General features: G+C 38.9%; 2 non-coding genes across 2 annotated transcripts; both read left to right on the forward strand.

The window, feature by feature from the left end:
- The first annotated feature begins 35,548 nt into the window (after positions 1-35,548).
- On the forward strand, positions 35,549-35,652 carry LOC112713221 (small nucleolar RNA R71). Its single transcript, XR_003158196.1, has one exon. It is a non-coding gene; the product is annotated as a small nucleolar RNA R71 (small nucleolar RNA).
- A 14,159-nt stretch (positions 35,653-49,811) lies between these two features.
- On the forward strand, positions 49,812-49,920 carry LOC112713849 (small nucleolar RNA R71). Its single transcript, XR_003158810.1, has one exon. It is a non-coding gene; the product is annotated as a small nucleolar RNA R71 (small nucleolar RNA).
- Positions 49,921-72,089: the final 22,169 nt, after the last annotated feature.

A 72,089-nucleotide genomic window follows, 5' to 3' on the forward strand; every position in this document is an offset into this window, starting at 1 on the left:
ATAAGAAGGGAACACAAAAAAAAACAATAAACAAGAAAAAGGAAAATATTTACAATAACCAATAATAAGGCACACGTTTGCAATTTCTCGGCAACGGCGCCATTTTGACGAATGGAATTCTCGCGCGATCTAGAATTTTCACAAATAAATTCCCATTGTAAGTATAGCTTCTAGACCAACAAGAATTCCTTTTTTACAAATGTTTTGGTTGTCACAAGTAAAAAACCCAATAAAATTTATAAACCAAAGTATTCAAACCTCGGGTTGTCTTCTCAAGGAATTGTAGGGAAGTATGTTTTACTATTGGTTATGGAAAACAGTGTTTTTTGGGTTTTAAGAAGGTTTGAGCAAGAGAAATAAATTGCAGGAATTAATAAATCAATAACTGTAAATCTCTTGGCAAGGTATGAAAACCGGAGTTCCTATCCTAGTTATCCTTATCAGATGTGATGAGAATTGGGTTTTAATCCCACTTAGTTATCCTTTATTAAATAAAAGAAACTCAAGTGGACTAATTAAATTGATCCTCAAGTCTTAGTCAACTTTTAGAGCGATCCAAATTAATTAGCAATCTGCCAATTTCAACCACTGCTGAGTTTGATAACTCAAGTATTACCAATTAATTAACCAAAGCCAAAAGGGAAAATAAATCATAAAGAAAGCAGAACAATCATGAGTATGAAATACCTTAAATTATATTAACTAAGAAAATCATAACATGAATAGTCCATAAGCCAATTGGGCAACATAAGTCAAATACACATAAAAGCATCAAAGTAAATAAGAGTAAAAGAGAAACATAAATTATTGAACCTGATATGAAGAAACAATCCCAATGACTAAAAAAATCCTAAATGCTTGAAGAGGAATCCTAATCCTAATCCTAAGACCTAAGAGAGAGGAGAGAGCATCTCTCTCTAGAATCTACATCTAAAACCTAAAATTATGAGTAATGATTGAATGAATAATTCTGCTCAACTCCCAGCCTCTAATCTGTGTTTTCTGGGCTGAGAATTGGGTCAAAAATAGCCCAGAAATCGCTGATTGCGAAATCTGATACGTATAGGTCACGGCTCATGCGAGCGTGCGCGCCGATGGGCTTTTTCGCCAATGTGTGCGTGCACGTGCTTTGCGCGTGCGCGTCCTTAAATGCCAGATCAACTATAGCAAATTATATATTGCTGCGAAGCTCTAGATGTTAGCTTTCCAACGCAACTAGAACTGCCTCATTTAAATCTTTGTAGCTCAAGTTATGATTGTTTGAGTACGAAGAGGTCAGGCTGGATAGCTTAGCAATTTCTTCAGTTTCTTGTATTCCTTCTACTTTTGCATGCTTTCTTTCCATTCTCTAAGCCATTCCTGCCCTGTAATCTCTGAAATCACTTAACACACATATCACGGCATCGAATGGTAATAAGAGAGGATTAAACATAGCGAAATTAAAGCCCAAAGGAGCATGTTTTCAATCATAGCACAAAATTCGGAAGGAAAACGTAAACTCATGCAATTAGTATGAATAAGTGTATGAATGATTGATAAAATCCACTCAATTAAGCACAATATAAACCATAAAATAGTGGTTTATAACCCACCTACCCCCACCCACTTCAAAATCCAATTTCCCACCCAAAACCCACCCTATGGCTGAACCACCCATTCCCCACTCTTATAAATACCCCTCTCCATAACCTTTCATACACACACCTCTCATACCCTAATACACCCACAAGGCCTAGCCCTCTCTCTCCCTCTCTATTCTTCTATTTTCTTCTTTTTTTACTCCATTCTTCTATTTCCTTTATTTTTGCTCGAGGACGAGCAAAGTTTTATCTTTGGTGTTGGAAAAGCATAGCTTTTTTTTCTTTCTATTACCATTCATGGCACCCAAGGTTGGAAATTCCTCTAGGAAGAGGAAAAGAAAGGCAGTAGCCAATCCCTCTGAATCTTGGGAGATGGAGAGATTCATCACCAAAGCCCACCAAGACCACTTCTATGAAGTAGTGACTGAGAAGAAAGTGATTCCTGAGGTCCCTTTCATGCTCAAGAAGAATGAGTATCCGGAAATCCGAAGAGAGATCCAGAGAAGAGGTTGGAAAGTTCTAAACAATCCCATCCAAGATGTTGGGATTCTCATAGTGTAAGAGTTCTATGCTAATACGTGGGTTACCAAAAACCATGACACTAGTATGAACCCAAATCCAAGGAACTAGATCACCATAGCCCGAGGAAGAATCATAGATTTCATCCCAGAAAGTGTGAGGTTGGCATTTAACTTGCCTCTATTGCAAGGAGATCCTTATCTTTACACCAGGAGAGTAAACTTTGATCAGAGATTGGATCAAGTACTCTCAGATATCTATGTAGAAGGTGCACAGTGGAAAAAGGATTCCCAAGGCAAGCCCATTCAGTTATGAAGGGTTGACCTAAAGACCATAGCTAGAGGATGGTTGGAATTCATCCAAAGATCCATCATCCCTACTAGCAACCAGTTAGAAGTGACCATTGACAGAGTCATCATGATCCACTGAATCATAATTGGAACTGCGGTGGAAGTACATGAGGTGATTCCTCAAGAAATGTACAAGGTAGCTGAGAAGCCTCACACTAGTGCCAGGTTGGCATTACTATACCTCATCTGTCACCTATACAATTCAGCTGAAATTGTCATAAATGGAGATGTCTCCATTGGAGAGGATAAGCCCATCACTAAGAAGCGAACGGAGCAAACTAGAGAGCATGCACAAGAGCCTGTGCATCCGCCTCATTATGAAATTCCTGAGATGCCTCAAGGGATGTATTTTTCTCTCCAAAGCTATTAGGATAAATGACAAGCTTCTCTTGGAGAATTGAGCACCAACATGGAGCAATTGAGGATGGAGTTTCAAGAGCATACTACCACCCTCAATGAAATAAGAGAAGATCAAAAAGCCATAAGGGAAGACCAAAGGGCTTTGAGGGAAGAGCAACAAAGGCAAAGGAGTGGCATAAAATAGATTAAGAAGCACATTGGATCCTCAAGGAGGAGCACTAGGCGCCACCATTAAAGGTGGATTCGTTCTCTTTACACCCCTTTCCTCTTATTTTTCTATTTTTTGTCTATTTTATTCTCTGTTCTCCTGTTCTAGTTGCATGATCATATGCATTGATGTCTTTAAGTTATAAAATGTTCCATATATCTCTCACATTGCTTAAAAGAAAATTTTTATTTGAAAAGAATTGAGAGATGTATGAATTTCAAGTTTTAAATAAGATTAGTTTAATTATGTTGATGTGTGATGGCAAAAAATTAAATTTGCACAAACTAGCGGCAAGTATACCGGTCGCATCAAGTAGTAAAACTCATGAGAGTGAGGTCAATCCCACAAGGATTGATAGATCAAGCAACTTTAGTGAGATGATGAGTCTAGTCAAGCTAACAAGTGATTATTTGAGTGAAATTTGATCAACAGAAACTAAATTGCAAGAAATCTAAAGTACTGAAAGTAAATTGCTTGAAACTTAAATGGAAAGAAACTTAAATGACTGAAACTTAAAGAGCAAGAAAGTAAAAGAGCTAAATCTTAAATTTCAAGAAACCTAATTGACTGGAATCTTAGATTGCAAGAAAGTAAAAGTTTAGAATCTAAATGGCAATGAAACTTAAATTGCATAAATTGTAAAGGGCATTGGGTGCTGGGAATTAAGATAGCAGAGAAAGATTGCAATTAAAGTAAATATAGAATGATCTAAATTGAAGAAAATCAAAGAGAATGATTCATCATGGATTAGAGATATCATAATCCTTCATGAATCAAATGGGTCTCAACTCCTTTCTCAATCATATGAGTAGTTCTATGACAGATTGAATTTGATTGGATCCCAATTCCTTGGCAATCCAATCTCTTTAATCACAATCAATCTGGCGAATTCTTTGATCTAATTGTCATGAGAAGAGATTAAGTGCATGTCTCTCATCCATAAGCCACACTAACTCTCAAGTTCTCAATTCCTCCCGAATGGTGTTGATCAAGAGAGTTGTGAAGGATAGAGCTCTAATTCTAATGCAAGTGATTCCCCTTTCGAGGCTCACACAAGCATTCAATTGAATTAAACCCCCTTCTGGAGTGAATAATTCATAATTAAAACAAAAGTTATCCTATAGCTACCCAAATGAATTGAGAAGAAAAAGAATTTCATTGATTCATTAAGGTTACAATCGAGCTCCTCTCCCTAATTAAAATGGAGTTTAGTTCATCATTTCTCAAGTAAAACAAAAAATAGAAAGTGTAGAAGATGAAGAACAGAAAGAAAATACAATAGAAAATGAGTGCAGAGCTTCCCATTTTGGGTCCCTGACTCCCTAGCCTTCCAAAACTCCTTTCTAACTCAAATTCTCTTCTATTTATACACTTTCTTCTTTCAGTTCTTCAAGTCTTTGGATTGGGCTTTTGGCCTTGTTGAAGCAAGCTAGAATGCCTCTTAGTGATGTTAAAGAGGAACGTTTGGCAACTAACGTTCATGATCTGCATGGGTGCTCAATTGTACTAGTGCTGGTGTCAACGTTGGTGATCAATGTTTGTACAAAAACATTGAGTCAAACATTGCTTTGAAAATGATTGAGCGTTGCCGCCAACGTTTGACTCAACATTGGTGCACCAACATTTTCCTATCAACGCGTGCGTGTCGCCCACGCGTACGCGTCAAAACAGTGTTTTGTGTGTGTGCGTCACTCACGCGTTTGCGAGGCTGGCTAAAATTTGCTTCCACGCGTATGTGTTATCGACGCGTATGCGTCGCAGTAAGTTTTCCAACTCAAAAATCTGGGCTCTCATCGAGGACGTTGGAGGTAACGTTTGAGGCAACGTTTGCACTCCAACATTCTCTTGGTCACGCATACGCGTCAAACTGGATTTTTGCCATTTTGCGCATGCGTGTCGCCCACGCGTACGCGTGGATTTAAAATTTTTCCACTTTCACGCATACGCATACGCGTCACACTAAAATTTTCTAGCTCCAGAAATGAAAGTTATCACAGATGTTGGAGGTAATGTTGGTTCACCAACGTTCCCTTCAACGTTGGCACCCAATTTGCAGGAACGTTTCCAGCAACATTGGTGAGCCAATTTTGGCCACCAACATTGCACTTTAAACCTTTTCCTTCAACGTTTGAGGTGACGTTGTGAGCCAACTTTGACTACCAATGTTGCTTCCTCTGCTCCTTTCCATGGCCCTTTTGTTGCTTGTTTTCTTGCCATTCCTCAGCTTCTTTCCACCTATTATCAATCAAACACTTGCATCAAAGTTTGCTATAATCACAAGATGTTTGCATCATTTATAACATCAAGTAAAATCTGCATAAAATCTTATGAAAAATCACATAAACAACCATGTTTAATTGAATCAAGGGATGCATGAAATTCGAATCCAATTACTTACTTATTATTCAAGAAAGTGCATGAAACCTAATGAAAACAAATGAAAAATGCTTGTGAAACTAGCCTAAAATAACTTGTCATCACAACCCCAAACTTAAATCTTGCTTGTCCCCAAGCAAGCAGTAAAACATGGGAAGAATGAATGAAAACAAAGAGGAATATATGTCCTTATTTGAAAGCACTCAGTCTAGGTTCATGAGGTTTCATGCAGGATATATTTGCAGCTCAACTTTTATTAGTTTCCAGGTTTGATATGTCCCCTTGAGTACTAACTAAAGTACTGCTATGAAATCTTGTTTTCATTGCTCCTTCAGGTTTGATTTTTGTTTTTCTTTAGCTTAGAAACTTACTCTTTAATTGCTGTTTAGTGTTCTGTGTTGAGGCAGCTATTTAGAAAAGTTTTCAGTCAACACTCCCGATCTAGTTGGCTCAAGGTGTTGGGTGATAAAGCACCCCTCATACTACTAACTCAAGCCTCTCCTCAGCACATACAGACCACAGACACTTGGCTTACAATTCAATTCTAGAGACATTGATGCCCAGCACCTCCTTAGGTCACTAAATGCCTTGTAACTAGGTTGCTCTTGATAATGGACTTGTGGTTGATAATCCCGGGTTAGTTAACTCAAGTTTCCAAGTGTTAAAACACTCCTTAGAACCTAATTATCCAAGCAGATCCCAGTACAAAAATACCACAGGCATGTGTCTTAAGGGTTGAGCTATTGGTGCCTAGCTTATTCTTTGTTTCTTTTCTTCTTTATTGTTCTTTATTAATTTCAAGGAGATTTATTTACTAAGGTTTCACATATAGCAGCTAAGTTCATACTTAAGGGATATTCTACCCTTCATCTTTATTAGTGAACTCGCTAAACAATCAAACATAAACACTACAAAAAAAGGCCTATAGTCACGCTAAAAAACCGTGACCATAGCTAGTAAATAGGGTGATTATAGATCTATGGTCACGGTTTTGGACCTATGGTCACAATTTTTTACCGTGGCCTATTCTCTCGTGGCCATAGATCTATGGTCACGATTTTTTTGTCTATGGTCACGATTTCTATGGTCACGGTTTCAATTTTCAAATTCTGACACCTTAGGCCACATTTTTTCACCGTGACCATAGGTTAATCTATGGTCACGCGTAAAAACCGTGACCATAGCATCTATGGTCACCCCTCCTTAAAACCGTGACCATAGCCTTATCTATGGTCACAGTTTTCACGGTGACCATAGACTCTATGGTCACCCCTCCTTAAAACCGTGACCAAAGCCTTATCTATGGTCACGGTTTTTGCCGTGACCATAGCTCTATGGTCACCCCACCTTAAAACCGTGACCATAGCCTCTATGGTCACCCTACCTTAAAACCATGATCATAGTCTTATCTATGGTCATGGTTTTCACCGTGGCCATAGTTTATCTATGGTCACCCCTCCTTAAAACCGTGACCATAGCCTTATCTATGGTCACAGCTTTTACCGTGGCCATAGCTTATCTATGGTCACCCTATTTTTAAATGGTGACTATAGGATATTTTGTTTTATGAGATTTAATTTTTTTTAAAGCATAATCACATCCCAAAATGATGATAATCACAAAATAAATCTAAAAATGAGAAATTCAATAAATCTAAATCATAAAAGTTTCATTAAAAACTAGATATCCATTACAACACTAATCAAAATAAGGTGTAATTTATCCATTACATGTAATTATTGGATAAAGTCTCTTATCAAAAAGTAAAGAACACATCAAAATAATACATTTAGATAACCAAAATCATTATAAGACTCATCCCATCTTATATTTGTATAGAACATATTTTCTTCACATCATGTCCTCCTGCTCTTCCTAGCAAAAGAAATAAACATGCTAGAATAGAGCAAAAATATTTTTGATGATGCAGTACAGTTTAGTAATGAATATGGAGCACAAGTTAAAACTAATTAAACTAATAGCAAAAGACCTAAATTAAAACTAATTAGTACTACACTGGTACAATTTCACAAAAGACCTAAATTAAAACTAATTAAACTAATAACAACAAAAATTGGAGTTTTCTTGGACATTTCAACTTTCAGATCAGAACCCATTTCTTAGAAAAAGACTTGATGCCTACAATATATGTAACAAAACAAAAAAACAAAGTTCGGATAAAAAGAAATATTAAACAAATCGCATCAACATTCAATTTTTTTGTTAATTAATAGGTAACAACATGCATATATCAGGCCCTGGAATCTTAATTGGTCGATACCATTTAACTAAAAAGCAATGTGAGCAAGCATCATAATGCCTTAGAACAACATAATTAGGCTAAAAAGGAAAACAGAATATTCAGCACTTACATCATAAACCAACTTGTGTTAGTAGATATTATTACATAAGCATAAGCATTCTAAGTAATACAAGCATTCGAACATAGTCTTTCCAACTCTTACCTATTTGTACGGACTTAGATTCACAAGGTCAAAACCACAAATCCCAGATTTAGGAAATCCCTTAACATGAGTCACCCCTTTTACACAAAGAGACCAAACCAAAAAAGCTCGAATCTTTGAATATGGGTAACACATAAAACAAAGAACCCAAATCTACCCAGTTTTCAAAAAGTAAACTTTTTATATCAAAAATAGAAAATGCTTTCTGGGTATCGCAAATATGAGTGTAAATTTGAACTTCAGTGGTGGTGAATGAGAATTGAGAAGAAGAAGATTAACAGTTTTAACAACAAATTCACACTATGATAATAGAAACTTGAATAAGCAAAAATAGTTTTAACAATTTCAATTCAATTAAAATAAATTATTATTTTTACCAGCTATATTAAAAATTCAAGCTAAACTAATGCAGCCTTAATACATACAAACAACACCACTGCTTTAGCTTCTTGCCTATGTGCTTCAACATCAAGCGACAGTACTTTTGTTCCCTCTGCTCTCACCGTCTTCAACTCTCCTACCATCACTAGCTACTATTTCTTATTAACTCATTCAACTCTTAATGTAAATACTACCTACTAATCAAATCAAATGCTATTTTCTTCTTTTTATTATCACCTCTTCCACTAAGCTTCATCATCTTTATTATCTCATTTTTTTATTTTTTTCCAAAAAATTCATACTTTATGAAAGCACTACTGATTTATTTGGCATTTATTGTCTATTTTATACCAATCAGAATTATATTTTCTATTTAAGATAGATCAAATTGCTGATTCAAGGCATTTTCAATTCAAAAAGTTTCTTTTGTTTGCTTTTGTAATGTCTATCTTCTATCATTCTCATTCCAAAAACCTCAGTTCTACAAGAAATTAGAAATAGTCAAACAAATAATTCTCCGTTCACATCACAACACCAAATTAGAGAAAACAAGTAGAACTTACTGGTATAAACATTTCAGCACAAGCTTCAAAATCCCCCGAGAGTTCCTTGGATAAAAGCAAAGTAGATGGCAAGCCTAGAACAAAGCAAATAGCAAAAAACCAAAATCAAGAATATGGCAAGAACCTGACCTATATACAACGTCCTTGAATGCCAACAAACATATTAAGGCAGAATATAAACTTGTCAAAGTAATGAAGGTTATGCATAATAAATAGAAAAACTTGAATTCTCTAGGGAGGCAATGAACATATAAAGTTAATTTTACATTTTTTATGCTTTCTGCTTGATGTGAAACACGCAATTAAATAAAATTTGAACAAAGCCATCAGTAAATTTGAACAAAAAAATTAAGAGCTATCAGCAACCAGCAATTACAAAACAAAGCCATCAGCAAATTTGAACAAAAAAATTAAGAGCTATCAGCAACTTGTAATTACAAATAAGAGCCATCAGTAAATTTGGACAAAAATTTCATACTAAATCAGTAAATTTGAAATAAAAGAGTTGGAAGAAGATGCTGATAAAATAAGTCAGCATCAACAGGAGGTGCAGTTACTATAGGAAGAGATTAAAGAACACTTTGAGGTTGGCTCTCATACAACTCTCACTGTGACAGAAATAGCAGAGAAGATTGATAAGCTGGTCAACAAAGTGGTCAGCTTAGAATTCACTGTGAGGCTTTTGTAGCGAGATGGAAAGCACAAACTGACGAACTTAATACTCTTATTAATGTTCTTGAATGTGATAACAGTAAAACAAGTAAATGCTCTCATTAAAGTTTTTGACAAAAATTTTAGACTAAATCCAGCAATTACAAAACAGTAAAACACTAAAACAGAGATGTATGTATACTGATGAAATTAGAACAACTTGACAGAGATCAAGAAAAAGAGAATAAAACAAAGGTAAAAGTATGATAGGTTCAAGAATTACAAAATTGAGACTAAGACAAGAAGGATGGTGAGGCTGGTGCTACCATTCATGGCCGAAACCCTTAACAGAACGGCAGTAGCTTCAAAGGGGATGAGATAGCAAACCCTAATGGAAGACGGGCGTAATTTGAGGAGTAGTAGTGGCGCTCGTGGCTTTGGCAGCAATGACGCGATACTGGTTCACCTCCAGCAACGGTGAGCTCCACTGACGGCGATTGGGTACGGCGGCAGTGACAGAATCGGCCTCCCTTCTCTCATGCCCTTCATTGGCTTTCATTAATCTCTCTCTCAGCGTCGCTCTCCCTTTCTTCTTCAAGCTCGATGGTAGCAGAACTAACGGCAGCGGCAGCAACGCATGGCAGCGATGAGGACGAATGACGTGAACGTCTCCGTCGATCTCTCTCGACACCTCTCCCTCATCCATGTTCAACCTGCACCAGGGCAGACTCCACGGAACAGCGGCGAGGAGTGTACAGGGCGCGGCGACTTCCTTCCCCTCTCTTCTCCCTCGATTCCCCCTTCTCCCTTCTCTGTCTCTTTTTTTCCCTCAAGCTTCCCATGTTTTCGTTCTTCCCCTTTATGAAGGTATGTATGCGTTTATTGTTTGTGAAATTAGGTCAGAATTGTGTTTTAATTTGGGAAATTAGAGTTAGGGTAAAATATACATGAGTAATATAACAAATTTATAAAATATTTATAATAGAATAATAATTTAAAAATTAAATATAATATTATAAAAATTAATTTCGGAACACATAATTTTATTTATCAATTTATCAATGAGTTCAAATAATTATTTTCAATTTAAATTATAAAATGAACATACAAATCACATTTTATAAAATTTGGTTTAAATCCGAGAATATCAATTATTCAGATTATATGATATAATTTTTCATTATTGTTCTATTACCAAAACTTTAATTCTAATTTATATAAAATAAGTAATTATAGTAAAGATTGTACATACATTAACATTAATTAACCTAAACTCAATGTATTTATAAAGATTAATTTAATCACACTTAATAAATTAATCTCTAAAAGCTCAAATTAATAAAATAAACCATAATTTATTCATAATAGAAATTTCTTAAATTTAATTATATAATACTCCCATTTAAAATTAATAGTATTCAACTTAATGTTTTATTTATAAAATTATATTTAAAATTTTAATATTTAAAGTAAATCATATAAAATTATTATTAGTTTTAATTATTAAAATTTTTACATTTTAAAAAGATGAAATATTTAAAATAATAAAAAATACATAAAAATCTTAATTAATTAAAATTCAAATGATTAAAAATGTGACCATAGACTCCTTTAAGTCAACCCTCAAACCTGTGACCATAGACCCCTTTAGTCACCACTCGAAACTGTGACCATAGACCCTTTTAGGTCACCCTTCTGAAAAATCGAGGCCATAGACTCTTTTTGGCCACTGTAAAAAACTGTAACCATAGACCCCTTTAGGTCACCCCAAAAACCGTGACCATAGACCCTTTTAGGTCACCCTTCCGAAAAACCGTGACCATAGACCCTTTTTTGTCACTGTAAAAAACCGTGACCATAGACACCTTTTGGTCACCCCCAAAACCGTGACCATAGACCCTTTTAGGCCACCCCCAAAACTGTGACCATAGACCCCTTTAGGTCACCCCTAAAACCGTGACTATAGACCCCTTTAGGTCACCCCCCAAAACCATGACCATAGACCCTTTTAGGTCACCCTTCCGAAAAATCGTGACCATAGACCCCTTTTTGGTCACTGTAAAAAACCGTGACCATAGACACCTTTAGGTCACCCCCAAAACCATGACCATAGACCCTTTTAGGCCACGCCCAAAACCGTGATCATTGACCACTTTTGGTCACCCCACAAAACTGTGACCATAGACCCCTTTATGTCACCCCCCAAAACCATGACCATAGACCCTTTTAGGTCACCCTTCCGAAAAATTGTGACCATAGACCCCTTTTTGGTCACTATAAAAAACCATGACCATAGACACCTTTAGGTTACCCCCAAAACCATGTCCATAGACCCTTTTAGGCCACGCCCAAAACCGTGATCATTGACCCCTTTAGGTCACCCCCCAAAACCGTGATCATAGACCCTTTTAGTTCACCCATTATTGAAAAACCGTGACCATAGCCCTTTTTTATCACTATAAAAAACCGTGACTATAAACCCTTTTAGGTCACCCACAAAATCGTGACCATAGACCCTTTTAGGTCACCCTTCCGAAAAATCGTGGCCATAGACTCTTTTTGGCCACTGTAAAAAACTGTGACCATAGACCCCTTTAGGTCACCCCAAAAACCGTGACCATAGACCCTTTTCGGTCACCCTTCCGAAAAACCGTGACCATAGACCCTTTTTTGTCACTGTAAAAAACCGTGACCATAGACACCTTTAGGTCACCCCCAAAATCGTGACCATAGACCCCTTTAGGTCACCCCTAAAACCGTGACCATAGACCCCTTTAGGTCACCCCAAAAACCGTGACCATAGACCCTTTTAGGTCACCCTTCCAAAAAATCGTGACCATAGACCCTTTTTTGTCACTGTAAAAAACCGTGACCATAGACACCTTTAGGTCACCCCCAAAACTGTGACCATAGACCCTTTTAGGCCACCCCCAAAACTGTGACCATAGACCCCTTTAGGTCACCCCTAAAATCGTGACCATAGACCCCTTTAGGTCACCCCCCAAAACCATGACCATAGACCCTTTTAGGTCACCCTTCCGAAAAATCGTGACCATAGACCCCTTTTTGGTCACTGTAAAAAACCGTGACCATAGACACCTTTAGGTCACCCCCAAAACCATGACCATAGACCCTTTTAGGCCACGCCCAAAACCGTGATCATTGACCCCTTTAGGTCACCCCACAAAACCGTGACCATAGACCCCTTTATGTCACCCCCCAAAACCATGACCATAGACCCTTTTAGGTCACCCTTCCGAAAAATCGTGACCATAGACCCCTTTTTGGTCATTGTAAAAAACCATGACCATAGACACCTTTAGGTTACCCCTAAAACCATGACCATAGACCCTTTTAGGCCACGCCCAAAACTGTGATCATTGACCCCTTTAGGTCACCCCCCAAAATCGTGACCATAGACCCTTTTAGTTCACCCATTATTGAAAAACCATGACCATAGCCCTTTTTTGTCACTATAAAAAACCGTGACCATAAACCCTTTTAGGTCACCCACAAAATCATGACCATAGACCCTTTTAGGCCACCCCCCAAAACCGTGACCATAGACCCTTTAGGACACCCCCAAAAACTGTGACCATAGACCCTTTCAGGTCACCCTTTTTTGAAAAACCGTGACCATAGACCCTTTATGGTCACTGTAAAAAACCATGACCATAAACCCTTTTAAGTCACCCCTCAAATCCGTGACTGGTGCATGAAATTGTGTATGCCAATATTAATGGACTATTTCTCAAAGCTTCGCACAACTAACCAGCAAGTGCACTGGGTCGTCCAAGTAATACCTTACGTGAGTAAGGGTTAAATCCCACGGAGATTGTTGGCTTGAAGCAAGCTATGGTTATCTTATTATTCTTAGTCAGGATATAATATCAATAATAATTTTTAGTTTCAATTGTAAAAAGTAAAAGAGCATGAAATAAATACTTATTATGCAGTAATGGAGAATATGTTGGAGTTTTGGAGATGCTTTATCCTCTGAATTTCAGCTTTTCCCTTGTCCTCCTCTTCACACACGCAAGGCTCCTTCCATGGCAAGCTGTATGTAGGGCGTCACCGTTGTCAATGGCTACTTCCCATCCTCTCAGTGAAAATGGTCCAAATGCTTTGTCACAGCACGGCTAATCATCTGTTGGTTCTCAATCATGTCGGAATAGAATCCATTGATACTTTTGCATTTGTCATCACACCCAATAATTGCGAGTTTAAAGCTCGTCACAGCCATTCAATCCTTGAATCCTACTCGGAATACCACAGACAAGGTTTAGACTTTCTGGATCCTCAAGAGTGGCCGCCAAAATGTTCTAGCTTATACCACGAAGATTCTGATTAAAGAATCTAAGAGATACTCATGCAATATAATGTAGAATGGAGGTGGTTGTCAGGCACACGTTCATGGATTGAGGAAGGTGATGAGTGTCACGGATCATCACCTTCTTTATAGTGAAGCGCGAATGAACATCTTAGATAGGAACAAGCGTGTTTGAATTGAAAACAGAAATAATTGCATTAATTCATCGAGACGCTGCAGAGCTCCTCACCCCCAACAATGGAGTTTAGAGACTCATGCCATCAAAGAGTACAAAATTCAGATCTAAAAATGTCATGAGATCCAAAATAAATCTCTAAAAGTTGTTTAAATACTAAACTAGTAACCTAGGTTTATAGAAAATGAGTAAACTAAGATGGATAGTGCAGAAATCCACTTTTTGGGCCCACTTGGTGTGTGTTGGGGCTGAGACTTAAGCTTCTCACGTGCCTGGGCTGTTTCTGGAGTTGAACGCTAGGTTGTAACCTGTTTCTGGCGTTGAACTCCAACTTGCAACCTGTTTTTGGCGCTGAACGCCAGACTGCAACATGGAACTGGCGTTGAATGCCAGTTTACGTCGTCTATCTTTGCACAAAGTTTGGACTATTATATATTGCTGTCTGCTTTCCAACCCAATTAAGAGCGCGCCAATTGGACTTCTATAGCTCCATAAAATCCATTCCGAGTGTAGGGAAGTCAGAATCCAACATTATCAGCAGTCCTTTTTCAGCCTAAATCAGATTTTTGCTTCAATTTCAGCTAGAAAATACCTGAAATCACAGAAAAACACACAAACTCATAGTAAAGTCCAGAAATATGATTTTTGCCTAAAAACTAATAAAAATCAACCAAAAACTAACTAAAACATACTAAAATCTACATGAAATTACCCCCAAAAAGCGTTTAAAATATCCGCTCATCACAATACCAAACTTAAACTGTTGCTTGTCCCCAAGCAACTAGATAAATAAAATAGGATAAAAAGAAATTAAGAAGCAATGATATCTCAGAGTTTTAAGTGAAGCTCAGATTCCAATTAGATGAGTGGGACCAGTAGCTTTTTGCTTCGGAATAGTCTTGGCATCTCACTTTATCCTTTGAAATTCAGAATGATTGGCATCCATAGGAATTCAGAATTCAGATAGTATTATTGATTCTCCTAGTTTAGTATGTTGATTCTTGAACACAGTTACTTTATGAGTCTTGGCCGTGGCCCTAAGCACTTTGTTTTCCAGTATTACCACCGGATACATAAATGCCACAGACACGTAACTGGGTGAACCTTTTCAGATTGTGACTTAGCTTTGCTAGAGTCCCCAATTAGAGGTGTCCAAAGTTCTTAAGCACACTCCTTTGCTTTGGATCACGATTTTAACCATTCAATCTCAAGCTTTTCACTTGGACCTGCATGCCACAAGCACATGGTTAGGGAAAGCTTGATTTAGCCGCTTAGGCCTGGATTTATTTCCTTGGACCCTCCTATCTATTGATGCTCAAAGCCTTGGATCCTTTTCACCCTTGCCTTTTGGTTTTAAGGGTTGTTGGCTTTTTCTTTTTCTTTATCCAATGATTCCTCTCTTTTTTTTTCACTGCTTTTTCTTGCTTCAAGAATCAATTTCATGATTTTTCAAATCATCAATAATATTTCTCTTGTTCATCATTCTTTCAAGAGCCAATACTTTTAACATTCATGAATTTCAATATAAAAAATATGCACTGCTCAAGCATTCATTCAGAAAACAAAAAGTATTGCCACCACATATAAATAATTAGAATTTTCCTTATTAAGAACTTGAAATTAAATTGCCTCTTTATTCTAAAAATCTACTATCTTATTCATGTTTGATGATGATGAGAAAAATAAATTATAGCTTAATTGGAAATAAAATCAAAATAGATATACTAATTACTACTACTCCTATATAACTTCTAAGGTAAATCTATAAGACAACTATCACAGAGTAAAGCTAAGATTAGGACTCAACAACCTTTACTTTGGGAAGTGGATGTTCCTCTAGTCTGTGGGGTACTTGGTCCTTCAAGAGATAATTTCTGACGCTTCAGTTCCTTCAAGTCACGCCTTTGCTCTTCTTGTTCCCCAAGCAGTTTGCAAAGTATGCTATTTTGATTATTCTGTTCTTCCTTTATTTGGTCCATAGCTTCTTGCAACTTGGTAACTGATGCTTCAAGATGCTCCCAGTATTCAAATTGAGGAATTTCTGGGAGGAATTCCTGTGCTCTCCTCTTGATGGAGTCATCCTGCACTTGTTGTTTTTCCATTGATATTTTGGTGATTGGTCGCTCAACTGAGATATACTCAGTTATTCCCATCTTCACTCCAGCATCTTTACATAGCATATATATTAAGCTTGGATAAGGCAATTTAGCATCTTTGGAGTTCTGGTTTGCAATTATGTAGAGTTCACACGAAATTAGCTGATGAACTTCTACTTCTCTTCCTAACATAATGCAGTGGATCATCACTGCTCTTTTAATGGTGACTTCAGAACGGTTGCTAATGGGCAGTATAGAACGCCCAATGAAGTCCAGCCAACCTCTGGTGACTGGTTTGGGACACCCTTGGTGCTGGTGGTCCACCTGGTTTCAGGGAGGCAGATGTCCTCTAGAATCTTGTCCAGGCCTTTATTTGTTCTCATCATTCTCCTATTAAAGGAGTCTGGGTCATCTTTCAGCTGAGGTAGCTTAAAGATCTCTTTGATTTTGTCAGGGTGGATGTGAACAATCTTTCCTCTGACCAAGGTCCGATAGTCATAGAGAGCAGTTCTAGATATTCTCTGCCTGTCTGTTTGCCATAGATTAGCGTAGAATTCCTGAACCATGTTTTTTCCCACCTTTGTTTCAGGATTAGCTAGGATTTCCCAGCTCCTGTTTCGAATTTGCTCTTGGATCTTCGGATATTCATCTTCTTTCAGATCAAATTTGACTTCCGGGATCACTGACCTTAGACCCATTATTTTGTAGTAATGGTCTGAATGTTCTTTGGTTAAGAACTTCCCTTGATTCCAAAGTGGTTTTGGAATACTCTCTTTCTTGCCTCTTGGAGTGGGTTGTTTTCCTTTAGGAGCCATGATCTTAGTGGGTATGATTTAGTGATCACGGATAAACACACCAAACTTAGAGGTTTGCTTTTCCTCAAGCAAAAGAGAAGAAAGGAGAGCGATAGAAGGAGAGCTAGTTTTCGAATTGTTGAGGAGAGGAGAGAGGCCGAAAGTAGATTTAAAGGGAGGGGGTGGGTTTTCGAAAATTTTAAAGAAAGATAGGATAGAAGATATGATTTGTAAAAGATAAATATGATAGGAAAAAGATATAATTGAAAATTGAAAAGATATAGAAGATATTGAAAAAGATAAATCTGAATTTTTTTAAAAGATCTGGGATTAATTTGAAAAGATAATTGATTTTCGAAAAAGATTTGAAAAGAAGTTGGATGGGATTTGAAAAAGGATTTGTGTTTATGAATTAAGATACATTTGATATTTTTGAAAAAGGGATTTTAGAAATTAGGATTAAAATTTTTGGAATTGAATGATGAGAGTTTCTAACATGTTTATGCAAGAAATCATGAATTGGAACATAAAAATTTGAAAAAATGTGAATTGAAAACGAATTAACCTTCTCCCCACAATCCTGGCGTTAGACGCCCAAACGCTGCATGTTTTGGGCGTTTAACGCCCATTCGCAGCTTCTCCTGGGTGTTCAACGCCCAACTGTTGCTTCTAGCTGGCGTTGAACGCCAGGAACTCCTTTGTCACTGGGCATTTTTCTGAACGCCCAGGACGCTGTAAATTTGGCGTTGAACGCCCAGAAGGTGCTTCTTTCTGGCGTTCAATGCCCAGAAGATGCTTCTTTCTGGTGTTTAATGCCCAGATAGCTATCCTTACTGGCGTTGAACGCCCAGTAGGTGCTTCTTTTGGGCGTTCAGCGCCCAAAATAGCTCTTACTGGCTTTTTCACACCAATGAGCTTCCTTTTTGGCTGTTTTATCCTGCGAACCCTTTTGTAACTTTGTGAACTCAAACAATTTCTATTTTACCTTGAAGATAATTGACATAAACCTGTAAAAATCAATTAATTAACAAATAAGTTTTGTAAATGGCTGGGTTGCCTCCCAGCAAGCGCTTCTTTATTATCTTTAGCTGGACTATTACTGAGCTTTAATCAAGTCTCAATTTTGAGCATTCTTGCTCAAAATTGCTTTCAAGATAATGTTTAACTCTCTGTCCGTTAATAATGAACTTTTTGTTAGAATCATTATCCTGAAGCTCCACGTATCCATATGGTGATACACTTGTGATCATATATGGACCTTTCCACCGGGATTTCAATTTTCCGGGGAATAATCTGAGCTTAGAATCAAATAGCAGAACTTTCTGCCCTAACTCAAAGACTCTGGATGACAGTTTCTTATCATGCCATCTTTTTGCTTTCTCTTTGTAAATTTTTGCATTTTCGAAAGCATTGAGTCTGAATTCCTCTAGCTCATTTAACTGGAGCAATCGTTTTTCTCCAGCTAACTTGGCATCAAGGTTTAGGAATCTGGTTGCCCAATAGGCCTTATATTCCAGTTCCACTGGCAAGTGACAGGCTTTTCTATACACCAGCTGGTATGGAGAAGTTCCTATAGGTGTCTTGAATGCTGTTCTGTATGCCCACAGAGCATCATCCAAGCTTCTTGCCCAATCCCTTCTACGATTAATCACAGTCCGTTCCAGGATTCTTTTAAGTTCTCTATTAGAGACTTCAGCTTGCCCATTTATCTGTGGATGATATGGAGTAGCTACCCTGTGGCTAACTCCATATCGAACTAAAGTAGAGTAAAGTTGTTTATTGCAGAAATGAGTGCCCCTATCACTGATTGGTACTCTAGGGATACCAAATCTGCTGAAGATGTGTTTCTGGAGGAATTTCAGCACTGTCTTAGTATCATTAGTAGGTGTTGCAATAACTTCCACCCATTTGGATACATAATCCACTGCCACCAGAATATAAGTGTTTGAGTATGATGGTGGGAAAGGTCCCATGAAGTCAATACCCCATACATCAAACAACTCAATCTCCAAGATCCCTTGTTGAGGCATGGCATAACTGTGAGGCAGATTGCCAGATCTTTGGCAACTGTCACAATTAAGTACAAACACTCGGGAGTCTTTATAGAGAGTAGGCCAGTAGAAACCACATTGGAGGACTCTTGTAGCTGTTCGCTCACTTCCAAAATGTCCTCCATACTGTGATCCATGGCAGTGCCAGAGGATCTTCTGTGCTTCTTCTTTAGGCACACATCTACGAATTACTCCGTCTGCACATCTCTTTAAGAGATATGGTTCATCCCAAAGAAAGTATTTTGCATCCGTGATCAATTTCTTTGATTGCTGCCTACTGTACTCTTTGGGTATGAATCTCACTGCCTTATAGTTTGTAATGTCTGCGAACCATGGCACTTCTTGGATGGCAAAGAGGTGCTCATCCGGAAAGTTTTCAGAGATGTCAGTGAGAGGGAGGGACACCCCTTTTACTGGTTCTATTCGGGACAGGTGATCTGCTACTTGGTTCTCTGTCCCTTTTTTGTCTCTTATTTCTATATCAAACTCCTGCAGAAGCAACACCCATCTGATGAGTCTAGGTTTTGAATCCTGCTTTGTGAGTAGATATTTAAGAGCAGCATGGTCAGTGTACACAATCACTTTTGATCCTACTAAATAAAATCTGAACTTGTCAATGGCGTAAACCACTGCAAGTAACTCTTTTTCTGTGGTTGTGTAGTTCTTCTGTGCGTCATTTAAAACATGACTGGCATAGTAAATGACGTGCAGAAGCTTGTCATGCCTTTGTCCCAACACTACACCAATGGCATGGTCACTGGCATCACACATCAGTTTAAATGGTAATGTTCAGTGTGGTGCAGAGATGACTGGTGCTATGACCAGCTTAGCTTTCAGAGTCTCAAACGCCTGGAGACACTCCTTATCAAAGATAAATGGCGTGTCAGCAGCTAACAGATTGCTCAGAGGTTTGGCGATTTTTGAAAAATCTTTTATAAATCTCCTATAGAATCCTGCATGCCCCAGAAAGCTTCTGATTGCCTTAACATTGGCAGGTGGTGGTAATTTTTCAATTACCTCTACCTTAGCTTGATCCACCTCTATTTCCTTGTTCGAAATTTTGTGCCCAAGGACAATTCCTTCAGTCACCATAAAGTGACATTTTTCCCAGTTTAAAACCAGGTTAGTCTCTTGGCACCTCTATAGAACAAGTGCTAGATGGTCAAGGTAGGAGCTGAATGAGTCTCCAAACACTAAAAAGTCATCCATGAAGACTTCCAGAAATTTTTTCACCATATCAGAGAAAATAGAGAGCATGCACCTTTGAAAGGTTGCAGGTGCATTGCACAGACCAAATGGTATCCTTCTGTATGCAAATACTCTAGATGGGCATGTGAATGCTATTTTCTCTTGATCCTGGGGATCTACTGCAATTTGATTATAACCTGAATATCCATCCAGGAAAGCAGTATTATTCATGACCTACCAGTCTCTCTAGCATCTGGTCTATGAATGGTAAAGAAAAATGATCCTTTCTGGTAGCTGTATTGAGCCTTCTATAATCAATACACATATGCCACCCTGTAACTGTTCTTGTAGGAAATAGTTCATTTTTTTTCATTATGAACCACTATCATGCCACCTTTCTTAGGGACGACTTGGACAGGGCTTACCTAGGAGCTACCAGAAATAGGATAAATAATCCCAGCCTCTAGTAATTTAGTGACCTCCTTCTGCACCACCTCCTTCATGGCTGGATTCAGCCGCCTTTTGTGGTTGAACCACTGGCTTAGCGTCATCCTCCAATAGGATCTTGTGCATATATCTGGCTGGGCTAATGCCCTTAAGATCACTGATGGACCACCCAAGAGCTATCTTGTGTGTCCTTAGCACTTGAATTAGTGCTTTCTCTTCCTGTGGCTCTAAGGTAGAGCTTATGATTACAGAAAAGGTATCACCTTCTCCCAGAAATGCATATTTCAGGGATGGTGGTAATGGTTTGAGCTCAAGTTTGGGAGGTTTCTCCTTTTCCTGAGGGATTTTCAGAGGTTCTATTATTCTCTCTGGTTCATCCAAATCAGGCTGAGCATCTTTAAAGATATCCTCTAGCTCTGATTCGAGACTCTCAGTCATATTGACCTCTTTTACCAGAGAGTCAATAATATCAATGCTCATGCAGTTATTTTGGGTATCTGGATGCTGCATAGCTTTGACAACATTCAACTTAAACTCGTCCTCATTGACTCTCAGGGTCACTTCCCCTTTTTGGACATCAATGATGGTTCGTCCAGTTGCTAGGAAAGGTCTTCCTAGAATGAGAGTTGCACTCTTGTGCTCCTCCATTTCCAGCACCACAAAGTCAGTGGGAAAGGCAAATAGCCCAACCTTGACAATCATGTCTTCAATTACGCCTGATGGGTATTTAATGGAGCCATCAGCAAGTTGGAGACATATCGGGGTTAGTTTAACTTCATCAGTCAACCCAAGCTTTTTGATAGTAGCTACAGGTATTAGGTTAATACTTGCCCCAAGATCACATAGAGCTTGCTTGGTACAAGTACCTTCTAATATGCATGGTATCATAAAGCTTCCCGAATCTTTAAGCTTCTCAGGTAAGCTTTTTGGAATGACTGCACTGCATTCTTTAGTGAGGTAAACTTTTTCAGTTTCCCTCCAATCCTTCTTATAACTTAAGATCTCTTTCATGAACTTAGCATAAGAGGGTATTTGCTCAAGTGCTTCTACAAACGGAATCTTTATTTCAAGAGTCCTGAGATAGTCTACAAAGCGAGCAAATTGCTTATCCTATTCCGCTTGACGGAGTTTTTGAGGATAAGGCATTTTGGCTTTGTATTCATCAACCTTAGTTGCTGCAGGTTTATTGCCTACAGCTGTGGGTTGAGAAGCCTTTTTAGAGGAGTTGCTATCAGCACTTGTATGTGTCTGATCCCCCACTGGTGTTTGAATACCAGGGGTGGAAGCTGGAGTGGAGTTAGATGCCAACTCCTTATCTGTTTCTAGCGTCTGAACGCCAGAACTGGGCTTCCTTTGGGCGTTCAACGCCAGTTCCTTGCTTGTTTCTGGCATTGGGCGCCAGGGCTGAGCATGGGTTGGGCGTTCAACGCCAGCTTTCCACCAATTATCTGGCGTTTGAGTGCCATAATTATTTCTCTCTGGGCTCTGACTATCCTCAGAGGGATTTTGGGTAGCAGTCTGTTCATTTTTTGGCTTCCTGCTGCCTTGAAGTGGGTTATTTAATATTTTTTCACTTCTTAATTGAACTGCTTGGCATTCTTCTGTTATTTGTTTTGATAACTGCTGTTCTTTTTGCTTCAACTACACTTCCATATTCATATTAGCCATTCTTGTTTCTTGTAATATTTCCTTGAATTCGGCTAGCTGTTTTGTTAGAAAATCTAATTGCTTATTGAATTCAGTAGCTTGTTCTGCAGGACTGAGTTGAGCAGTTACTGTTTTAGCCTCTTCGTTGATGGAAGGTTCACTGCTTAGGTACAGATGATGATTTCTGGCAACTGTATCAATAAGCTCTTGAGCTTCTTCTATTTTCTTTCTCATGTGTGTAGATCTACCATCTGAGTGGTCTAGAGAAGTCTGAGCTTTCTCTGTAAGCCTATAATAGAAGATGTCTAACTGCACCCACTCTGAAAACATTTCAGAGGGGCATTTTCTCAGCATCTCTCTGTATCTCTCCCAGGCATCATAAAGGGATTCATTATCTCCTTGTTTGAAGCCTTGGATGCTCAGCCTTAGCTGTGTCATCCATTTTGGAGGAAAATTGTGATTCAAGAATTTTTCTGACAGCTGTTTCCATGTCTTTATGCTATCCTTAGGTTGGTTATTTAACCACCTCTTAGCTTGGTCTTTTACAGCAAATGGAAACCGTAACAATCCGTAGACATCCTGATCTACTTCCTTATCATGTACTATGCCAGAAACTCTGTAGGTTCTTCTTGTGGAAGACCGGAATACTGGCAACTTTGCTGCACCATGATAATGAGCTGAGGGTTCAACTCAAAACTACTAACTCCAATGGAGGGTATACATATACTACTCCCATATGAAGCAGTAGTGGGGTTAGCATATGACCCCAGAGTCCTTCTGGATTGTTCATTTCCATTTACGTCCATAATGGAGAAAGGGAGATGATGTGAATTTATTTTATTTATTTTATTATATATAAAAATTTCGAAATAATAAAATAAAATAAAATAAAGACGACAATAAAATTAAAAATAAATAAAACTAAAAATAAAAAAAGAATTTAAAACTATTTTATGAAGATTTTTGAAAAAGTGAGGAGAGAGAAAGTGGTTAGGATATTTTCAAAAAAGTTAAAAAAAAATTAAATCTTAAAAGGATAAGATTTGAAAAATTTTGAAATTAAAATCTGAATTTTTATAAAAAAAATTCGAAAATATGGCTTAAAAATAGTTAGAAAAGATATTTTTTTGAATTTTGAATTTTATGATGAAAGAGAAAAACACACAAAAGACACAATACTTAAAAATTTTTAGATCTAATGCTCCTTGTTTTCGAAAATTTTGGAGGGAAAACACCAAGGAATACCAAACTTAAAAATTTTAAGATCAAAACACAAGAACAACAAGAACAAAAGAAAGAACACCAAACTTAAAATTTTTTTTTTTTTGAAAACCAAATTAAATTTTTGAAAATTAAAGAAAATTAACAAGAGAACACCAAACTTAAAGTTTGGCACAAGATTCAATCAAAGAAAAATTATTTTTTTTTGAAAAAGATTTTAAAAAGATGTCCAATTACCAAGAACATAGACCAACGCTCTAGCCAGTTGAGCTATAAATGTAACGTGTTTTAAAGAGGTATTTTTAATAACTAAAATTAAATATTTTGAAAATGCACAAGGAAAACACGAAAAACACAGAGAATAGGAAAAACCAAAGATTAAACAAGAAAAATTGACAAGAACAATTTGAAGATCAAGGAAAAATAAAGAACATGCAATTCGAAAATTGAAAGACAAATAAGAGCATGCAATTGACACCAAACTTAAAACATGACACTAAATTCATAGAAAAACTAAAAATTAATAAAGAAAACTAATATTTTTAAAAAAAATTTTAGAAGGGATAATAAAAGATGCAATTTTGGTAAAAAAGATAAATTTTTCCTAATCTAAGCAACAAGATTCACCGTCAGTTGTTCAAACTCAAACAATCCCCGGCAACGATGCCAAAAACTTGGTGCACGAAATTGTGTATGCCAATATTAATGGACTATTTCTCACAGTTTCGCACAATTAACCAGCAAGTGCATTGGGTCGTCCAAGTAATACCTTACGTGAGTAAGGGTCGAATCCCACGGAGATTGTTGGCTTGAAGCAAGCTATGGTTATCTTATTATTCTTAGTCAGGATATAATATCAATAATAATTTTTAGTTTCAATTGTAAAAAGTAAAAGAGCATGAAATAAATACTTATTATGCAGTAATGGAGAATATGTTGGAGTTTTGGAGATGCTTTGTCCTCTGAATTTCAGCTTTTCCCTTGTCCGCCTCTTCACACACGCAAGGCTCCTTCCATGGCAAGCTGTATGTAGGGCGTCACTGTTGTCAATGGCTACTTCCCATCATCTCAGTGAAAATGGTCCAAATGCTCTGTCACAGCACGGCTAATCATCTGTTGGTTCTCGATCATGTCGGAATAGAATCCATTGATTCTTTTACATTTGTCATAATGCCAATAATCGCGAGTTTGAAGCTCGTCACAGCCATTCAATCCTTGAATCCTACTCAGAATACCACAAACAAGGTTTAGACTTTCCGGATCCTCAAGAGTGGCCGCCAAAATGTTCTAGCTTATACCATGAAGATTCTGATTAAAGAATCTAAGAGATACTCATTCAATCTAATGTAGAACGGAGGTGGTTGTCAGGCACACGTTCATGGATTGAGGAAGGTGATGAGTGTCACAGATCATCACCTTCTTCACAGTGAAGCGCAAATGAACATCTTAGATAGGAACAAGCATATTTGAATGGAAAACAGAAATAATTGCATTAATTCATCGAGACGCTGCAGAGATCCTCACCCCCAACAATGGAGTTTAGAGACTCATGCCATCAAAGAGTACAAAATTCAGATCTAAACATGTCATGAGATCCAAAATAAATCTCTAAAATTTGTTTAAATACTAAACTAGTAACCTAGGTTTACAGAAAATGAGTAAACTAAGATGGATAGTGCAGAAATCCACTTCTGGGGCCCACTTGGTATGTGCTGGGGCTGAGACGTAAGCTTCTCACGTGCCTGGGCTGTTTCTGGAGTTGAACGCCATGTTGTAACCTGTTTCTGGCGTTGAACTCCAACTTGCAACCTGTTTCTGGCGCTGAAAGCCAGACTGCAACATGAAACTGGCATTGAACGTCAGTTTACGTCATCTATCTTCGCGCAAAGTATGGACTATTATATATTGCTGAAAAGCCCTCGATGTCTACTTTCCAACCCAATTGAGATCGTGCCAATTGGACTCCTGTAGCTCCAAAAAATTAATTTCGAGTGTAGAGAGGTCAGAATCCAACAGCATCAGCGGTCCTTTTTCAGCCTAAATCAGATTTTTGCTCAGCTCCCTCAATTTCAGCCAGAAAATACTTAAAATCACAGAAAAACACACAAACTCATAGTAAAGTCCAGAAATATGATTTTTGCCTAAAAACTAATAAAAATCTACTAAAAACTAACTAAAACATACTAAAATCTACATGAAATTACCCCCAAAAAGCGTATAAAATATTCGCTCATCAGTGACCATAGACCCTTTTAGGCCATCCTTTTTTAAAAAACTGTGACCATAGGTACTCTATGGTCACCCTTTCTAAAAAAACCATGACCATAGCCTTTTTTTTAGTCACCCTAAAAAACCGTGACCATAGAATGGTCATGGTTTTTTACCGTGACCAAAAAAACCGTGGCCATAGACCCAAAATGTTGTAGTGATACCACCACTGAACCTTATTCTATTCTCTGTCAAACTGGACTTTTACTCTTTCTGTTTTAAAATCATTTTCTTTTATTCATGCAAAGGGGACAAAGCATACATTCAAGCAGGATGAAAATGAAGCAAGCACTTAGACTAGCACACTTAATTGGCAATTAAAAGATAGTAAACAAATAGATTGTAAACAACTTAAACTAACCAGCATGGGTACATTTAGACTTCCAATTTAGAGCACTTTAAAGCAGAAACAGATAGGCAACAATACAACCTCTTGGTGTCTTCTTGCTTAATCTTTCATCATCCCCTTTTGCTTTTGTATTCTTCTTAGTGATGATGCATAGTCCTTCCAAGAAATTGAGTGACTTTCTGTGATGATAGTGGAAGTTTCTTATCCCCCAAACACTTCAAAGATGGTTAGCATGCATGAATGTTTGTAGGGTTTTAAACTTACTTTGGTGTGTGAACACCAAACTTAGTTTCTTGCCAATGTCTGTTATGCAGAAAATTAATCACATACATGAAACTTTGTACTTTTATTAAGTAAGCTAGCTATAACTAAAACTTGAGCAATTGTCAAGAAATTTTCCTAATTGTTTTGGAGTTTTTGACTCATGATGCTCTTTAAAGGGTTATTGTGTTTTTCATGAGATCTCAGGTGGAACACCAAACTTAAAATCACACATTCACCTTTTTTATACTCATTTTGGTGTGCAACACCAAATTTAACTCCTAGCAATACAGGAAAATCTTGACTCTTTATTGAAACAACTATGAAAAGAAAGTTACCTCTGGTTGGGTTACCTCCCAACAAGGGCTTCTTTATCGTCATTAGCTTGACGTCCTTCATTCTTGTTTATCTCAGTTCATGAATGCTCTCCTCCTTATTCCAAGGCCCTCCCAGGTAATGCTTAGCTCTGTGACCATTTACTGTAAATGTGTCCTTTGTAGCTTCATTCAGAAGTTCAAGGCTTCAATGTAGGAAAACCTTGGTCACCAGATAAGGGCCAGTCTATTTAGACTTGAGTTTCTCTTGAAAAATCTTGAGCCTAGAGTTGTATAATAGCACTTGTTGCCCTGGCTCAAACTCTCTTCTTGAAATTTTCTTGTCATGCCATCTTTTACCTGTCTCCTTGTATATCTTAGCATTCTCATAAGCCTCCTATCTGAACTCATCAAACTCATTGAGTTTCAATAGCCTTTTCTCTCCTGCTACTTGAGAGTCAAGATTGAGGAGGTTAGTGGCCCAGAAAGCTTTGTGTTTGAGCTCCACAGGTAGGTGACAGGATTTGCCATAAATTAGTTGGAAAGGTGACTTCCCAATTGGGGTTTTGAATGCAGTTTTATATGCCCATAGAGCATCGTCCAACTTTCTTGCCCAGTCTTTCCTTGTGACCCCAACTGTCTTCTCTAAGATTCTCTTTAGCTCCCTGTTTGCCAATTCAGCCTAGCCATTAGTTTGAGGGTGGTATGGTGTGGCTACTTTGTGAATTAGCCCATATTTTTGGAGTAGCTTTTTCGATTTGTCTGTTACAAAAGTGGCTGCCACCATCACTAATAATGCCTTTAGGCACTCCATATCTGGTAAAGATGTGTCTCTTAAGAAATTGAAGAACAATTGGTGCATCACAGGTAGTTGTTTCTATGGCCTCTACCCATTAGGAGACATATTTCACTGCTACCAATATGTATTTGAAGAAATATGATGGGGGAAACGGTCCCATGAAGTCTATACCCCAGAGATCAAACAGTTCCACTTCTAGAATGAAGTTTTGAGGCATTTCATTCCTCCTTATTAGTCCTCCAGCTCTTTGGCATTCATTGCATTGGTGCACAAATTTCCTGGCATCTTTGAATATGGTTGGCCAATAAAATCCACTTCGAAGCACTTTAGCAGCTGTTCTTTCTGGCACAAAGTGTCCACCATAAGTTGTACTATGACAATGCCACAGTATGTCTCCCATTTCATTTTCAGGAGCACACCTTCTGATCATTCCATCTGGACATCTCTTGAACAAGAAGGGCCTGTCCCACAAGAATTTCTTGGCTTCATTGAGCAACTTCTTCACTTATTTCTTGGTGAACTCTTGGGGAATCTTTCTTCCCACCTTGTAGTTTGCAATATCAGCAAACCAATGTGCTTGTTGGACTTAAAGAAGATGTTCATCTAGGAACTTCTCATTCACTGGTTGTGGTGCATCTTGGTTGATCTCTTGTGGTAGTCTTGACAGATGGTCTGCAACTTGGTTTTCACTTCCTTTCGTATCTCTCACTTCAATGTCAAATTCTTGTAGCAACAGCACCCACCTGATAAGTCTTGGCTTGGCATACTGTTTAGCCATGAGATACTTGAGAGTAGCATGATCAGTATATACTACAATTTTTGAACCAATCAAATATTGTCTAAATTTGTGAAATGCATATACAATTGCCAAGAGTTCTTTTTCTGTAGTGGTGTAATTTTTTGTGCCTCATTTAATACCTTGCTTGCATAGTATATAACATGAGGCAACTTATCCCTTTTTTGTCCCAGTACAGTACCAATTGCAACAGCACTTGCATCACACATGAGTTCAAAAGGAAGTCCCCATTCTTAGGATGTAATGATTGATGTTGTAGTGAGTTTATTTTTCAAGGTTCAAAAGCATGCTTACAATTATCATCAAAGACAAAAGGATTGTCAGCCACTAGCAAGTTGCTTAGTGGTTTAGCTATTTTGAAAAATCTTTGATGAATCTTCTGTAAAACTCAGCATGCCCAAGAAAATTTCTCACTGCTTTCACATTGACTGGTATAGGAAGCTTTTCTATGATCTCTATCTTAGCTTTGTCAACTTTTATACCCTTGCTTGAAGCCTTATGCTCAAGAACAATACCTTCTAGTACCATAAAATGACATTTTTCCCAATTCAAAACTAAATTTGTTTCTTGGCATCTTTTCAAGACAAGGGTTAGATGATGCAGACAAGTGTCAAAAGAGTTACCAAAGACAGAAAAGTCATCCATAAAGACCTCTAAGAATTTTTTTACTATGTTAGAGAATATGGAGAGCATACACCTTTGAACGGTTGCTGGAGCATTGCATAGCCCAAAGGGCATCCTCCTATAGGCAAAGACTCCGAATGGGCAGGTGAATGAGGTCTTTTCTTGGTCCTTGGCATCCACCACTATCAGATTGTATCCAGAGTATCCATCCAAGAAGCAGTAATAGGCATGGCCAGCCAATCTTTCTAACATCTGATCAATGAAGGGGAGAGGGAAGGGATCCTTCCTTGTGGCCTCATTTAATCTTGTATAATCAATACACATTCTTTACCCCGTCACTGTCCTTGTAGGGATGAGTTCATTCTTCTCATTGAAGATGACAATCATGCCTCCTTTTTTTGGCACCACTTGGACTGGACTCACCCAAGGGCTGTCAAAAATTAGGTATATGATTCCAGCATTCTATAGCTTCATCACCTTCTTTTGAACCACTTCCTTCATGGTTAGGTTAAGCCTTCTTTGAAGTTGCACCATGGCGCACGAAATTGTGATCATCAACATAGTACGCTCAATTGCAATCCCAACTCTTTATCACAACTTCGCACAACTAACCAGCAAGTGCACTAGAGTCGTCCAAGTAATAAACCTTACGCGAGTAAGGGTCGATCCCACGGAGATTGTTAGTATGAAGCAAGCTATGGTCATCTTGTAAATCTCAGTCAGGCAGATTCAAATGGTTATGGAGGATTAATGATTAAAAGATAAATAAAATATAAAATAAAGATAGAGATACTTATGTAATTCATTGGTGAGAATTTCAGATAAGCGTATGGAGATGCTTTGTCCCTTCCGTCTCTCTGCTTTCCTACTCTCTTCATCCAATCCTTTTTACTCCTTTCCATGGCAAGCTGTATGTTGGGCATCACCGTTGTCAATGGCTACAGTCCCGTCCTCTCAGTGAAAATGTTCAACGTGCTCTGTCACAGCACGGCTATTCATCTGTCGGTTCTCGATCATGTCGGAATAGAATCCAGTGATTCTTTTGCGTCTGTCACTAACACCCCACAATCGCGAGTTTGAAGCTCGTCACAGTCATCCAATCCCTGAATCCTACTCAGAATACCACAGGCAAGGTTTAGACCTTCCGGATTCTCAAGAATAGCCGCCAATGGATTCTAGCTTATACCACAAAGATTCTGATTAAGGAATCCAAGAGATATCCACTCAATCTAAGGTAGAACGGAGGTGGTTGTTAGGCACATGTTCATAGGTGAGAACGATGATGAGTGTCACAGATCATTACATTCAATAGAAGAACAATAGTAATTGCATTAATACTTGAGGAGAAAATACATAAGGACAAGGTCTAGGCATGGCCGAATGGCTAGCCTCCCAAAGAGGGTTCAATCATAAAAACATGATCAAAAGATGATCCAAAGATTGAAAGATCCCCCCAAATACAATAGCAAAAGGTCCTATTTATATAGAACTAGTAGCCTAGGGTTTACAAAAATGAGTAAATGATGTAAAAATCCACTTTTGGGCCCACTTGGTGTGTGCTTGGGCTGAGAATTGAAGCTTCCATGTGTAGAGACTTTTCTTGGAGTTAAATGCCAGCTTTTGTGCCAGTTTGGGCGTTTAACTCCCACTTTTGTGCCAGTTCCGGTATTTAACACCGGGAATTCTGAAGCTAACTTGGAACGCCTGTTTGGGCCATCAAAACTCAGAAAAAGTATGAACTTTTATATATTTCTGGAAAGCCCTGAATGTCTACTTTCCAAGGCAATTAAGAGCGTGCCAATTGGGCTTCTGTAGCTCCAGAAAATCCACTTCGAGTGTAGGGAGGTCAGAATCCAACAGCATCTACAGCCTTTTTCAGCCTCTGAATCAGATTTTTTGCTCAGGTCCCTCAATTTCAGCCAGAAAAAACCTGAAATCACAGAAAAACACACAAACTCATAGTAAAGTCCAGAAAAGTGAATTTTAAATAAAAACTAATAAAAATATAATAAAAACTAACTAAAACATACTAAAAGCATACTAAAAACAATTCCAAAAAGCATATAAATTATCCACTCGTCACAACACCAAACTTAAATTGTTGCTTGTCCCCAAGCAACTGAAAATCAACTAGGATAAAAAGAAGAGAATATACAATGAATTCCAAAAACATCTATGAGGATCAGTATTAATTAGATGAGCGGGGCTTTTAGCTTATTGCCTCTGAACAGTTTTGGCATCTCACTTTATCCTTTGAAGTTCAGAATGATTGGCTTCTATAGGAACTCAGAATCCGGATAGTGTTATTGATTCTCCTAGTTAATGATGATTCTTGAACACAGCTACTTTATGAGTCTTTGCCGTGGCCCAAAGCACTCTGTTTTCCAGTATTACCACCGGATACATCCATGCCACAGACACATAACTGGGTGAACATTTTCAGATTGTGACTCAGCTTTGCTAGAGTCCCCAATTAGAGGTGTCCAGGGTTCTTAAGCACACTCTTTTTGCTTTGGATCACGACTTTAACCGCTCAGTCTCAAGTTTTCACTTGACACCTTCACGCCACAAGCACATGATTAGGGACAGCTTGGTTTAGCCGCTTAGGCCAGGATGTTATTCCTGTAGGCCCTCCTATCCACTGATGCTCAAAGCCTTGGATCCTTTTTATTATCTTTGCCTTTTGGTTTAAAGGGCTATTGGCTTTTTTTGCTTGCTCTCTTTTTTTTTTGAATTCACTGCTTTTTCTTGCTTCAAGAATCATTTTTATGATTTTTCAGATTCTCAGTAACATGTCTCCTTTTTCATCATTCTTTCAAGAGCCAACAATTTTAACATTCATGAACAATAAATTCAAAAGACATATGCACTGTTCAAGCATACATTCAGAAATCAAAAGTATTGCCACCACATCAAAATAATTAATCTGTTATAAAATTCGAAATTCATGTAATTCTTCTCTTTTTCAATTAAGAACATTTTTCATTTAAGAAAGGTGATGGATTCATAGGACATTCATAACTTTAAGGCATAGACACTAAGACACTAATGATCATAAGACACCAACAGAAATAAAACATAAAGCATAATTTTCGAAAAACAGAAAAATAAAGAACAAGGAGATTAAAGAACGGGTCCACCTTAGTGATGGCGGCTTGTTCTTCCTCTTGAAGATCTTATGGAGTGCTTGAGCTCCTCAATGTCTCTTCCTTGCCTTTGTTGCTCCTCTCTCATGATTCTTTGATCTTCTCTAATTTCATGGAGGAGGATGGAATGTTCTTGGTGCTCCACCCTTAGTTGTCCCATGTTGGAACTCAATTCTCCTAGGGAGGTGTTGATTTGCTCCCAATAGTTTTGTGGAGGAAAGTGCATCCCTTGAGGCATCTCAGGGATTTCATGATGAGGAATTTCCTTATGTCCATGAGTGGGATCTCTTGTTTGCTCCATCCTCTTCTTAGTGATGGGCTTGTCCTCATCAATGAGGATGTCTCCATCTATGTTAATTCCAACTGAATTAAAGAGGTGACAAATGAGATGAGGGAAGGCTAACCTTGCCAAGGTAGAGGACTTGTCTGCCTCCTTATAAAGTTCTTGGGATATAACCTCATGAACTTCTACTTCCTCTCCAATCATGATGCTATGAATCATGATAGCCCGGTCTATAGTAGCTTCGGACTGGTTGCTAGTGGGAATGATTGAGCGCTGGATAAACTCCAACCATCCCCTAGCCACGGGCTTGAGGTCATGCCTTCTCAGTTGAACCGGCTTCCCTCTTGAATCTCTCTTCCATTGAGCGCCCTCTTCACAAATGTCTTTGAGGACTTGGTCCAACCTTTGATCAAAGTTGACCCTTCTAGTGTAGGGGTGTTCATCTCCTTGCATCACGGGCAAGTTGAATGCCAACCTTACATTTTCCGGACTAATATCTAAGCATTTCCCCCGAACCATTGTAAGCCAATTCTTTGGGTTCGGGTTCACACTTTGATCATGGTTCTTGGTGATCCATGCGTTTGGCATAGAACTCTTGAATCATTAAGATTCCGACTTGTTGAATGGGGTTGGTAAGAACTTTCCAACCTCTTCTTTGGATCTCATGTCGGATCTGCGGATATTCACTCTTTTTGAGTTTGAAAGGGACCTCGGGGATCACCTTCTTCATGGCCACAACTTCATAGAAGTGGTCTTGATGCACCCTTGAGATGAATCTCTCCATCTCCCATGACTCGGAGGTGGAAGCTTTTTCCTTCCCTTTCCTCTTTCTAGAGGTTTTTCCAGCCTTAGGTGCCATAAATGGTTATGGGGAAACAAAAAGCAACGCTTTTACCACACCAAACTTAGAAGGTTTGCTCGTCCTTGAGCAAAAGAGGAAAGAAAAGAGTAGAAGAAGAAGAAATAGAAGAGATGGAGGGGGCTTATGTGGTTCGGCTGAGGGGGAGAAGTAGTATTTAGGTTGTGTGAAAATGAAGGAGTGAAGAAGGGTTTATATAGGGGTGCAGAAAGGGGTAGGGTTCGGCCATTATGGGTGGGTTTGGGAGGGAAAGTGGTTTGAATTTGGATGGTAGGATTTATGGGGTTTTATGAAGGATGGATGTGAGTGGTGAAGAGAATGGTGGGATTTGATAGGTGAGGGTTTTTTTTTTGGGAAGAGGTATTGAGGTGATTGGTGAATGGGTGAAGAAGAGAGAGAGTGGTGGGGTAAGTGGGGATCCTGTGGGGTCCATAGATCCTGAGGTGTCAAGGATAGCTCATCCCGCACCAAGTGGCGTGCGAAACGCCCTTTCTGCCAATCCTGGCATTAAACGTCGGGCTGCTGCCCTTTTCTGGCGTTTAAACGCCAGCAAGTTTTTCCTCCAGGGTGTGCTGTTTTTTATTCTATTTTTCATTCTGTTTTTGCTTTTTCAATTGTTTATTTGACTTCACATGATCATCAACCTATAGAAAACATAAAATAACAATGGAAAACAGATAAATATAACATTGGGTTGCCTCTCAACAAGCGCTTCTTTAATGTCAGTAGCTTGACAGTGGGCTCTCATAGAGCCTCACAGATGTTCAGAGCAATGTTGGAACCTCCCAACACCAAACTTAGAGTTTGAATGTGGGGATTCAACACCAAACTTAGAATTTGGTTGTGGCCTCCCAACACCAAACTTAGAGTTTGACTGTGGGGGCTCTGTTTGACTCTGTTTTGAGAGAAGCTCTTCATGCTTCCTCTCCATGGTTACAGAGGGATATCCTTGAGTCTTAAACACAAAGGATTCTTCATTCACTTGAATGATCAATTCTCCTCTATCAACATCAATCACAGCCTTTGCTGTGGCTAGGAAGGGTCTGCCAAGAATGATGGATTCATCCATGCACTTCCCAGTTTCTAGGACTATAAAATTAGCAGGGATGTAATGGTCTTAAATCTTTACCAGAACATCCTCTACAAGTCCATAAGCTTGTTTTCTTGAATTGTCTGCCATCTCTAGTGAGATTCTTGCAGCTTGTACCTCAAAGATCCCTAGCTTCTCCATTACAGAGAGAGGCATGAGGTTTATGCTTGACCCTAGGTCACACAGAGCCTTCTCGAAGGTCATGGTGCCTAATGTACAAGGTATTGAGAAGTTCCCAAGGTCCTGTCTCTTTTGAGGTAATCTCTGCTTAGTCAAGTCATTCAGTTCTTTGGTGAGCAAAGGGGGTTCATCCTCCCAAGTCTCATTACCAAATAACTTGTCATTTAGCTTCATGATTGCTCCAAGGTACTTAGCAACTTGCTCTTCAGTGACATCTTCGTCCTCTTCAGAGGAAGAATACTCATCAGAGCTCATGAATGGCAGAAGTAAATCCAATGGGATCTCTATGGTCTCAGTATGAGCCTCAGATTCCCATGGTTCCTCATTAGGGAACTCATTGGAGGCCAGTGGACGTCCATTGAGGTCTTCCTCAGTGGCGATCACTACCTCTTCCTCCTTTCCAAATTCGGCCATGTTGATGGCCTTACACTCTCCTTTTGGATTCTCTTCTGTATTGCTTGGAAGAGTACTAGGAGGGAGTTCAGTAACTTTCTTACTCAGCTGACCCACTTGTGCCTCCAAGTTTCTAATGGAGGACCTTGTTTCAGTCATGAAACTTTGAGTGGTTTTGATTAGATCAGAGACCATGGTTCCTAAGTCAGAGTGGCTCTGCTTAGAATTCTCTGTCTGTTGCTGAGAAGATGATGGAAAAGGCTTGCAATTGCTAAACCTGCTTCTTCCACCATTATTGTTGTTGAAACCTTGTTGAGGTCTCTGGTGATCCTTCCATGAGAGATTTGGATGATTTCTCCATGAAGGATTATAGGTGTTTCCATAGGGTTCTCCCATGTAATTCACCTCTTCCATTGATGGGTTCTCAGGATCATAAGCTTTTTTTTCAGATGAAGCGTCCTTAGTACTGCCTGGTGCAGCTTGCATTTCAGACAGACTTTGAGAAATCATATTGACTTGCTGAGTCAATATTTTGTTCTGAGCCAATATGGCATTCAGAGTATCAATCTCAAGAACTCCTTTCTTCTGATTTGTCCCATTGTTCACAGGATTACTTTCAAAAGTGTACATGAATTGGTTATTTGCAACCATTTCAATGAGTTCTTGAGCTTCTGCAGGCGTCTTCTTCAGACGAAGAGATCCTCCAGCAGAGCTGTCCAATGACATCTTGGACAGTTCAGACAGACCATCATAGAAGATACCTATGATGCTCCATTCAGAAAGCATGTCAGAAGGACACTTTCTGATCAATTGTTTGTATCTTTCCCAAGCTTCATAGAGGGATTCACCTTCCTTCTGTCTGAAGGTTTGGACTTCCACTCTAAACTTACTCAATTTTTGAGGTGGAAAGAACTTTGCTAAGAAGGCATTGACTAGCTTTTCCCAAGAGTTTAGGCTTTCTTTGGGTTGTGAGTCCAACCATATCCTAGCTCTGTCTTTTACAACAAAAGGGAATAGCATAAGTCTGTAGACCTCAAGATCAACCCCATTGGTCTTGACAGTGTCACAGATTTGCAAGAATTCAGCAAAAAACTGATGAGGATCTTCCAATGGAAGTCCGTGGAACTTACAATTCTGTTGCATTAGAGAAACTAATTGAGGCTTAAGCTCAAAGTTGTTTGCTCCAATGGCAGGGATAGAGATGCTTCTCCCATAGAAGTCGGGAGTAGGTGCAGTAAAGTCACCCGCACCTTCCTTGCATTGTTGGCATTGTTGTTGTTTTCGGCTGCCATGTCTTCTTCTTATTTGAAGATTTCTGTTAGGTCCTCTACAGAGAGTAGTGCTTTAGTTTCTCTTAGCTTTCGCTTCAAGGTCCTTTCAGGTTCAGGGTCAGCCTCGACAAGAATGCTTTTGTCTTTGCTCCTGCTCATATGAAAGAGAAGAGAACAAGAAAATATGGAATCTTCTATGTCACAGTATAGAGATTCCTTGAGATGTCAGAGGAAAAGAAGAATAGAAGGAGGAGGTAGAAGAAGAGGAATTCGAACTTATCAAGAGAGATAGAGTTCGAATTGTTGATAGTGGAGGAGTGTTAGTCCTTAAATAGAAGGATGTGAGAAGAGGGGAAGAATTTTCGAAAATAAATTAAAGGATTTTGAAGAAATTTTGAAAAATTGAAGAATGATTTTTGAAAATTAAAGTTGGGAAAGAAATAAAGTGATTTTTGAAAGAGATTTTGAAATTAGAAATCAAAAAGATTGAAAATTATTTGGAAAAAGATGTGATTAAGAAGATATGATTGAAGAGTTATGGTTTTAAAAAGATATGATTGAAAAGATATGACTGAAAAACAATTTAAAAAGATTTAATTTTTAAAATTAATGACTTGGCTAACAAGAAATTTAAAGGATATGATTCAAACATTAAACCTTTCTTAACAGAAAAGGCAACATACTTGAAATGTTGAATCAAATCATTAATTGTAGGCAAGTATTTTTGAGAATGGAAAGAAATTGATTTTGAAAATATATGATTGAAAAGATATGATTTGAAAAATTATGCTACCCTTTTGGGCGTTAAACGCCCAGCCAGGTACCCTGGCTGGCGTTTAAACGCCAGTTTTCCTTCTTCACTGGGCGTTTTGAACGCCCAGCTTTTTCTATGTAATTCCTCTTTTGCATGTTCTGAATCTTCAATTCTCTGTATTATTGACTTGAAAAGACACAAATTAAAAATTTTTTTTGAATTTTTAATGATGAGAAATAATCAAAATGCCACTAAGATCAAATAAACAATGCATGCAAGACACCAAACTTAGAAGTTTGTATACTATTGACACTAACAAATTGAGAATGCATATGAGAAACAACAAAACACTCAAGACAAGAGAATTTAAAGATCAGAGCAAGGAAATCATCAAGGACTACTTGAAGATCAATGAAGAACATAATGCATGTAATTTTTGAAAATTAGAAGAATAAAGACATGCAATTGACACCAAACTTAAAATTAGACACTAGACTCAAACAAGAAACATAAAAATATTTTTTATTTTAAGATTTTATAAATTTTTTTTGTGCTTTTTCGAAAATTGAGTGGAAAAGAAAAACAAGGGTTCAAAATTCTTAATGAGAATTCCAAGAATCATTGCAATGCTAGTCTAAGACTCCGGTCCAGGAATTAGACATGGCTTCACAGCCAGCCAAGCTTTCAGTGAAAGCTCCGGTCCAAAACACTAGACATGGCCAATGGCCAGCCAAGCTTTAGCAGATCATTTCTCACAACAACAAAATTGATAGAAATCAACAAGCTCTTGTGATGATAAGTTGAAACCTCGGTCCAAAAGATTAGACATGGCTTCACAGCCAGCCATACTTCAACAAATCATCATGAAACTCTAGAATCCATTCTTAAAAACTTTGAAGAACAAAATAGAAATATTTTTTTGTATTTTTGAAAAATTTTTGAAAGGTAAAAAGCTTAAACATAAAATAAAATTACCTAATCTAAGCAACAAGATGAACCGTCAGTTGTCCAAACTCAAACAATCCCCGGCAACCGCACAAAAAACTTGGTGCACGAAATTGTGATCATCAATGGCGCCATCAACATGGTACGCTCAATTGCAATCCCAACTCTTTATCACAACTTCGCACAACTAACCAGCAAGTGCACTGGGTCGTCCAAGTAATAAACCTTACGCGAGTAAGGGTCGATCCCACGGAGATTATTGGTATGAAGCAAGCTATGGTCATCTTGTAAATCTCAGTCAGGCAGATTCAAATGGTTATGGAGGATTAATGATTAAAAGATAAATAAAATATAAAATAAAGATAGAGATACTTATATAATTCATTGGTGAGAATTTCAGATAAGCGTATGGAGATGCTTTGTCCCTTCCGTCTCTCTGCTTTCCTACTGTCTTCATCCAATCCTTCTTACTCCTTTCCATGGCAAGCTGTATGTTAGGCATCACCGTTGTCAATGGCTACAGTCCCATCCTCTCAGTGAAAATGTTCAACGCGCTCTGTCACAGCACAGCTATTCATCTGTTGGTTCTCGATCATGTCGGAATAGAATCCAATGATTCTTTTGCGTCTGTCACTAACGCCCCACAATCGCGAGTTTGAAGCTCGTCACAGTCATTCAATCCCTGAATCCTACTCAGAATACCACAGACAAGGTTTAGACCTTCCGGATTCTCAAGAATAGCCGCCAATGGATTCTAGCTTATACCACGAAGATTCTGATTAAGGAATCCAAGAGATATCCACTCAATCTAAGGTAGAACGGAGGTGGTTGTCAGGCACATGTTCATAGGTGAGAACGATGATGAGTGTCACGGATCATCACATTCATCAAGTTGAGAAACAAGTGATATCTTAGAACAAGAATAAGCTGAATTGAATAGAAGAACAATAGTAATTGCATTCATACTCGAGGTACAGCAGAGCTCCACACCTTAATCTATGGTGTGTAGAAACTCTACCGTTGAAAATACATAAGGACAAGGTCTAGGCATGGCCGAATGGCCAGCCTCCCAAATAGGGTTCAATCATAAAAACATGATCAAAAGATGATCCAGAGATTGAAAGATCCCCCCAAATACAATAGCAAAAGGTCCTATTTATAGAGAACTAGTAGCCTAGGGTTTACAGAAATGAGTAAATGACGTAAAAATCCACTTTCGGGCCCACTTGGTGTGTGCTTGGGCTGGAAATTGAAGCTTCCATGTGTAGAGACTTTTCTTGGAGTTAAACGCCAGCTTTTGTGCCAGTTTGGGCGTTTAACTCCCACTTTTGTGCCAGTTCCGGCGTTTAACGCCGGAAATTCTAAAGCTGACTTGGAACGCCTGTTTGGGCCATTAAAACTCGGATAAAGTATAGACTATTATATATTGATGGAAAGCCCTGGATGTCTACTTTCCAACGCAATTAAGAGCGCGCCAATTAGGTTTTTGTAGCTCCAGAAAATCTACTTCAAGTGCAGGGAGGTCAGAATCCAACACCATCTGCAGCCCTTTTCAGCCTTTGAATCAGATTTTTTGCTCAGGTCCCTCAATTTCAGCCAGAAAATACCTGAAATCACAGAAAAACACACAAACTCATAGTAAAGTCCAGAAAAGTGAATTTTAAATAAAAACTAATAAAAATATAATAAAAACTAACTAAAACATAATAAAAGTATACTAAAAACAATGCCAAAAGGCGTATAAATTATCCGCTCATCACACCACAGGCCTTGAGTTCTCTTCTAGCAAGATCTTATGCATGCAAATAGCAGGGCTTATACCCTTGATGTCATCAATTGTCGATCCTAAGGCCGTTTTGTGAATTTTCAACACTTTAATCAACTTTGCTACATCTTTCATGCTTACTGACGTGGCGAAGATTGGCGAGTTAAGAATTTATTAATAGGGATACGTTGCAAGTACAGTCCTTAACCAACCAAAAATCCGCTTATCAATTTAAAAAGGGTTGTCACAATATTGAAAATTAAAATACTGGGAGTATGAATCCCAAGTCGTCTCCCAACGAGTTGCAGAGAGATGCGCTATTTCATCAATCGGGTGTTTTCAAAAATGGTTGAGTTGATAAACAGAAATTTAAATTAGAGAATTTAATTAATTTTAAATAAAAGCCTTGACTGGGGGTGGATTAGTTGGAAGCCCTATTCTTGTTGAAATACTCTCAAGATTAATTAATAATTGGAAGTTACTCTGCTTAGTTAACCCTTACTTGGTAAAGGAAAGTCAAGGAAGTTGGAAATCAGTTTCTAGTCATAAGTCCTAATCCTCTCCCTTGGGAAGGACTAGAGTTAATGATTAGAGGGTGATTCAACAATAAACCCAATTATAATTTTTCTCTTGAGTAGTTCAACTCGAGGGTTCCTTTCAATCATCCCCCAATCAAGTCATGGAACTACTCACTCATCATAATTATAAAATTCACAGAATTAATGGTAAAAATAAAAGAAGAAATGATAAACAATAATAAAAGGATTAATTGAAAATAAAAATAGTCTATATTAATAACTTCTAAAAATAAGCCAAAGTCAACTCTAGAGGGATTAAAAATATGGAAGAATAAATATAAAAAGTAAAAAACAAAATAAGATGACTAGTATCGGAGGTAGACTATTCTCAAAAGCTAAAGCCAAAATTTTCCAATGCTAATTATGAATGTTCAAGTGAGTGAAAAACCTAAGGGAGGAGTAAATCCAGATCTAAAACTAAAAATTATGCAGAATGAATTGTGTCTCTCGTTTCTGCATGTTCCCTGACTCTAGTCTGTAATTCCGGGCCGAAAACTGGGTTGAAATCCGGCACAGAAACTCTGCCAGCGACTTCTGAAATTCTACAGATCGTGCACGTCACACGGACGCGTCATTCACGCAAACGCGTTATTCGGCGTTTTTCTTTTCCATGTGGGCGCGTCGTCCATGCCTCCGCGTCGCTTCTGCTTTTCCAATCCGGGCGTCCGCGTCACTCATGCGGCCGCGTCACTGCAAATTCCTCTCTTCTGTGCGGTCGCGTCGCTGACGCGTACGCGTCACTTCTCGCTGGTCATCTCCTCAATTTCTTGTATTCCTTCCATTTTTGCAAGCTTCCTTCCCAATCTCTCACTCATTCATGCCCTATAAAGCCTGAAACACTTAACACACAGATCACGGCATCGAATGGAATAAAGGGGGATTAAAATACCTAATTAAAGGTCTCCAGGAAGTAAGTTTTCAATCATGTAATAATTTTAGGAAGGAAATATAAATGCATGCTAATTATATGAATAAGTGGGTAAAGACCATGATAAAACCACATAATTAAACACATTGTAAACCATAAAATAGTGGTTTATCAACCTCCCCACACTTAAACATTAGCATGTCCTCATGCTTAGTTGAAGGAGATAGAATAAATGAGTAGGAACATGTAAAAACTCATACAATGCAATGCAACCTATATATGTGAATGCAACTATATGATTCTTGTCCACTTGATCAAGAATAAATAAGCTCTTCAAAACAATTACAAATCAAGCCCCACTAATTCAATTCTCATATAGTAAGAACAGATAAAGATGCAAGAAGGTAGCTCATGAAAGCAGGGAACATAGAATTTTAAGCATTGAACCCTCACTGATGATGTATGTATATTCTAATCTCTCCAGTGTATAGGGTAATCACTCTATCCTTCTCTAATTATGGTCCCTAAATTTTGTTCTTCTCCTAACCAATCAACAACAATTAATATACCAATGCAGCATCATGAGGTCTTTTCAAGATTGTAATGGGGCCAAGGTAAAGGTAAGGATACATATATGGTTAAGTGAGCTTATAAATTGAATCTTTAATTAACTCAAGCTTTAACATAACCTATATATATTTTATATAACTTTGGAGTTCGTACTTAGCTACCCAGAATTCTCTTTCACATTCCATACTCATGTATCAACTGTTCATTTTAATTCTATCATACATGCTTGACCTTTGAATTCTTAACTCAACATTGGGGTAATTTTGTCCCCTTATTCATTTATTGAATAATAATTTTTTTTACATAACATAAAAATAAACATAGCTAATCAATGCACATAGATTTTTTTTTATTCTTATAGTTTCACATGAGTAGGTGTCCAAATTCCCATTATATTATCATGATACACTCCCTTATTATCCTTTGTTCCCACAATTTCCCATACTTAATTAGCACACACAATTCTATTTTAAGCTAACCAAAGATTCAAATTGGGGTATATAATTGTTTTTTCCACTTAAGGCTAGTAATGTGGTAAATTATAGAACAAATAGGATTTAAAGGCTCAAAGTGGCTAACAAAGGTAATTAAAAGGGTAGGCTTAATGTGGATAAGTGAGCTAAACAATTAATGGCCTCAATCATATGCAGCATATAAATATATTAAACATTAGACATATAAGATGGAACAAAATATAGGTTACAATCATAGAGAAGTAAACACACAAGAGTAAAACAAATATGGTTAAATAATGTAACCATGCATAAAGGCTCAATTCTCATAGGTTGTGTGTTCTTTAGCTTTAAAAATCATGTTCCAAATACAACTTCAAGAAAATTTAACATAAGAGTTTTAATTAAAATTAGTGAAATTTTTGTTCCAAAAAAAATTAGAGTCTTAGAAGAAACTTATTATCTTTTCAATCAAGTAGAACATGCATGCAACTAATCTATTATTATGCAATTTATCCTATTCTAAAAAGAAAAACTAACTAAATATCCTAATTTATTGGTGTTTAGGGAAGAAAAATTACCTCCGGAAGTCAGGTACTGACCGACCTCCCCACACTTAAGGATTTGCATCGTCCTCAGTGCCATCTGTCAAGAACAATGGTTGGCTGGTGGCAGTGTCTCCACAGTCGGGACCATCGTGGCTCCCTATGCTGGTGAAAGAAGTGGAGTCTGGAGTGCCTGGATCGTTATCGGGTTTGTGATTGCCTGTAAGGAGCTCCTTGAGGTATTTGAAACGGCGTTGGTTGTGGCGCTCTCGGAGCTTTGCTTTCTATTCTTGTTGGTCCAACCACTTCAGTATTTGATGCAGCAGCTGACTAGTAGATGGTGGAGGAACTGCAACATCCTCGGTGGACAAGCTGGTAGTGGCAAGTGGTGGCCTGAGATATCTCCCGTTGGGGACATACTGATCATCCCGTGGAAGTATGGCTTTGGTGTCTCCAGCTCTGTAGGGGGCTCCGGCTACTGAGATAAGATCAGAGACCAAGGTGGGGAAAGGTAGGTTGCCCGTGATCTGCACGTGTTCCATAGTATTCTGGATATGTCTCGGTAAATTTAGAGGCTGGTCTGTGAGGATGCACCAAAGTAGAACGGCCATGTCTGCCGTGAAGGAGGACTCATGAGTACTCGGGAAGACGTAATGGGACATAATCTGTGCCCATACATGAGCCTCTAAGGTAAGTGCGAAAGCCGAGATTCCCTTAGGACGGGAACGATGGTATCCAAAGATCCATTTGTTGCCAGGTTGAGCGATAACTCTGAGAACAGCGTCTGGTGGACGAAATTGTGATCATCAACAATGGCTCCAAAGACTTGGTACTCTTAAATATGAATCACACTCTGTCACAACTCTGCACAACTAACCAGCAAGTGTACTGGGTCGTCCAAGTAATACCTTACGTGAGTAAGGGTCGATCGCACAGAGATTGTTGGTATGAAGCAAGCTATGGTCATCTTGTAAATCCCAGTCAGGCGGACTCAACTATATTAAGAGATTATTGGATTTACGAATAATAATAATAAATTAAACAGAAAATAAAGATAGAGTTACTCATGTAATTCAATGATGGGAATTTCAGATAAGTGTATGGAGGTGCTGTGTTCCTTCCGAATCTCTGCTTTCCTACTACTTTAATCCAATCTTTGTCACTCCTTTCTATGGCAAGCTGTATGTAGGGCATCACTATTGTCAATGGCTACATCCCATCCTCTCAGTGAAAATGGTCCAAATGCTCTATCACAGCACAGCTAATAATCTGTCGGTTCTCGATCATGTTGGAATAGAATCCCTTAATTCTTTTGCGTTTGTCATCACGCCCAGCAATCGCGAGTTTGAAGCTCATCACAGTCATTCAATTCTGGAATCCTACTCGAAATACCACAGACAAGGTTAGAATTTCCGGATTCCCATGAATGCCGCCATCAATTCTAGCTTATACCACGAAGATTCTGATTAAGGAATCCAAGAGATATGCGCCCGGTCTAAGGTATAACGGAAGTGGTTGTTAGTCACGCGTTCATAGGTGAGAATGATGATGAGTGTTACGGATTATCACATTCATCATGTTGAAGTGCAACGAATATCTTAGAATAGGAATAAGTCGAATTGAATAGAAAATAGTAGTAATTGCATTGAAACTCGAGGTACAGCAGAGCTCCACACGCTTAATCTATGGTGTGCAGAAACTCCACCGTTGAAAATACATAAGTGATGAAGGTTTAGGCATGGCTGAATGGCCAGCCCCCATGAAAGACCGAATGGTCAAAAGAACTAGATAGTCCAAGACGTCTAATAAACTAGTACAAAGTTCTATTTATGCTAAACTAGCTACTAGGGTTTAAAGAAGTAAGTAATTGATACATAAATTCACTTCCGGGGGCCCACTTGGTGTGTGCTTGGGCTGAGCTTGATCTATCCTCGAGCTGAGGCTTCTCTTAGAGTTGAACACCAAGTTGTAACGTGTTTTGGGCGTTCAACTCTGGTTCGTGACGTGTTTCTGGCGTTTGACTCCAGAATGCAGCATGGAACTGGCGTTGAACGCCAGTTTACGTCATCTAATTACAAATAAAGTATGGAATATTATGTATTGCTGGAAAGCTCTGGATGTCTACTTTTCAACGGCATTAAGAACGCGCCATTTAGAGTTCTGTAGCTCCATAAAATCCATTTTGAGTGCAGGGAGGTCAGATTCCAACAGCATCAGCAGTCCTTTGTCAGCCTCCTATCAGAGTTTTGCTCAGGTCCCTCAATTTCAGCCAGAAAATACCTGAAATCACAGAAAAACACACAAACTCATAGTAAAGTCCAGAAATGTGAATTTAGCATAAAAACTAATGAAAACATCCCTAAAAGTAACTATATCATACTAAAAACTACCTAAAAACAATGCCAAAAAGCGTATAAATATCCGCTCATTACAACACCAAACTTAAATTGTTGCCTGTCCCCAAGCAACTGAAGATCAATTAGGATAAAAAGAAGAGAATATACTATAAATCCCAAAATATCAATGAATATTAATTCTAATTAGATGAGCGGGACTTGTAGCTTTTTGCTTCTGAACAGTTTTGGCATCTCACTTTTTCCTTTGAAGTTTAGAATGATTGGCTTCTATAGGAACTTAGAATTTCAGATAGTGTTATTGATTCTCCTAGTTAAGTTTGTTGATTCTTGAACACAGCTACTTTTATGAGTCTTGGCCGTGGCCCTAAGCATTTTGTTTTCCAGTATTACCACCGGATACATAAATGCCACAGACACATGACTGGGTGAACCTTTTCAGATTGTGACTCAGCTTTGCTAGAGTCCCCAGTTAGAGGTGTCCAGAGCTCTTAAGCACACTCTTTTTGCTTTGGATCACGACTTTAACCACTCAGTCTCAAGCTTTTCACTTGGACCTGCATGCCACAAGCACATGGTTAGGGACAGCTTGATTTAGCCGCTTAAGCCTGGATTTTATTTCCTTGGGCCCTCCTATCCATTGATGCTCAAAGCCTTGGATCCTTTTTTACCCTTGCCTTTTAGTTTTAAGGGCTATTGGATTTTTCTGCTTGCTTTTTCTTTTTCTTTCTATTTGTTTTTCGCCACTTTTTTTTCGCAAGCTTTTGCTTTTTCACTGCTTTTTCTTGCTTCAAGAATCAATTTTCATGATTTTTCTGATTGTCAATAATATTTCTCTTTGTTCATCATTCTTTCAAGAGCCAACAATTTTAACATTCATAAACAACAAGATCAAAAATATGCACTGTTTAAGCATTCATTCAGAAAACAAAAAGTGTTGTCACCACATCAATATAATTAAATTAAATTTAAGGACAATTTTCGAAATTTATGTACTTCATGTTCTTTTGAATTAAAAACATTTTTCATTTAAGAGAGGTGAAGGATTTATGGAATTTATTCATAGCTTTAAGACATAGTTACTACATACTAATGATCATGAGGTTGAGACACAAAACATAGATAAAAACGAAAAACAGAAAAAAAATAAGAACAAGGAATGAATCCACCTTAGTGGCGTCTTTTTCTTGAAGGACCAATGATGTCCTTAAGCTCTTCTATGTCCCTTCCTTGTCTTTGTTGCTCCTCCCTCATTGCTCTTTGATCTTCTCTAATTTCATGGAGAATGATGGAGTGCTCTTGATGTTCCACCCTTAATTGATCCACATTGTAACTCAAATCTTCTAAGGAAGTGTTGAGTTGTTCCCAATAGTTGTTGGGAGGAAAGTGCATCCCTTGAGGCATCTTCCGGGATTTCTTGGTGATGAGCTTCCTCATGCATCTCTTGGGTTCCATGAGTGGACTCTCTTGTTTGCTCCATCCTTTTCTTAGTGATGGGCTTGTCCTCCTCAATGAGGATGTCTCCTTCTAAGATAACTCCAGCTGAGTAACATAAATGGCAAATAAGATGAGGAAAAGCTAGCCTTGCCAAAGTAGAGGACTTATCGGCTATTTTGTAGAATTCATGGGAGATGACTTCATGAACTTCTACTTCCTCCCCATTCATGATGCTATGAATCATGATGGCCCGATCCACAGTAACTTCAGATCGGTTGCTAGTGGGGATGAGGGAGCGTTGGATGAACTCCAACCATCCTCTAGCCACAGGCTTGAGGTCCAGTCTTCTTAGTTGAACTGGCTTGCCTTTAGAATCTCTTTTCCATTGAGCTCCTTCCACACATATGTCCATAAGGACTTGGTCCAACCTTTGATTAAAGTTGACCCTTCTAGTGTAGGGGCGTGCATCTCCTTGCATCATGGGCAAGTTGAACGCCAACCTCACATTTTCCAGACTAAAATCTAAGTATTTCCCCCGAACCATTGTAAGATAATTCTTTGGGTTCGGGTTTTTACTTTGATCATGGTTCCTAGTGATCCATGCATTGGCATAGAACTCTTGAACCATTAAGATTCTGACTTGTTAGATGGGGTTGGTTAGAACTTCCCAACCTCTTCTTTGGATCTCATGTCGGATCTCTGGATACTCATTTTTCTTGAGCTTGAAAGGGACCTCGGGGATCACCTTATTCTTGGCCACAACATCATAGAAGTAGTCTTGATGGGCTTTGGAGATGAATCTTTCCATCTCCCATGACTCGGAGGTGGAAGCTTTTGTCTTCCCTTTTCCTTTTCTAGAGGATTCTCCGGCCTTAGGTGCCATCAATGGTAATGAAAAAACAAAAAAAAAGCTATGCTTTTACCACACCAAACTTAGAATATTGCTCGCCCTCGAGCAAGAGATAAAAGAAGAGAATAAGAAGAAGAAGAAAATATGGAGGAGAGGGGGAGAGGTGTATTCGGCCAAGAAGGAGAAGAGAGGTTTGTGTTGTGTGAAAATGAAGAAGAATGGAGGGGTTTATATAGTGAGGGGAGAGGGAGTAGGTTCGGCCTATTTAGGGTGGGTTTGGGTGGGAAAGATATTTGAATTTTGAAGGTAGGTGGGGTTTATGGGGAATAGTGGATAGATGTGAGTGGTGAAGGGGGTGATTGGGAAGAGAGATTGAGGTGAGTGGTGAAGGGTTTTGGGGAAGAGTGTTTATTAGAAAGAGAGAATGAATGTTGAGAAGAGGGGAGAATATGGTAGGTGGAGATCCTGTGGGGTCCACAGATCCTGAGATGATCCTGTGGGGTCCACAGATCCTGAGGTGTCAAGGATTTACATCGCTGCACCAATTAGGCATGTAAAATGCCTTTTCATGCAATTCTGGTGTTTAAATGCTGAAGTGATGCATGTTCTGGGCGTTCAACGCCCATGTGCAGCATGTTTCTAGCGTTGAACGCCAGTTCCATGCTTGTTTCTGGCGTTTAGCGCTAGCTCTCCTCAGGGTGCATTCCTGGTGTTTGAACACCGTGATGTTGCTTGTTTCTGGCATTCAGCGCCAGATCTATGCTCTATTCTGGCGTTGAACGCCAGCCAGATGCTCCTTACTGGCGTTTAAACGCCAGTAAGTCCTTCCTCCAGGGTGTAATTTTTCTTCTGCTGTTTTTGATTCTGTTTTTAATTTTAATATTTTTTTCATGACTCCACATGATCATGAACCTAATAAAACATAAAAGAACAATAAAAATAAAAAATAAAATTAGATAAATAAAAATTGGATTGCCTCCTAGTAAGCGCTTCTTTAATGTCAATAGCTTGACAGTGGGCTCTCATGGAGCCTCACGGGTGATTAGGTCAATGTTGTATAGTCCCAACACCAAACTTAGAATTTGATTGTGGGGGCTCTGTTTGACTCTGTACTGAGAAAAGCTCTGCATGCTTACTCTCCCTTGTTACAGAAGGATGGCCGTGTGCCTTAAACACAAGGTAGTCCCCATTTAATTGAAGGACTAATTCTCCTTTGTTAACATCTATCACAGCTTCTGCTGTGGCTAGGAAAGGTCTTCCAAGGATGATGCATTCATCCTCCTCCTTCCTAGTGTCTAAGATTATGAAATCAGCAGGAATGTAAAGGCCTTTAACCTTTACCAACACGTCCTCTACTAATCCATAAGCTTGTCTTACTGACTTGTCTACCAATTGTAATGAGAATAAGGCAGACTGTACCTCAATGATCCCCAGCTTCTTAATTACAGAGAGTGGCATAAGATTTATGCCTGACCCTAGGTCACACAGAGCTTTTTCAAATGTCATGGTGCCTATGGTACAGGGTATTAAGAATTTGCCAGGATCTTATTTCTTTTGAGGTAAAGTTTGTTGAACCCATGTATCAAGTTCACTAATGAGCAAGGGAGGTTCACCATCCCAAGTCTCATTACCAAATAACTTGGCATTCAGCTTCATGATGGCTCCTAGATATTGAGCAACTTGCTTTCCAGTTACATCTTCATCCTTTTCAGAGGAAGAATAATCTTCAGAGCTCATGAATGGCAGAAGGAGATTTAATGAAATCTCTATGGTCTCTATATGAGCCTCAGATTCCTTTGGATCCTCAATAAAGAACTCCTTCCTGCTTGAGAGACGTCCCATGAGATCTTCTTCATTGGGATTTGCGTCCCCTCTCTCCTCCTTACATTCGGCCATATTGATTATATCAATAGCCTTGCACTCTCTTTTTGGGTTTTCTTCAGTATTACTTGGGAGAGTACTAGGAGGGGTTTCAGTGATTTTCTTACTCAGCTGGTCCACTTGTGCCTCCAGATTTCTGATGGAGGACCTTTGTTTCATTCATGAAACTTAAAGTGGCCTTAGACAGATCAGAGACTAAGTTTGCTAAGTTAGAAGTATTCTATTCATAATTCTCTGTCTGTTGCTGAGAAAATGATGGATAAGGCTTGATATTGTTGAGCCTATTTCTTCCACCATTATTAAAGCCTTGTTGAGGCTTTTGTTGATCCTTCCATGAGAAATTTGGATGATTTCTCCATGATGAATTATAGGTGTTTCCATAAGGTTCACCCATGTAATTTACCTCTGCCATTGCAGGGTTATCAGGATCATAAGCTTCTTCTTCAAAAGATGCCTCTTTAGTACTGTTGGATGCATTTTGCCATCCATTCAGACTTTGAGAAATCATGTTGACTTGCTGAGTCAACACTTTGTTCTGAGCCAATATGGCATTTAGAGCATCAATTTCAAGAACTCCCTTCCTTTGAGGCGTCCTATAATTCACAGAATTCTTCTCAGAAGTGTACATGAATTGGTTATTTGCAACCATGTCAATAAGTTCCTGAGCTTCTGCAGGCGTTTTCTTTAGGTGAATGGATCCACCTGCAAAGTGGTCCAATGACATCTTGGAAAACTCAGATAGACCATAATAGAATATATCTAATATGGTCCACTCTGAAACCATGTCAGAAGGACACTTTTTGGTCATCTGCTTGTATCTTTCCCAAGCTTCATAGAGGGATTCACCATCTTTTTGCTTGAAGGTCTGAACATCCACTCTAAGCTTGCTCAGCTTTTGAGTAGGAAATAATTTATCCAAGAAGGCCACGCCCAGCTTATCCCAGGAGTCCAGGCTATCTTTAGGTTGTGAGTCCAACCATGTTCTAGATCTGTCTCTTACAGCAAAAGGGAAAAGCATGAGCCTGTAGACTTCAGGATCTACTCCATTCGTCTTAATAGTCTCACAAATCTGCAAGAACTCAGTTAAAAACTGGTAAGGATCTTCAGATGGAAGTCCATGAAACTTGCAGTTCTGTTGCATTAGAGCAACTAATTGAGGTTTCAGCTCAAAATTGTTTGCTCCAATAGCAGGAATTGAGATGCTTCTTACATCAAACTTAGACGTGGGTTTAGTAAAGTCACCAAGCGTCCTCCTTGCATTATTATTGTTGGGTTCGGCTGCCATCTCCTTCTCTTGTTTGAAAATTTTAGAAAGGTTGCCTCTGGATCATTGTAATTTAACTTCTCTTAGTTTTCTCTTCAGAGTCCTTTCAGGTTCAGGATCAGCTTCAACAAGAGTGCCTTTTTTCTTGTTCCTGCTCATATGAAGGAGAAGAGAAAAAGAAAAGGAAGAGGAATCCTCTATGTCACAGTAAAGAGGATCCTTTTTATTAGTAGAAGAAGAAAGGGGATAAGGATTAAGAAGAAGGAAAAATCCAAACACAAGGGTAAGGATAGAGGAAGTGATTGTAGATGAAGAGAGGTGAAGAGAAGTGTTAGTAAATAAATAAATAAATAGAAGAAGATGAGAGAGAGAATTCGAAAATTAATTTTGAAAAGGAGTTAGTGATTTTCGAAAATTAAAGATGAGATAGAATTAAAATTAAAATTTAGAAACAATCAATTAATTTAAAAAGAATTTTGAAAAAGGGATGAGATATTTTCGAAAATTAGAGAAGGAGAAGTAGTTAGGTGGTTTTGAAAAAGATAAGAAACAACCAAAAAGTTAATTAGTTAGTTGAAAAAAAGATATTAAAATCAAATTTGAAAAGATAAGAAGATAAGAAGTTAGAAAAGATATGCTAAAATCAAATTTTTGAAAAAGATAAAATTTTGAAAAAGATATGATATAAAAGATAAGATAAGATAGATTTAATTTTTAAAATTAAAATTAATTACTTGACTAACAAGAAACTAAAAGATATGATTCTAGAATTTAAAGATTGAACCTTTCTTAACAAAAAAGTAACAAACTTCAAATTTTTGAACCAATCACATTAATTGTTAGCATAATTTTCGAAAATAAAGATAAAATTAAAAAAAAAAGATTTTTGAAAAACATTTTTAAAAAGAAAATTTCAAAAATTAATAAGAAAAATGAAAAAGATTTGATTTTTGAAAAAGTTTTGAAAAGATAAGATTTTTAAAATTGAAAATTTGACTTGACTTGTAAGAAACAACTAATTTTAAAAATTTTTGACTAAGTCAACTCAAATTTTCGAAAATTATGAGAAAATTAAGGAAAAGATTTTTTTTTGAATTTTTAATGATGAGAGAGAAAAACACAAATATGACCCAAAACATAAAAATTTTGGATCAAAAGACAAGATGCATGCAAGAACACTATGAATGTCAAGATGAACACCAAGAACATTTTGAAGATCATGATGAACATCAAGAACATATTTTTGAAAAATTTTTTATGCAAAGAAAACATGCAAGACACCAAACTTAGAAATCTTTAATGCTTAGACAATATGAATGCAAAAATGCACATGAAAAACAATAAAAGACACACAACAAGAAAACATCAAGATCAAACAAGAAGACTTACCAAGAACAACTTGAAGATCATGAAGAACACCATGAATGCATGAATTTTCGAAAAATGCAAGAGATTTTTAAAGCATTCAATTGACACCAAACTTGAAAATTGACTCAAAACTCAAACAAGAAACACAAAATATTTTTTATTTTTATGATTTAATGATTTTTTTGTATTTTTATTTTTTTTCGAAAATATTCTTTAGAAAAACGAAAATAAAGACAAATTTTTGAAAGATTTTTGAAATTTTTTTTGAAAAGAAAATAAAAAGAAAATTACCTAATCTGAGCAACAAGATGAATTGTCAGTTGTCCATACTCGAACAATCCCCGGCAACAGCGCCAAAAACTTGGTGGACGAAATTGTGATCATCAACAATGGCTCCAAAGACTTGGTGCTCTTAAACATGAATCACACTTTGTCACAACTCCGCACAACTAACCAGCAAGTGTACTTCCAAGTAATACCTTACATGAGTAAAGGTCGATCCCACAGAGATTGTTGGTATGAAGCAAGATATGTTCATCTTGTAAATCCCAGTCAGGCGGACTCAACTATATTAAGAGATTAATAGATTTTCGAATAATAATAATAAATTAAAGAGAAAATAAAGATAGAGTTACTCATGTAATTCAATGATGGGAATTTCAAATAAGTGTATGGAGGTGCTGTGTTCCTTCCGAATCTCTGCTTTCCTACTGCTTTTATCCAATCTTTGTCACTCCTTTCTATGGCAAGCTGTATGTAGGGCATCACCATTGTCAATGGCTACAACCCATCCTCTCAGTGAAAATAGTCCAAATGCTGTCACAGAACGGCTAATCATCTGTCGGTTCTCGATCATGTTGGAATAGAATCCCTTGATTCTTTTGCGTTTGTCATCATGCCCAGCAATCGCGAGTTTGAAGCTCGTCACAGTCATTCAATTCTGGAATCCTACTCGGAATACCACAGACAAGGTTAGACTTTTCTGGATTCCCATGAATGCCGCCATCAATTCTAGCTTATACCACGAAGATTCTGATTAAGGAATCCAAGAGATATGCGCCCGGTCTAAGGTAGAACGGAAGTGGTTTTTAGTCACGCGTTCATAGGTGAGAATGATGATGAGTGTCATGGATCATCACATTCATCATGTTGAAGTGCAACGAATATCTTAGAATAGGAATAAGTCGAACTGAATAGAAAATAGTAGTAATTGCATTGAAACTCGAGGTACAGCATCAGTCCACACCCTTAATCTATGGTGTGCAGAAACTCCACCGTTGAAAATACATAAGTGATGAAGGTTCAGGCATGGCCGAATGGCCAGCCCCCATGAAAGACCGAATGGTCAAAAGAACTAGATAGTCCAAGACGTCTAATAAACTAGTAAAAAGTTCTATTTATACTAAACTAGCTACTAAGGTTTACAGAAGTAAGTAATTGATACATAAATTCACTTCCGGGGCCCACTTGGTGTGTGCTTAGGCTGAGCTTGATCTATCCACGAGCTGAGGCTTCTCTTGGAGTTGAACGCCAAGTTGTAACGTGTTTTGGCGTTCAACTCTGGTTCGTGACGTGTTTCTGACGTTTGACTCCAGAATGCAGCATGGAACTGGCGTTGAACGCCAGTTTACGTTGTCTAATTACGAATAAAGTATGAACTATTATATATTGCTGGAAAGCTCTGGACGTCTACTTTCTAACGCCGTTAAGAGCGCGCCGTTTGGAGTTCTGTAGCTCCATAAAATCCATTTTGAGTGCAGGGAGGTCAGATTCCAACAGCATCAGTAGTCCTTTGTCAGCCTCCTATCAGAGTTTTGCTCACGTCCCTCAATTTCAGCCAGAAAATACATGAAATCACAGAAAAGCACACAAACTCATAGTAAAGTCCAGAAATGTGAATTTAGCATAAAAACTAATGAAAACATCCCTAAAAGTAACTAGATCATACTAAAAACTACCTAAAAACAATGCCAAAAAGCGTATAAATTATCTGCTCATTAGCGTCCCAATCAAAGGTGTACGCTTGGCGTTTGATGGTGGCTTTCTAAAAAGCGTCCAATCCTTCTGGAGCAGGGGGGAGATCTAAGGCTTGCTGAATGGCCTCTTCTGTAATGGGGACTTGCTTCTGGCGTAAATAAACTGACTGTAGAGTCGGCAGGTGGAAGTTGGAGTAGAACTCAACAACCCAAGAAAGATTAACCTGTCGTGGCTGTCTCTGTAAGAATCTCCAATGTCTTTGTGCAATTTGTGGCTCAAAAAATTCAGCAATACGAGGCGGAAGGATAAGAAGGCGTTCATTGTTGTAATTTCGAGCTGCCAGAATAGGAAACATCTGCTCACAATAGCAATTTGGAAATCGTGCAATGTCCTTTGCTGGGAAGGCTCTCTCCTTTTCATCAAACTTGATAATCCTTTTAATTCTTTTTGTTGAGGGCTTGACTGCAGTTGAAGAAGGCTCTGCCACTAATGCTCTCTTCGTTCCTTTCCTTGCGGTGGGTTTAGGGGTAGCTTTCTCTTTGCCTTTCTTAATGGCCATTCTGAAAAAGAAAAGAGAAAGTAAGTTAAATCCAAAGAGATAGAGCAAGGAAAGGGGATTGAATGAGTGATAATCAGTGCACGGTAAAGATGAATGAAGTAAACACATGGTCATGACAACATGTGAAAAGATCAATAAAGGGAATAGAATAAGTGCACGATAAGGAAGTAGATGCAAGATGTTTATTAGCATGCCGGCAAGGGCATGAGTAGCATAGATCAAGCATCACTTTGCAACAAACTATCACGTTTGTATAGACAATTAAATTCAATTAATAAAATAGTAAAGGGAATTTGTTAAAAACAGGCATTGAATACTAGAATAGAATAATGTAGAAAAGTGCATGATGCCATACGGGCGTTTTCACAAACACATAGCATGCATGATAACTAATCCAATGAACATGCAAGCAATAGAATATAATTGCCAAACACATAATAAATTGAACATGCAAGCAACCCTTTAAAAATATAATTGCCAAACAATTTTGCAACAATCCACAATGACCAAATAAATTTTCATCACCAATAAAAAGGAAAGAAAAAGAAAACATATGCAATGAAAGTAAAAAGAAAGAGAAAGGAAGAAGAAAACATAAATAAAGAAGAAGAATAGAAAAGTAAAGAGGGAAGAAGAAAAGAAAAACCTTGATAATGGTGGTGAGAGAGAGAAAAAGTAGAAGGTGAGAATAAGGGAGGAAGGAAGAAGGGGGAAAAAAGAAATAAGGAGGGAAAAGAAAAAGTAGGATTTGAGGAAGAAAAAGATAAGATATTTGGCAATTTAGGATAAGCTGTGCGGCACAAGCGACGCGGACGCGTGAGTAATGCGTTCGCGCGAATGTGCATAAAGTAAATCGACGCGGACGCGTCGGTCACTCGGACGCATGACACCTGTTATGCTACTAGCGCGAGGGCAGCCTCGCGCTCGCACAACTCTCTATTCGAATTTTTATTTTTGCCAAATTTCGGGTGACGCGATCGTGTGGGTCACGCGATCGCGTGAGTGGCCATTAGAAGGATATGACGCGGACGCGTAAGCCATGCATCCGCGTGGGAAGAAGTTGTGCGTTCAGCACCGATCCATCACCACTCTAGCACAACTTTCGGTCGTGCACCCATTTTACGTCGAATTCCAGGGCACGCGGCCGCGTGAGTGACGCGGACGCGTGGGAAGCTAATTTTTGCACTTGACGCGGACGCGTCAACGATCCGGTCGCGTGTGATGATTAGTGCCAAAGGCACACCTCCAGCCACGCTCTCGCGTGACTCTCTATTCAATTCTCCTTTCTTCAAAACGCACTAGTGACGCGGACGCATCAGCGACGCTTACGCATCGCGTGCGTATAAATTAATTTTTTTTATGCAAAAGCAGTATGCAGATGAGGTACAAGATAGACGCAGTAGTATGGAAAAGAGTTATAGATGAGGGAAGAGAAGGAGAAGAAGAGGAACGATCATACCGTGGTGGGTTGTCTCCCACCTAGCACTTTGCTTTAACGTCCTTAAGTTGGATGCTTCAGTAGCTCAGTTTTCAGTTGCGAGTGGATCCTCCAAGAGGAAGATCTCTAACTCCTTGTTTTTCGTCGCCATCTCACCATGGTAGAGCTTCAAACGATGTCCATTAACCTTGATGAGTTCAGAGCTTGAAGGGTGACTTAGATGGAAAACTCCGTATGGCTCAGCCCTCTCGACTCTATATGGACCTTCCCACCTTGATCACAGTTTGCCTGGCATGAGCCTCAGTCTAGAGTTGTAAAGAAGGACCAAATCCCCAAGTTGGAACTCCTTTCTCTTGATGTGTTGATCATGTACAGCCTTCATTTTCTCCTTGTACAGTCTTGAGTTCTCATAAGATTCTAGGTGAAGGCTCTCCAATTCTTGTAGTTGCAACTTACTTTCAGCTCCGGCTTTCTCAAATCCCATGTTGCATTCCTTTACTGCCCAAAAAGCTTTGTGCTCCACCTCAACTGGAAGGTGACAAGCCTTTCCATAGACTAAGCAGAAAGGACTCATCCCAATGGGTGTCTTGTATGCTGTTCTGTATGCCCGGAGTGCATCTTGTAGTCTGGTGCTCCAGTCTCTTCTATGAGGTTTGACTATCTTCCGTAAGATGCGTTTTATCTCTCTGTTAGACACCTCGGCTTGCCCATTAGTCTAAGGATGGTAGGCTGTTGCTATTTTATGAATGATCCCATGCTTCTTCAATAATCATGTTAGTCTCCTGTTACAAAAATGGGTGCCTTGATCGCTCACGATTGCTTGTGGTGATCCAAAGCGACAGATAATGTGGTTTCTAACAAAGGAAACAATAGTGTTAGCATCATCAGTACGGGTAGGAATCGCTTCCACCCATTTAGAAACATAGTCTACAGCTAACAATATATAGAGGTGGCCATTAGAATTTGGAAATGGACCCATGAAGTCAATGCCCCAGACATCAAAAATTTCACAGAAAAGCATAGTTTGTTGAGGCATTTCATCCCTCTGGGATATATTACCAAACCTCTGGCATGGGGGACAAGATTTACAAAATTTAGCAGCGTCTATAAAAAAGGTGGGCCACCAGAATCCACAGTCTAAGATTTTTCTAGCTGTTCTTTGAGAGCCAAAATGTCCTCCACTCTCAGATAAGTGACAGGCCTCTAAAATGGACTAGAATTCTGATTGAGGCACACACCTTCTAATTACCTGATCAACGCCACATCTCCACAAATATGGGTCATCCCATATATAATATTTAGACACACTTTTCATCTTGTCTCTTTGGTGTTTAGTAAAGTGTGGAGGAAAAGTACGGCTAACTAGATAATTAGCTACAGGTGCATACCAAGGGATTGCCTCAGATACTGCTTGTAGGTTATCAATTGGAAAATTATCAGCTATAGGAGTGGAGTCATCCTTAATATGTTCAAGGCGACTTAAGTGGTCTGCCACTAGATTCTGGGTACTACTCCTATCCTTTATTTCTAAATCAAATTCTTGTAGCAACAGTATCCAATGTATAAGCCTTGGTTTGGATTCCTTTTTAGGTAATAAATACTTTAGAGCTGCGTGGTTTGAGTACACTACTACCTTCGTACCAAGTAAATAGGCTCAGAATTTATCCAGAGCAAAAACAATAGCAAGAAGCTCTTTTTCAGTAGTAGTGTAGTTAGACTGAGCGGCGTCTAAAGTTTTAGATGCATAAGCAACAACAAAAGGGTCCTTACCTTCACGCTGAGCCAGTGCTGCTCCTACTGCATAGTTGGAAGCATCGCACATGATTTCAAATGGTTGGCTCCATTCTGGTCCTCTCACAATTGGAGCTTGAGTCAGGGCGGTTTTCAGCTTGTCAAACGCTTGTTTGCAATCCTCACTGAACTCGAACTCAATATCTTTCTGCAGTAATCTAGATAGGGGAAGTGCTACCTTACTAAAGTCCTTAATGAATCTTCGGTAAAAATCGGCATGGCCAAGGAACGAACGGACTTCCCTCACAGAGGAGGGGTAAAGCAAACTAGAAATAACATCTACCTTTGCTGCATCTACAGAAATACCAGTATTAGACACAACATGTCCCAGTACGATTCCTTGTTTAACCATAAAATGACATTTTTCAAAATTCAATACAAGGTTTGTACTGACGTATCTATCTAATACTCTAGATAAACTATCCAAGCAAAGGTCAAAAGAATCACCATAAATGCTAAAATCATCCATAAAAACCTCCATACAGTCCTCAATAAGATCAGAGAAAATACTCATCATGCACCTTTAGAAGGTAGCTGGTGCATTGCACAGGACAAATGGCATTCTCTTGTAAGCATAAGTCCCAAAAGGACATGTAAAGGTAGTCTTTTCCTTATCCTCAGGAGCTATATAAATTTGGAAATAGGCTGTTTAACCATCTAAAAAGCAATAATATGATTTACCTGACAGGCGATCCAGCATTTGATCAATGAATGGAAGAGGGTAGTGATCCTTACGAGTAGATTGGTTGAGACGCCTGTAATCAATGCAGACCCTCCAAGCATTCTGTACTCTGGTTGCTATGAGCTCTCCATGCTCATTCTTCACTGTAGTGACTCCAGACTTCTTGGGCACCACTTGTACTGGGCTCACCCATTCACTGTCTGAGATGGGGTAGATAATACCTGCCTCTAATAGTCTGGTCACCTCCTTCTTGACAACCTCTAAAATAGTGGGGTTCAATCTTCTTTGGGGTTGACGAACAGGTCTTGCTCCTTCCTCTAAAAATATCCTGTGCTCACAAACTTGAGGGTTGATGCCTACTATGTCTGCTAAACTCCACCCAATTGCTTTCTTGTGCTTCCTCAGCACACTAAGTAACTGCTCTTCCTACTGAGAAGTGAGGTCCTGTGCAATGATAACTGGAAACTTCTGCTTGTCCTTGAAGTATGAGGTGTGGAGGGAGGGGTTTCAATTCTAACTTCTGTTCATAGTCTGGCTCTGGATTATCTGGAACTGGTGGCAGTAGTAGAGTGCCTGCATTGGCCTCGGAATTCCCCACACTTGGACCTTGTCCTATGTACTTATCTTCAAACTCTTCCTGGTGAACTTCAGCTACAGTTTCATCTATGATGTCACACTGGAAGATAGAACGGTCTTCTGGAGGGTGCTTCATAACTCCATTCAGATTGAACTTCGAGGTCTTCAAGAAAGGTCTTTCGAGTAGGATTGATGATGGCTTCTCTGAGTCATGTTGGGGCATCTCCAGGATGTAAAAATCAATGGGGAAAGTGAGACCTTTGATTCTCAGTAATACATCTTCAGCAACTCTAGCCACTGTAATAATACTTTTATCTGCTAACACAAAACGGGCTGCCGACCTTTTTAAGGGAGGGAGCCTCAAAACATCATATACAGATAAAGGCATTATACTAACACATGCTCCTAAATCACACATGCAGTCAGAAAATATCACGCCTCCAATTGTACAGTTAACCATGCATGGACCTGGATCACTACATTTTTCAGGTATATTTTCCATTAAAGCAGATATAGAACTTCCTAAAGGAATAGTTTCTAATTCATTAATTTTGTCTTTATGTATGCACAAATCTTTTAGAAACTTTGCATATTTAGGTACTTGTTGAATAACATCAAAAAGAGGAACAGTTATCTCAACCTTTTTGAAGATTTCTACCATTTTGGGGATTAGGTTCCAACTGCTTCCTGGGCTTATTTGCAAGTTGTGGAAATGGAATAGGAACGGCGTCCTCTGTAGTGTCTTCGCCCCTTGGTGCTTCTTTCTGTGATTTGGTGTCTTCTTCTTCAGCCATGTCCTGTATGCTCTTTTCTTCTTCAACATCTTCTATTTCCACTACCTCTTCAGCTGAGGTGTGTTCAGGTGGATTTGGCTCTTCCTGATTCCTCTCTTGCAGTGTGGTTCCGGACCTTAGGGTGATGGCATTAATACCACCCTTTGGATTGGGTAATGGTTGAGAGGGGAGTCCACCAGAGCTTGAGGACTGGTTGTTGGAGTTGGTCAGTGATCCAACCTGTGAGACAAGGGTTTGTAAAGTAGAAGTCAAAACATTCAGAGTTGTATTAAAGTTATTTTCCATAGCCTGTTGTCTCCGATCAATGGCTTGTAGTAGTTCATCATTAGGGGATGAAGAGGGATAAGTGATCTGAGAGGTTTGTTGAGAATTTTGAGGCTGTCTGAGATGAGGTGCTCTGTAGGCCTGATTCTGATTCTGCTGCCTGAAGTTATTATTGTTATTCCACCTCTGATTTCCATTGTTATCTCTGCCTCCTCTGTTATGATTGTCCCTCCAACCCTGGTTAGAATTGTCTCTCCAGCCTTGGTTAGAGTTATCCTGCCATCCTTGGTTATAGTTTCCACCTTGATTGTACCCTTGATTGGGGCGGTCATGAAAGTTATGAGTGGCTGCTACAGTATTTTCTTCTGGTTGGAGTTGCGGACACTCATCGGTATAGTAACTGTAATCTGCACAGATTCCGCATACTCTTTGTGGAACCAACTGCTGGCTGTGCTGTGGTGGAGAAGGCTGAACTTGCTGAGGCTGTTGTTGATTCAGTTGCATCTGCTTTAGCAAGTAGACATTTCACATAAGCTCCGAGCTATAGCAGCAGTCTCTTTACTAGTGGATACCTCTGCAATAGCTCTTGACCGGCCTTGTTTCTGTCTATGATTTCTGGTAGATTCGGCCAAGTCACTGATCAATTGCCATGCTTCTTCTGTAGTCTTGTACTTTTTCATAGACCCATCGCTAGCACCTTCCAATGTGGTTCTATCTTGAGATTTCAAGCCTTGTGTAAAGTAACCGAGCAACACTATCTTGTCAATCATATGGTGCGGACATGCTTCTAGAAGATTATTGAAACGTTCCAAGTATTCATAGAGGGTCTCAGATTCATTCTGAACGATCATGGACATGTCTTTCCTCGGTTTATCGGCAACTTCAGCTGGAAAAAATTTCTCCAAAAATTCTCTTCTAAGTGTATCCCAGTTGGATACAGTTGTTCCGAGTTGAGTGTAGTACCACTCTCTTACCTTTCCCTCAAGGGAGAATGGGAAGGCTTTTAACAGAATGGAGATTTCATCAGTGCCATTACGCTTGACAGTAGAACAAGCAGACTAAAAATCCCTCAGGTGTTTGATAGGCTCTTGAGCAGGTAAGCCATGAAACTTGGGCATCAAGTTGAGTAGTGAAGACTTTATTTCAAAATCTACAGCTACTGCTGGGTGGTGTGCCTGGAATGGTTGGAGCGTAAAATCAAGGGCTCCTTCCTCCTGGATAGTGACTCTTCTGGGTGCTGCCATGTCACCTGCACATAAATGAACTGGATCAGTAGAGAGGGAGCTTGTTTCTTCCTTAGATGACGGTTCAGGTTCATCCTCAAAGAGGAGTCGCTGACGCCGAGCTTGCATTATACGTGAAAGAGTTCTTTCAATCTCAGGGTCAAATACTGGCAAGCTTGGATCAGGAAGTGAACGAGTCATTTAACGAGAGAAACGTACAGCTCATGGTAACAAAATTAAAAAGAAAAAATTGCAATTAAATAAATGCCAATCAATAAACTAGCACAGTGTTGCAACTCCCCGGCAACGGCGCCAAAAATTGTCGTGGTAGAAATTGGCGAGTTAAGAATTTATTAATAGGGATACGTTGCAAGTACAGTCCTTAACCAACCAAAAATCCGCTTATCAATTTAAAAAGGGTTGTCACAATATTGAAAATTAAAATACTGGGAGTATGAATCCCAGGTCGTCTCCCAACGAGTTGCAGAGAGATGCGCTATTTCATCAATCGGATGTTTTCAAAAATGGTTGAGTTGATTAACAGAAATTTAAATTAGAGAATTTAATTAATTTTAAATAAAAGCCTTGACTGGGGGTAGATTAGTTGGAAGCCCTATTCTTGTTGAAATACTTTCAAGATTAATTAATAATTGGAAGTTATTCTGCTTAGTTAACCCTTGGGAAATTGGTTTCTAGTCATAAGTTCTAATCCTCTCCCTTGGGAAGGACTAGAGTTAATGATTAGAGGGTGATTCAACAATAAACCTAATTATAATTTTTCTCTTGAGTAGTTCAACTCGAGGGTTCCTTTCAATCATCCCCCAATCAAGTCATGGAACTATTCACTCATCATAATTATAAAATTCACAGAATTAATGGTGAAAATAAAAGAAGACATGATAAACAATAATAAAAGGATTAATTGAAAATAAAAATAGTCTATATTAATAACTTGTAAAAATAAGCCAAAGTCAACTCTAGAGGGATTAAAAATATGGAAGAATAAATATAAAAAGTAAATAACAAAATAAGATGACTAGTACCGGAGGTAGACTCTTCTCAAAAGCAAAAGCCAAAATCTTCCAATGCTAATTATGAATGTTCAGGTGAGTGAAAAACCTAGGGGAGGAGTAAATCCATATCTAAAACTAAAAATTATGCAAAATGAATTGTGTCTCCCGTTTCTGCATGTTCCCTGACTCTAGTCTGTAATTCCGGGCTGAAAACTGGGTAGAAATCCGGCCCAGAAACTCTGCTAGCAACTTCTGAAATTCTGCAGATCGCGCACATCATGCAAACGCGTCATTCATGCGGACGCGTCATTCGGCGTTTTTCTTTTCCATGCGGGTGCGTCGTCCATGCCTCCGCGTCACTTCTGCTTTTCCAATCCGCGCGTCCGCGTCACTCATGCGGCCGCGTCACTGCGAATTCCTCTCTTCCGCGCGGTCGCGTCGCTGACGCGTACGCGTCACTTCTCGCTGATCATCTCCTCAATTTCTTGTATTCCTTCCATTTTCGCAAGCTTCCTTTCCAATCTCTCACTCATTCATGCCCTATAAAGCCTGAAACACCTAACACACAGATCACGGCATCGAATGGAATAAAGGGGATTAAAATACCTAATTAAAGGTCTCCAGGAAGTATGTTTTCAATCATGTAATAATTTTAGGAAGGAAATATAAATGCATGCTAATTATATGAATAAGTGGGTAAAGACCATGATAAAACCACACAATTAAACACATTGTAAACCATAAAATAGTGATTTATCACTTACGGAGGAATTGATGATTATTGGCAGGGTCTCCTTTCCTCCAAGGAATGCATACTTGAGATGAGGAGGGAGGGGCTTCAATTCTTGCTTTGGCACCTCCTCTGTCTTGCCTTCAAAAGTGATGACGTCTTGATTTGCTTCTATTTCTTCTTCTTGTTCCTCCTGACCGTTGGTTCCAAGCACTTCTTCCACCAAGTCTTCTATCATTTTCACTCTCATATGCTTTTCTTTCTCAGGGGTATATTGCATTGCTTTAAAGACATTGATGATTATTTGCTCATTGTGCACCCTGAGAACCATTTCACCTTTCTCTACATCAATGATGGCTCTTGCTGTGGCTAAGAAAGGTCACCCCAAGATAATTGAGTTGTGTCCCTCTTCTTCCATGTCTAAAATGACAAAATCAGCAGGGAAGGTGAATTCTCCAACCTTCACTAATAAGTTCTCTACAACTCCATTAGGTATCTTGAGTGATCTATCAGCCATTTGAAGTGACATTTTGGTAGGTTTAACTTCCTCTATTGTAAGCTTTTTCATCATTGAGAGAGGCATTAAGTTGATGCTGACACCTAAATCACAAAGAGCTCTTTCCAATGTCATGTTGCCTATGGTGCATGATATGTGAAGCTCCCTAGGTCTTTAAGTTTTGGTGGAATGCCTCTTTGAATTACTGCACTACACTCCTGGGTCAAGATTACGGTCTCCTTTTCATTCCAACTTCTCTTCTTGTTAATGAGTTCCTTGAGGAATTTTGCATATGATGGCATTTGCTCCAATGCTTCAGTAAGTGGGAGGTTAATTTCTAGCTTCTTGAAAATCTCCAGGAACTTGGGAAATTGCTGGTCTTTGAGCTCTCTTTGCATCCTCTGAGGGTATGGCAGAGGAGGGATATAAGGCTTCACCTCCTTCCTCTGCTCTTGTGGTTTTTCTTCCATGACTTGCTTCCCTTTCTTTGAGTCTTGAGGCTCCTCCTCCTTCTTGGAACTTTTTTTATCATTCTTGTCCTCCTCTACTTGCTTCTTACTAGCACCTTTGTCATTCTCCAATGTCCTTCCACTTCTGAGTTAAATTGCCTTGCATTCTTCTCTGGATTTGGAATGGTATCACTTGGGTAAGCATTGTTTGGTCTTTCAGTTAACTGTTTGGACAACTGCCCAATTTGCCTCTCCAGATTCCTCATTGAGGCCTCATGATTCTTGTTGGCCAATTCTTGATGCTTTATCAATTTCTCCATCATCATCTCCAAGCTGAAAATTCTTTGGGATTCTTGTGGTGGTTGTGGTTGAGTGTGTGATGTAGATGGTGGATGAAAGTTATTGTGGTTAGTTGATGGGTTATTTGGTGGATAGTAAGTGAATATGGGATGATTGTTTTAGAGTTTTCTGTATGGATTTTGGTTAGTGGTTTGATGGTTTTGGTGATTTGTGTTGCGAGAGTGGCTTGGGTTTAAATTTCTCTGCCAAGAATTCTGGTTTTCTCCCCACTTCATATTAGGGTGGTTCCTCCATGAAGAATTGTAAGTGTTCCCATGGAACTCATTCTATCCAAAACCTTGGTTATGCATCTACTAATCTTGTTCAGGCTGCTACTCTTCATAGCTTTCTTTATTTTGTCCCCACAACGGGTGGTTGGTTGGTTGAGGTCACTACAGCTAGTTGCAGTCCATCCATCCTCTTTGACATCATCTTTATTTGTTGTTGAAGTTGCTGATGCATAATCTTATTTTGAGCCAATATTGTATCAACACCTTCAAGCTCAAATACGCCTCTCTTGGGAGCTGCTTGTCTTTCAGATGAGTAGAAATATTCATTGTTGGCAACCATGTCTATGAGGTCATGTGCTTCTTGTGCAGTCTTCATCATTTGCAATGATCCTCCTAAAAAGTAATCTAAGGCTTTCCTTGAACTCATGGGTAGACTTCCATAGAAATTTTGGAGCTCAACCCACTCACTAAACATTCCCTCTGGACACCTTCTAATCAAAGCTTATATATCTCCCAGGCTTCATATAATGACTCTCCCTCTAGTTGTCTGAAAGTTTGCACATCAGTTTTCAGCTTAATAACTCTTTGAGGGGGGTAGAATTTGGCTAGGAACTTGCTAACCAAATCATCCTATTTGGTAATGCTTTCTTTTGGGAAGGTTTCTAACCAATGAGTGGCCTTGTCCCTTAGTGAAATTGGAAACAATAGTAGCTTATAGATGTCAGGATGGACTCCATTGGTTTTGACAGTGTCACAAATTCTCAAGAAAACAGAGAGATGTTAGCTTGGATCTTCAGCAACACTTCTTCTATATTGGCAATTGTTCTAAACTAGAGTGATCAGTTGGGGTTTGAGTTCAAAATTATTGGCATGGACATTGGGAGTTAAGATACTGCTCCCACAGTTTCATGGGTTAGGGATGGTGTAAGAGGCTAGGACTCTCCTTAGAGGCGGGCGATTGTTGTTGGCCACATCCTCTGATGGATTAGGAAGGTTATCCTCCATCTCTTGATCTTCCTCTTCTGACTCTTCTTCTCCAATCACTCCCTTCCCTCTTTCTTCTCTTCTTAGTCTCAAGAAGGTTCTCTCTGGTTCAGAATCAAAGGAGGTGGATGCACCTCTTCTTCCTCCTGGCATACAACACAAACAAACCAAAAACAAAAGCAGAGTACTCCAGTGCTAGAGTGAAGTTACAGTTAGCAGAAACAAAATCTTAAACAGTTAGTAGGCTTAACAAAAACAAAGAAAAATGCTTAATCTTCACCTGCTTAATCATTGTCAATCTAAATCAATCCCCGGCAATGGTGCCAAAAATTTGATGGCAAAAAATTGGATTCGCACAAACTACCAGCAAGTATAACGGGTCGCATCAAGTAGTAAAACTCACGAGAATAAGGTCGATCCTAAGAGGATTGATGGATCAAGCAACTTTAGTGAGATGACAAGTCTAGTCAAGCTAACAAGTGATGATTTGAGTGAAATTTGATAAACAGAAAGTAAATTACAAGAAATCTAAAGTGCTGAATGTAAATTGCTTGAAACTTAAATGGCAAGAAACTTAAATGACTAAAACTTAAAGAGCAAGAAAGTAAAAGAGTTGAATCTTAAATTGCAAGAAATGTAAATGACTGGAATATTAGATTGCAAGAAAGTAAAAGTGCAGAATCTAAATGGCAATGAAACTTAAATTGCATAAATTGTAATGGGCATTAGGTGCTGGGAATTAAGACAGCAGAGAAAGATTGAAATTAAAGTAAATGCAGAATGATCTAAATTGAAGAAAATCAAAGAGAATGATTCATCAGGGATTGGAGATATCATAATCCTTCATGAATCAAATGGGTCTCAATCATATGAGTAGATCTATGACAAATTGAAATTGATTAGATCCCAATTCCTTGGCAATCCAATCTCTCTAATCACAATCAATTATGCTAATTCCTTGATCTAATTATCATGAGAAGAGGTTAAGTGGATGTCTCTCATCCATAAGCCACACTAACTCTCAAGATCTCAATTCCTCTCGAATGGTGTTGATCAAGAGAGTTGTGAGGGATAAAGCTCTAATTCTAATGCAAGTGATTCCCCTAACGAGGCTCACACAAGCATTCAATTGAATTAAACCCCCTTCCAGAGTGAATAATTCATAATCAAAATAGAAGTTATCCTATAGCTACCCAAATGAATTGAGAAGAAGAAGAATTTCATTGATTCATTATGATTACAATAGAGCTCCTCCCCCTAATGAAAATGGGTTTAGTTCATCATTTCTCAAGTAAAATAGAAAACAAAAAAGTGCAGAAGATGAAGAGCCGAAAGAAAATACAAAAGAAAATAAGTGCAGAGTTTCCCGATTTGGGTCCCTGATGGTGCACGAAATTGTGATCTCAATCGCACCAACAACTTGGTACGCACAATTGTAATATCACTCTTTTTCACAACTTCGCACAACTAACCAGCAAGTGCAGTGGGTCGTCCAAGTAATAAACCTTACATGAGTAAGGGTCGATCCCACGGAGATTGTTGGTATGAAGCAAGCTATGGTCATCTTGTAAATCTCAGTCAGGCAGATTATTATGGTTATAATGGTTTTTGAATATAAAAATAAATAAAGCATAAAATAGAGATAGAGATACTTATGTAATTCATTGGTGGGAATTCCAGATAAGCGCATGAAGATATTGTGTTCCTTCTGAATCTCTGCTTTCCTACTGCTTTCATCCAATCATTCTTACCCCTTTCCATGGCAAGCTGTATGTAGGGCATCAACGTTGTCAATGGCTACTTCCCATCCTCTCAGTGAAAATGGTCCAAATGCGCTGTCACAGCACGGCTAATCATCTGTCGGTTCTCGATCATGTCGGAATAGGATCCATTGATCCTTTTGCGTCTGTCACTACGCCCAACACTCGCGAGTTTGAAGCTCGTCACAGTCATACTATCTCAGATCCTACTCAGAATACCACAGACAAGGTTTAGACTTTCCAGATCTCAAGAATGCTGCTAATGGATTCTAGCTTATACCATGAAGACTCTGATCTCACAGAATGGGAGGCTCGGTTGTCAGGCGAGTCAACCATGCGTCGTGGGTCAGGAATACAAGATATATACACTCTAGCTTTTGCAGGTAGAACGGAAGTGTTTGTCAGGCACGTGATGACAAGTCATCATATACCCATTTTTCAAGCTAATTTCACTTGTTTTATTAGTCTTTATACACTTTCTTACATCCTAAGTAACTGATTTGGAGTGAAAATGCATAACTTCCTTAAATCAAGCAACCACCATGAAATTAATGTTAACTCGTGAGGTTTAAGCTAATTTTAATTGATTTATAAGCCTTATGAATTTAGTGATACTTGGAGTGGTTGTTTTGGTTTATTTTATGTGAAGAAAAGAATAAAAGAGAAAAGCGTGGCCTAAGAAAGCGTGACCCAAGGAGAAGGAAGCGTGGTCAAAGGTAGGAAAAGTGTGCCGCATGCAATGGGGGAGGCAAGCATTGCCCTCCACAAGGGCACACTGCCCTCTAGAAGGGCAATATAAGGGAACAAGGCATAAAAGGCAACTCTGCCCTGCCCACTACAAGGGCAGAGCACAAATCTGTGCCTTGGAATCAAGAAGAAGAAAATATTGCCCTGCCCTCCACAAGGGCAGTATCGGGCTCACAAGGAGAGAAAATCAAAGGAAAATGTCTCCAAATGCTTGCCACAAGAGTTGAACACGGGACCATGACGAAGCAAGGAACTAAGTTTCATTACCGTGCCAAGAAAGCCAAAGAAAATGAATAAGCGTGTGTAGCAGCCAGGATTCGAACTCGGGACATCAAAGTGAAAACACTGCCCTGCCCTCTGCGAGGGCAGGGCAGCATTTTGTGTGGCATGATTCTGGCGCACCAAGAAACGAGTCTGGCGCACCAAGGAATGAATCTGGCAGCACCAGCAGCGCACCACAGCACCCATCTGGCGCACCAATTTTTCCTGCCCTGTCCTCCGCGAGGGCAGGGCAGCGTTCTGCGCACCAAGACCGCACCAAGCCGCACCATGCATGCACCAAGCATCAAATCCTGCCCTGCCCTCCGCAAGGGCAGGGCAGCCTCCTGGAAGCTATTAATTTTGGGCCAAAAATTGAATTAAAAATCCAATTCAATTCATTTCTTCACCAAATCAAAAGCCCATCCAAATCCCAAAATCCAAGAATAGAAAGTGTATAAATAGGAGCTAGTTTGATGTAATTAGAACCTTTTGCTTTACTTTTGAATTTTGCACTTTCTTTGAGCTTTGAATTTACTTTTGCACTTGGGAACTTCTCTTGGTGACTTCACTGAGATTTCAGAGAATTAGGGAGGAGAATTGATCTCTCTTCTTCCTTGTTCTTGCTTAGGTCTTTTTAATTTCCTTGTTTTGAGTTTTGGGTGTGAAGAATTGAGGAAATTCTGTCTCAATCTCCATTCAAAATCTCTTTAATTCCTTTCTGCACAATTGAGTTTAATTTCAATTTCCTTTACTGCTTCTTCTTCTATTTCTTGTCAATTACTTTGTGAACTTGGATCTGGGAAGGCAATTGAGATCTAGACTTTGCTTTCTAGTCTCTTAAGTTCTGAGATCCCAATTTCCTTATTGGTTCTTCTGTGAACTCTGCTGCACTTTAATTTCAATTTCTGTTTGAATTTTAGTTTATTCTAATTCATCTTCTACTTATTAATTGCTGCAATTTACTTTCTCTTGCTAGAATTCTGAATTCCCAATCCTTAATTCCCCTTTTATATTCAAGCAATTTACATTTCTTGCACTTTAAGTTTCTGCAATTTACATTTCTTGCACTTTAAGTTTCAGTCATTTACTTTCTTGTTCTTTAAGATTCAGCAAGTTTATTTTCCTGTTCTTTAATTTACTGCAAATTCCCCCTCTCCCTTTACATTCCAAGAAATTTATCTTCTGTTAAATACAACCCACTCAACCAAAACTTGATTCACTTGACTAAATCAACCACTAAACTAAAATTGCTCAATCCTTCAATCCCTGTGGGATCGACCTCACTCATGTGAGTTATTATTACTTGATGCGACCCGGTACACTTGCCGGTGAGTTTTGTGTTGGATCACTTTCCACACATCAAGTTTTTGGCGCCGTTGCCGGGGATTGAAATAGATTGACAATGATTAAGTGAAGTGGAGATCTAGATCAAGCATTTTTTATTTTCTGTTTTTTTAATTTTGACTAACACACTAACTGTTTGAATTTTTGCTTCAACTAACTAAAACTTTATTCTAGCTATAGATTGAAGTTTCATAGTTTTCTGGATCTGTGTGTTTATTGTTGTGTGTTTGTATGTCAGGTACAGGAAGATCTTCCCCTGTCCTCTCTGAAATTGACCAAAGAACTCTTCGGAGAATAAGAAAAGCTGAAAGAGGGAAGAACGTTATTGGAGAGGAAGAATCTGAGGAGGAATTCCAAGAAATGGAAGGAGATATCAATCAACCAGGAGGAGGGGCCAACAATAACCAACAACAACGAAGAGTCCTAGCTTCATACACATTTGCAAATGCTAGACACTGTGGAAGTAGCATTCTTCCTCCTAATGTCAATGCAAACAATTTTGAACTAAAGCCACAACTCATCACTTTGGTTCAAAACAACTGTTCTTTTGGAGGAGGGCCTTTGGAGGATCCAAATCAACATTTATCTACCTTCTTGAGAATCTGTGACACGGTGAAAACCAATGGTGTGCCTCCTAATAGTTACAAGTTGTTGCTCTTTCCATTTTCTCTCAGAGATAAAGCCACTCAATGGCTAGAGACTTTTCCAAAAGAAAGCATCAACACTTGGGATGACTTGGTAAGCAAGTCCTTGCCAAATTTTATCCCCCTCAAAGAATTCTAAGATTAAAGACTGAGGTGCAGACATTCACTCAAATGGAGGCTGAAAACTTATATGAAGCATGGGAAAGATATAAGGCACTATTGAGGAAATGTCCACCAGAGATGTTCACTGAGTGGGACAAGTTGCAGAACTTCTATGAGGGGCTCACTCTTAAGGCTCAAGAAGCACTTGATCATTCAGCTGGAGGCTCTTTGCAACTCAAGAAAACTACAGAGGAAGCTCAAAACCTCATTGATATGGTGGCCAATAACCAATATTTCTTTGCTCATCAAAGACAACGCCAACCATCACAAAGAAGAGGAGTAATGGAGTTGGAAGGAGTGGATTCAATTCTAGCTCAGAACAAGATAATGCAGCAGCAGATTCAACAACAGTTTGAGCAAATGGCCAAAAGAATTGATGGCTTGCAAGTTGCATCAGTGAGTGCCACAAGCCAACCACCAACTACTTGGGTGCAAAGTGAAGAAACTCAAGAGGAGCAACAACAAGAGCAAGTCCAGTACATGCACAACCAAAATCCTGGAACAAATGAAGTCTATGGTGATACTTATAATCCATCTTGGAAGAATCATCCCAACCTCAGATGGGGAGACAACCATAATCAAAACCAACAACCATGGCAAAGAAACATAAGTCAGAATAATTGGAAAAGCACAAACCACAACCCCCAGCCAAACACTAACCAAAATACATACAGAAAACCACAAAATAATTACCCCAACTCTAACCATTATCCACCCAATAACCACCCAACAAATCAAACCACTTATCATCATCCATCAACACCCCAAAACCAACCAATTTCACAAGAATCCCAACGGATCACTAATCTAGAGTTGCTCATGGAGAAAATGATGAAGAACCAAGAATTGACAACAAAGAACCAAGAAGCTTCCATGAAGAACTTAGAAAGGCAAATTGGGCAAATCTCCAAACAGATTTCTGTTGAAAAACCATCAAGCTCACTACCAAGTGACACCATTCCCAACCCAAAGGAAGAATGCAAGGTCGTGCAACTAAGAAGTGGAAAAATGTTAGTAGATGGTAACCAAGGAGCAACCAAAAACAATGACAATGAGCCAACAAAGAATGATGAATCCATCAACAAGGACATGTTAATCAAGGATGTCCCAGAAAAACCCACAGAGGAAAATAACGAACCACAGAATCTAAAGAAAGGAAAGCAGATCAGGGAAGAACCAAATCCAAGACAACATCAAGTGGAGAAGAGCTCAACACCACCACTGCCTTATCCACAGAGATTTCACAAAGAGACAAAGGATCAGCATTTTCACAAATTTCTTGAGACTTTCAAGAAGCTGGAAATTAACATACCTTTAGCTGAGGCATTGGAGCAAATGCCTCTGTATGCCAAGTTCTTGAAGGAGCTCATCAACAAGAAGAGAAGTTGGAATGAGAAGGAGACTGTAATGCTTAGTGAAGAATGTAGTGCACTCATCAAAAAAGGACTCCCTCCCAAGCTTGAAGATCCTGGAGGTTTCTTCCTGCCCTACACTATTGGAAGCCTATTCATCAACAAGGGGATGTGTGACTTAGGAGCAAGCATAAATCTAATCCCATCTTCTTTAGTGAAAAAGCTTGGCATAGAGGAGGTGAAACCAATACAGATGTCCTTGGAGTTGGTGGACCAATCAGTAGTATATCCTAAAGGGCTGATTGAGAACCTTTTAGTTAAGGTTGACAAGTTCATCTATCCGGCAGATTTTGTGATCCTGGATTCTTCAGAAAATGGAAATGATTCCATAATACTTGGTCGACCATTTTTGGCCACTGCTAGAGCCATTGTGGATATAGAGCAGGGAGAGTTAACCCTCAGGATGCATGAGGAGAGCATCACTCTGAAAGTCTTTCCAGAATTACACAGGAATGAAGAAATAAGCAAAACAAGTGGTGACTTCCTTCCAAAGCAAGCAACCAACAAGGCAGTAGAACAGAAAAACAAGCTTGTACAAGGAGAAAAAG

This window comes from Arachis hypogaea, chromosome 9 (assembly GCF_003086295.3).
Source record: "Arachis hypogaea cultivar Tifrunner chromosome 9, arahy.Tifrunner.gnm2.J5K5, whole genome shotgun sequence".
In the NCBI taxonomy this organism is placed as follows: Eukaryota; Viridiplantae; Streptophyta; class Magnoliopsida; order Fabales; family Fabaceae; genus Arachis; species Arachis hypogaea.